Source organism: Monodon monoceros, unplaced genomic scaffold, assembly GCF_005190385.1.
Source record: "Monodon monoceros isolate NGI ecotype Baffin Bay Population unplaced genomic scaffold, NGI_Narwhal_1 Super_Scaffold_12, whole genome shotgun sequence".
Lineage (NCBI taxonomy): Eukaryota > Metazoa > Chordata > Mammalia > Artiodactyla > Monodontidae > Monodon > Monodon monoceros.
This window is the reverse complement of record NW_021703768.1, coordinates 126,956,537-127,018,579: the sequence shown is the minus strand read 5'-3', so window position 1 is coordinate 127,018,579 and position 62,043 is coordinate 126,956,537. Positions and strand designations below refer to the sequence as shown.

General features: G+C 37.5%; 1 protein-coding gene and 1 pseudogene across 1 annotated transcript; both read left to right on the top strand.

Moving 5' to 3' along the window:
- The first annotated feature begins 9,101 nt into the window (after positions 1–9,101).
- On the top strand, positions 9,102–10,290 carry LOC114892153 (annotated as a pseudogene).
- On the top strand, positions 9,410–32,360 carry LOC114892152 (zinc finger protein 300). Its single transcript, XM_029216830.1, has 7 exons — positions 9,410–10,333; positions 22,338–22,736; positions 23,365–23,491; positions 24,175–24,218; positions 29,202–29,328; positions 29,571–29,697; positions 30,812–32,360. Exons 2-7 carry the CDS (start codon positions 22,716–22,718, stop codon positions 32,358–32,360), a joined length of 1,995 nt encoding a protein of 664 aa, XP_029072663.1. The 5' UTR covers positions 9,410–10,333; positions 22,338–22,715.
- Positions 32,361–62,043: the final 29,683 nt, after the last annotated feature.

The window sequence follows — 62,043 nt, the reverse complement described above, 5'->3', positions numbered from 1 at the left end:
ATTTTATATATGTGGGGTCATTGAGTATTTATATTTCTGTATCTGACTTTACTTACCATAATGCCCTCAGGGTCCATCCATGTTGTCACAAATGGCAGGATTTCCTTTTTTTCCCCAGTTTTATTGAGATATAACTGACATATAACAAACATTGTATAAGTTTAAGGTATACAGCATAATGATATGCATATATTGTGAAATGATTGCCACTGTAAATTTAGCTAACATCCATCACTTCATATAGCTACAGGTTTTTTTCCTGTGCTAAGAACTTTCAAGATTTACTCTGTTAGCAACTTGCAAACATATGATGCAGTATTGTTAACTTTAGCCACCGTGCTGTACAGGAATTCCTTCATTTTTTATAGCTGAATTTTATATATGTATATATATCTATATATATAGTCATATGTAGTTTTTTAAAATAAATTTATTTACTTATTTATTTTTGGCTGCATTGGGTCTTGGTGGCTGTGCACGGGCTTTCTCTAGTTGCGGTGAGCAGGGGCTACTCTTTGTTGTGGTGCAGGGGCTTCCTTGTTGCAGTGGCTTTTCTTGTTGCGGTGGCTTCTCTTGTGGAGCACAGGCTCTAGGCACACGGGCTCAGTACTCGTGGCTTGTGGGCTCTAGAGTGCAGGCTCAATAGTTGTGGCGCATGGGCTTAGTTGCTCCGCGGCATGTGGGATCTTCCTGGACCAGGGCTTGAACCCGTGTCCCCTGCATTGGCAGGCAGATTCACCACTGTGCCACCAGGGAAGTCCTGTCATGTAGTTATAAAAATGACTATTGTGATTAATGCTGCAGTGAACATGGGGGTGTAGGTATCTCTTCAAGTAGTGATTTCACTTCCTTTTGATATATATGCCCACAAGCAGGACTTTTTTAGAAACCTCCATATGTTTTCCATAATAGCTGTGCTGATTTACATTCATACCAGTAGTGTATAGGGTTCCCCTTTCTCTGCATCGTTGCCAACATGTTATCTGTCTTTTTGATAATAGCCATTCTAACAGGTATGAGGTTAGAATGGTTTTGATTTGCTCTTTTCTGATGATTAGTGATGTTGAGCACCTTTTCGTATACCTGTTGACCATTTGGATGTCTTCTTTGGAAAAATGCCTATTCAATTTCTCTGCCCATTTTATAATCAGATTGTTTCTTTGCTATTGAGTTGTATGAGTTCCTTATATATTTTGGATATTAACCTCTTACCAGATCAATGATTTGCAAGTATTTCCCCCCCTTCCATAGGTTGTCTTTTCATTTTGTTATTTCCTTTTCAGAAGCCTTTTAATTTATTTATTTATTTAGATTTATAATTATTTTTATTTAAAAAATTTTTATACATCTTTATTGGAGTATAACTGCTTCACAATGCTGTGTTAGTTTCTGTTGTACAACAAAGTGAATCAACCACATGCATACGTATATGCCCATATCCCCTCCCTCTTGAGCCTCCCTCCCACCCTCCCTATGCTACCCCTCTAGGTCATCACAGAGCACCGAACTGATCCCTGTGCTATGCTGCTGCTTCCCACTAGCTATCTATTTTACATTTGGTAGTGTATATATGTCAGTGCTACTCTCACTTAACCCCAGATTCCCCTCCCCTGCCACCCATGTCCTCAAGTCCATTCTCTATGTCTGCGTCTTTATTCCTGCCCTGCCATTAGGTTCATTAGTACCATTTTTATTTTAGATTCCATATATATGCATTAGCATACGGTATTAGTTTTTCTCTTTCTGACTTACTTCACTCTGTATGACATATACAATGGAATATTACTCAGCCATAAAAAGAAACGAAATTGAGTTACTTGTAGTCAGAAGCTTTTTAGTTTGATGTAGTTCCACTTGTTTATTTTGTTTTTATTTCCTCTGGTTTGGGTGTCATATCCAAAAAAATCATTGCCAAGACCAATGTCAAGGAGCTTTTCCCCTGTTTTCTTCTAGGAGTTATATGGTTTCAGGTAAATTTAGTCTTTAATCCATTTTGAGATAACTTTTGTGAGTAGTGTAAGGTAGGGGTCCAGTTTCATTCTTTTGAATGTGGATACCCAGTTTTCCCAGCACCATTTAATGAAGAGATTATCCCTTCTCCATTGTGTGTTCTTGATGAAGATTAGCTGACTGTATGTGTATGGGTTTATGTCTGGGCTCTCTATTCTGTTCTGCTAGTTTATGTGTCTGTTTTTATGGCAGTACCATTCTGTTGATTACTATAGATTTGTAATATAATTTGACATCAGGAGATATGTTGCCTCCAGCTTTGTTCTTCTTTTTCAGTATTGCTTTGGCTATTCAGTGTCTTTGTGGTTCCTGATGAATTCTAGGATTGTTTTTTCTATGTCTGTGAAAAATGCCAATGGAATTTTAATAGTGGGTGCATTGAAACTACAGATTGTTTTGCTACTATAGACATTTTAACAATATTAAATCTTCCAAGCTATGAACACAGATTATCTTTTCATTTATTTGTGTCCTCTTCAGTTTTTTAAATTGGTATCGTATAGTTTTCAGTTTACGGTTTGAGTTTATACCTAAGTATTTTATTGTTTTTGATGCTGTTGTAAATGGGATTTCTTTTTTTGGCCATGCTGTGTGGTTTTCAGGATCTTAGTTCCCTGACCAGGGATCGAACCCAGGCCCTCAGCAGTGAAAGCACTAAGTTTTAACCACTGGACTGCCAGGGAATTCCCTGGGATTGTTTTCTTACTTTCTCTTTCCAATAGTTCATTGTTTGTATATAGATGAATAACTGATTTTTGCATATTGATTTTGTATCCTTCAGCTTTTCTGAATTTGTTTATTATTTTAACAAGTTTTTTGGTAAAGTCTCTAGTTTTCTGTACAAGCATACTTTGCTTTATCATGCTTCACTTTATTATGTTTTGCAGATGTTGTGTTTTTTACAAACCAAAGGTTTGTGGCAAGCCTGTGTTGAGCAAATCTATTGGTGCCATTTTTCAACAGTATTTGCTCACTTTTTGTCTCTGTGTCACATTTTGGTAATTCTTGCAGAATTAGAAGTGGAGCCTGAAGATGTGACTGAGGTGCTACAATCTCATGATAAAACTGTAATGGATGAGGAGTTGCTTCTTATGAATGAGCAAAAAAAGTGGTTTCTTGAGATGGAATCTACTTCTGGTGAAGATGTTGTGAAGATTGTTGAAATGACAACAAAGGATTTAGAATATTACTTAAACTTAGTTGATAAAGCAGCGGCAGGGTTTGAGAGGATTAACTGCAATTTTGAAAGAAGTTCTGTGGGTAAAATGCTATCAAACACTGCATGCTACAGAGAAATCATACGTGAAGGAAGAGTCAATTAATGTGGCAAACTTCACTGTTGTCTTATTTTAAGAAATTGCCACAGTCACCCCGACCTCCAGTAGCCGCCACTGATCAGTCAGCAGCCATCAACATTGAGGCAAGACTCTCCATCAACAAAAAGTAAGACTTGCTGAAAGCTCAGATAGTGCTTAGCATTATTTAGCAATAAGTTATTTTTAAATTAAAGTATTACATGCTTTTAGATATAATGCTATTACATACTTAATAGACTACAGTATATATATATATTTTACATCTTTATTGGAGTATAATTGCTTTACAATGGTGTGCTAGTTTCTGCTTTATAATAAAGTGAATCAGTTATACATATACGTATGTTCCCATATCTCTTCCCTCTTGCGTTTCGCTCCCTTCTGCCCTCCCTATCCCACCCCTCTAGGTGGTCACAAAGCACCGAGCTGATCTCCCTGTGCTATGCGGCTGCTTCCCACTAGCTATCTGTTTTACGTTTGGTGGTGTATATATGTCCATGCCACTCTCTCGCTTTGTCACAGCTTACCCTTCCCCCTCCCCATATCCTCAAGTCCATTCTCTAGTAGGTCTGTGTCTTTATTCCTGTCTTACCCCTAGGTTCTTCATGACATTTTTTTTCTTAAATTCCATATATATGTGTTAGCATATGGTATTTCTCTTTCTCTTTCTGACTTATTTCACTCTGTATGACAGACTCTCGGTCCATCCACCATTGAGCTAAATTACAAATAGCTCAATTTCGTTTCTTTTTATGGCTGAGTAATATTCCATTGTATATATGTGCCACATCTTCTTTATCCATTCATCCAATGATGGACACTTAGGTTGTTTCCATCTCCTGGCTATTGTAAATAGAGCTGCAATTAACATTTTGGTACATGACTCTATTTTGAGCATAGCTTTTATATGTACTAGGAAACCAAAACATTTGTGTGACTCACTTTATTGCACTCTTCACTTTATTGCAGTGGCCTGGAACTTTACCCTCAATATCTCTGAGGTATGCCTGTATATAAGGTCATGTCATCTGCAAACAGAGACACTTTTACTTTTTACTTTTCAATTTGGATGGCTGTTTTCTTTTTTTTTTGACTAATTGCTCTGGCTAGTACTTCTAGTACTATGTTCAATAGAAGTGTCAAGGGTGGGCACATATTTGTGAGCTTTGCAGTTTTGCTTCTGTTATTGATTTCTTGTTTCATACCACTGTGGTCAGAAAAGACACTTGATATGGTTTCACTCTTCATAAATATGCTGTGACTTGTTTTGTGATCTATCTTATGATTTATCCTGGAGGATGTCCTGTGTGCCATTGGGAAGAATGTGTATTCCTTTGCTGTTGAATGAAATGTTGTGTATGTGTCCATTTGATTTAAAATGTAGTTCAAGTTCCTTTGTTGATTTTCTGTCTGGATGATCTATCCATTGTTGAAAGTGGGGTATTGAAGTCCTCTACTATTACTGTAGTTTTATTTCTCTCTTCAGACCTGTTAGTATTTGCCTAATATTTAGGTAGTCCGATGTTGGGTGTATATATATTTATAATATTGTATTATCTTGATTAATTGACTCTTTTATCATTATATAATGAACTTTTTTTCTCTGTTTCAGTTTTTAACTTATAGTATATTTTGTCTAATATAAGTATAGCTATGCTTGATCTCTTTTGGTTTCCATTTGCTTGGAATATCTTTTCCCATTCTGTAACTTTGAACCTATACATGTTCCTAAAGCTGAAGTGAGTCTCTTGTAGGCAGCATATTACTGGGTCTTGTTTTGTTGTTGTTTTTTTAATCTATTCAGCCACTGTATGCCTTTTGACTGGATAATTTAATCAATTTAAAGTAATTGTTGATCAGCAAAGATTTATTGATGCCATCTTATTGTTTCCTGACTGTCTTGTATTTCTTTTTTTCCTCTCTTGCTGTCTTCCTTTGTTAATTGATGATTTTCCTTAGAGGTGTTCTTTGATTCCCCTCTCTTTATCTTTTGTGTATCTGCTATAGGTTTTTGCTGTGATTATCATGAGGCTCACATAAAATATCTTATTCTATTGTAAGCTGATGATAACCTGGTTGCATACAAAACTACCCTTTACTCCCCCTCATTTTATGTTTTTAATGTAACAATTTATGTCTTTTTATTTGTATATCCATTAACAAATTATTTTGGCTACAGTTATTTTTAATACTTTTTTCTTTTTTAACCTTTCTACTGGAGTTAAGTGGTTAATACACCATTGTATGATAGTATTAGAATATTCCGAATTTGACTATGTACTTACCTTTACAATTGTGTTTTATATTTTCATGTTACTAGCTAGTATCCTTTCATTTCAGCTTAAAGAATTCCTTTTGGCATTTCTTGTAAAGCTGGTATAGTGGTGATGAACCTCCTCAGTTTTTGCTGTCTGGGAAAGTATCTCCCCTTCATTTCTGAAAGGCAGCTTTGACAGGTGGCTCTTGTTTAGGACCTTGATCCAGTTTGAGGTAATTTTATATATGGTGTTAGATAAGGGTACAAATTCATCCTTTTGCATGTGGCTATCCAGTTTTCCCAACGCTATTTATTGAAAAAGACTGTTCTTTCCCCTTTTAATGGTCTTGACATCTTTGTTGAGATCATTTGACCATATATGCAAGGGTTTGTTTCTGTCCTCTCTGTTCTATTACGTTGGTTTATATGTCTTTTCTTATGCCAATACCACACTCTTTTGATTACAGTAGCTTTGTAATAAGTTTTGAAATCAGGATGTGTTAGACTTACAACATTGTTTTTCTTTTGAAGATTGTTTTGGCTATACAGGGTTTCCTGAGGTTACATATAAATTTTAGGATGGATTTTTCTATTTTGGCAAAAAGCATTATTGGAGTTTTGATGGAAATTACATTGAATCTGTAGACCACTTTGGATATTTACATCTTAACAGTATTAAATCTTCCAGTCTATGAATATGAGATTTCTTTCCGTTTGTGTGTTTCTCTAATTTCTTTCAGCAATGTTTTGTAGTTTTCCATGTACAAGTCTTTTGTCTCCTTGATTAACTTTAGTCCTGTGTATTTTATTCTTTTTCTTGCTACTATAAATGAAATTGTTTTCTTAATTTTATTCCTGTTTTCATATGTAAATGTTGTGCAGTCACTCAAACTGTTCAATTACCTGTGTATTTTATGCCCTCATAAGATCATGGAAATTCTCTATATTCAGATGTTCTATTCATATAGTTCAAATCAAAATAAAATTCCCATAACTATCCTTGTACCTTTAAATATCTAGAATCCTGAGCTTGGTGGTAAGAACATAACCTCACGTCTTCATAAAACCCATCGAGAGAGAAGACTTACAATCCTTCTGGGAAAACACTCTTTCCCAACCCCAGAATAATCTCAGATAGGCAGTAGAACACAGTGACCTTCTAAAATGAGGGGGGACAAATTCACATTTTGTGTAATATACACTACAATCAGTAATGCAATTAGTGACCATAAGCTTTCCAATGTACAATTTATTCAAAAGTCTGAAATGTTCAGTGGATAAGGAGACAGTTACATGCTAGAAAGATGTAATATTTTTTGCATGGTTTAATTAAAATATAAAGCTATTTGTCCAAATAAAAGCCATATTCATTATGTACTTGGTTTTTTTTTTTTAAAGGTCACTGGTACATGTATAGTCTGGACATGCTGGTAGTATCAAAGTCAGTGCCTCTTCCCATGGCAATAACAATGCATTTAACATTAACTCATGGGTTAAATCTGGAAATGACTTCATAGCATTACTTTGGCTAGCACAACAATTTTAGACAACACTCAGATAAATATAGGTATTTGAAATGTGAAGCATTTATCTATGCAACTTAAATTGTGGTTGAAAACTATCAAATGAAAACTGAAAATAAAAGCACTTTACAGTAGAAAAGTTTTGTAAAGATAGGGTACTTTTTAAAGTCTTTATATCACATTGTTAGCAAATTTTGTTTTTAACACTATTATGGAATAGCCTACTTGTGTTAACAGATTTTTGAAATAAGAAAATAGTCAAGTGTGCCATGGGGTTTTCTAAATATCAAGCAACACACACTTATATATACAGTATCACTCAGTACCTGCAAAATGAATGTGAAGATTACAGAGTCTAATCTCTTATTCTACAATAATAAACAACAGAAACAACATCCTACCAGTGAAGGCAGAAAGTAGGACTTAGAAGAATCTAATCTCAATTGACTTTAAAGCATTCATATAAGAAATAAATGCATATTGCACAAACAATGAGAAAAAAATGCTCCTCCAAGCAACTCAGTTCCAGCTGGGACAACACAGCATTAGCCTGCATCTAACAACAATCTCAGAAGAGCACATGTTCTTTTCTGTAAATGATAAAGGTATGAAAACATAGAAATGTCTGCCACATGAAGAGTTATAAAGAAAAAATACAAACCCAAACTTAGATGTAAAGCAAAAAAACCTAAATATTGAAAAACTGAAAACTGGCAGATCAAAAAATACTGAATAACTGTCTTCTGTGAGAGCCGAAAGTTTTTGTTGACACAAAAGTATTTACGTACAACTAAGGCTTGCTGGTTAAATATCTGAGGCATATCTGGCCTTGAACACTTTCTTTATATGCTGGAGTTGTACACAAGTTTTCTCAGTTATTTAAAATAACTAAATGAAAAACCCCACTTCTCAGCAGCTGCATTAACATGAAACAATGATCTCGATACAAGGAAAAAAAAAGAAAAACAAAATGAAACAGAAATCCTAGATAAGTAGGCAATTGGCAGCATATCCAAAAATGATAGCCTCCAAGGATCCTTCCCAGTTTCCAGTGACTTTCAGTTATGGTCCATGGGATTACAAATATGTACAATTCCATTACTTGCTGCTTTTTATTTAATTTGGAAAGTTTGCTTATGACTCTGCTCAAGTCCCCATTTTCATCCTTTAGCCTCTGGTTGTCTGCTTTTAGATCTGTTAACATTTTGAGCTCTTCTTTCACTTGAGATATTCTTTTTAGAGCTCTCTGTCCCCTTTTTTCCCAACTTCCAATAGTGACCTATCTGCAAATCTTTCTTGTCTCTGGTGGCCTTTTCTAATTGCAGTTTAAGATCTGTCAGTTTCCTATATGTATCATGTAGCTATGCTTTCAGCTTTTCATTTTCAGTTCGAATTTGTTCATAAAGCTTTTTAAAGTCAGGTAAGTCATCCTTTTCTAGCCTGCTACTGTAAGTCTTTCTTTTTTTAAAGTAACTGTATGATCCAGAGCAACCCAGCAAGGAATTAATACCAATCACTAGATGACATAGAACTTGTTTCACATCTAGAAATGGAATCCACCTAAGTTTCTTTCTTATTGGATCTCCCATCTGTATCTGATTGTTGTTCTTTTTCATTTTCATCTCTATCTTGTGTCCAAAATGAAACTCCTGTAGATCTTCTTTTCTCTCTTGGTCACTGTTGCTCTCTGATTGATTTAGGGTGTGCTTGTTTTCTCCTTTTTCTTCTCTCTTTTCTCCCTCTTTTTCATTTTCTTTTGTTAATCTTCTGGAATACGCAGAAGTTATACCTACAAGATTGTTTGGCCTGTTTAGATGACTTGAATCGTAGAGTGAACTGTTCATGGTAGAAAGTGAACAGGATGCCCTCGCCCCCCACCCCGAGGTCCGTGGCGCAGGGTGACTCTGGTCGCTGGGCCTGCTTGCTCTGCAGGCCACGTGCTGTGCTTCCACCTCCCGCTCCTTCGCAGCTGCCCCAGCTCAGGACCAGGGCCACATGGTGAGTGAGGCGGGGTCTGGGGAAGGCAGCGCTGCCCAGGGACCCTGGGTCATCCTAGTTGTGGGAGGGGGTGCTCAGGAAGCAGGGGCCTGCGGGTCCCCAGGTGCGGTGGGGGAGGTGGGTACAGCACGGACACTAGCTGGTGGGTCAGGCAAGGAGGCCACCATCTTCAGGGTGGAGGTCGTGCAGCAAGGTGGGGCCCTGGAGGAGGGAGAGGTGGCGGGGATCCGGGAGGAGTTAGGGCTGCTGGTGGAGGACATCTTGCAAGTGGTGGAGGTGGTGGTGGAGGAGGAGCAGGAGGAGATGCAGGCGGAGGAGCGGGAGGAGAAGCCCCAGGAGCAGGGGCAGGAAGAGCCAGAACTGGGACCCACGACTGCCCGGCCCCTGCTGGAGGCACTGGGGCCCTGCAGTTAGAGCTGAGCACTCTGAATGCCCAAGCCAGCAGGGCAAGTGCAATATCAGTCAGAGGCTGCATCCTCAGTTGGATCGCAGAAGGGCCATCATCCAGGGCATTCCTGGCTTATGGGCCAGAGCCATTATGAACCACTCCCAGATATCGGCCATGATCAGTGACCAAGATGAAGACACGCTCAGCTGCATGATCAATTTGGAGGTGCAGGAACTGGGCCATCCCAGGCACCACTGCAGGTTGATGTTTTTCTTTCAGAACAACACCTGCTGCTGGAATGACATGATCATTAAGGAGTATCACCTTAGCATTGCTGGATATAGGGCGTCTCATTCCACTCCCGTCCAGTGGTTCTGGGATTATGAATGAGGAGCCCCCAACTGCAGGCAGGACACCACCAGCCTTAACTTCCTCAACTGGTTGTCTGACCACAACTGCCCAGGGTCTAACAGGATTGCTGAGATCATCGGCGAGGAACTGTGGCCCAATCCCCTGCACTACTACCCCAGGGAGGAAGGCCCCATCAGGACAGACCCGGAGATGAAGGTGCCGGGGGAGCCTCAGAGTTTGGCCAAATAGCACAAGAGGCAGGAGGCGTCTACAGATGCGGGAGACGCATGGATGTATCTACCTACGCGGTTCTGGTGCCCAGGGGAGAAACGAGGAAAAGATGGCCAGTGAAGGTTCCAGAGAGCTGGGCCCCACATGTGGGGAATGATGCCCAGAGAGACATAAACAAGCTAACAAGTTACAAAAAAAAAAAAAAAAAGAAAGAAAGTGAAGAGGATGGAGTGGTTGAACTTGAAGTCAGTTCTTGTCTGTAAGGCTGATAAATTTTTTTTCTTTTCTATTATGTTTTATTACAGGATATTGAATATAGTTCCCTGTGCAATACAGTAGAACCTTGTTGTTTATCCATTCTATATATAGTAGTTTGCATCTGCTAATCCCAAACTCTCACTCCATCCCTCCCCACCCCTTCACCCCCGCTTGGCAACCACAAGTCTGTTCTCTATGTCTGTAAGTCTGTTTCATAGATAAGTTCATTTGTGTCATATTTTAGATTCCACAAATAAGTGATGTCATATGGCATCTGTCTTTCTCTTTCTGACTTACTTTACATAGTATGATAATCTCTAGTTGCATCCATGTTGCTGCAAATGGCATTATTTCGTTCTTTTTTTATGGCTGAGTAGTATTCCATTGTGTATATATATATATATATATATATATATATATATATATATATATACCACATCTTCTTTATCCATTCATCTGTCAGTGGACATTTAGGTTGCCTGTCTTGGCTATTGTAAATAATGCTGCTATGAACATAGGGGTGCATGTATCTTTTCGAATTATAGTTTTGTCTAGGTATATGCCCAGGAATGGGATTGCTGGATCATATGACAACTCTATTTTTAGTTTTTTGAGGAACCTCCATGCTGTTTTCCATAGTGGCTGCACCAGTTTACATCAGCAATGGTGTAAGAGGGTTCCCTTTTCTCCACACCCTCTCCAGCATTTATTACTTGTAGACTTTTTAATCACGGCCATTCTGATTGGTGTGAGGTGGTACCTCATTGTAATTTTGATTTGCATTTCTCTAATAATTAGAATGTTGAGCATCTTTTCATGTGTCTGTTGGCCATCTGTATGTCTTCTTTGGAGAAACGTCTATTTAGCTCTTCTGCCCATTTTTTGACTGGGTTGTTTTTTTGTTATTGAGTTGTGTGAGCTGTTTATATATTTTGGAATTAAGTCCTTGTCAGTCACATCATTTGCAAGTATTTTCTCCCCATCTGTAGGTTGTCTTTTTCCATTTTGTTTATGGTTTCCTTTGCTGTGCAAAAGCTTATAAGTTTGATTAGGTTGCATTTGTTTATTCTTTTATTTCTATTGCCTTGGGAGACAAGGCTGATAAATCTTATCATATGTTCTGAAGTACTTTTGTTCATATTTATCTTCTCTAGATGTTTCTGCTTCTTTCCTTCTTCCTTCTCTATCCTGCTTTCCTTTTCCCCCTTTTTCTTTTTCTTGTTCTCTGATTTGGGTACAATGACTTCTTCATATTGTTTTTTCAGCTTCCTAAAGATCAGTCTATGCTGTGTTGATCTTCTAGACTGTCTTGCTTGTCTAGATCTTGCTTTTCTTTGCGTTTCAGACTCTTCATCTCTAATGGGGTAAAATATGACCTTCATGTCTCCTTGACCTCTACTGTGGAGGAAAGTGCCCCCAACAGTTGTAGTCAGGGTTATGTATTGCGAGGTTTTTGATTACTTATTCAATCTCCTTACTGGTTTTAAATCTATTGATTTTCTATTTCTTCATGATTTAGTACTGTTAAGTTTTGAGTTTCTAGGAATTTGTTTCATCTAGATTATTCAATTTGTTGGTGTACAGTTGTTCATAGTACTCTCTTACAATCTTTTTTAGCTCTGTAAAATCAGTTGTAATGTCCCCTCTTTCATTTCTGATTTTAGTTATTTGAATCTCTTCTCTTTTTTCTTAGTCAGTCTAGTTAAAGGTTTGCCAATTTTGTTGATCTTTTTGAAGAACCAACTCTTGGTTTCATTAATTTTCTCTGTTGGTTTTTATTGTCTATTTTGTTTATCTCTGCTCTAATCTTTATTATTCTCTTTCTTCTGGTAGAGCTAGGGAGCGTACACTCTTAATTATCATTATACAGTGTTCTATCACTGTAGAATTACACTGTATTATGAGTCTGAGTTCTTAGATGACTGGTTAGATCAGAATTCTCTAAGAGTAGCAGACCTCCATGTGTGATACAACAACACTCCCCTAAGCATTCCTAATTTTCCTTGTTTTATTTCACTTTTTAAATGGTACTTTTGTCATATTGTAATTTATCTTGTTTATTGTTTATTGTCTATCCATTTTGGTAGCATTTAAGTATGAATGGAACAGGAATATTTAGCTGTATTAAAATGATATAGCTGAAGCTATAAAAGAGTGCGTGACACATAGTAGATGTTCACTGAATATTTGCTGAACAACTAAATGATAGAGTGAATGAACAGTTTTACTCATTTAATAACCTGAGTGGAATTACCCCCCAATTTTTTTTTTTTTGCGGTACACGGGCCTCTCACTGTTGTGGCCTCTCCCGTTGTGGAGCACAGGCTCCGGACACGCAGGCTCAGCGGCCATGGCTCACAGGCCCAGCCGCTCCGTGGCATGTGGGATCTTCCCGGACCGGGGCACGAACCTGTGTCCCCTGCATTGGCAGTCGGACTCTCAACTACTGTGCCACCAGGGAAGCCCTACCCAAAATTTTATACATCAGAAAGCTTTTAAGGTGTGGGTAAGTTGGGAGTAAGAAAGATGAGGAGAGAAGGGAAGACCAGAAGAAAAAGGTATTTTCATTTTGGGGAGATAATCTAAATATTTCTTATTTGCTATGGTAATTGGTGAGAGTAGTGATAAATCTGTATACTAGTAAGAGGAGCATTCTCAAAAGCCCTAAAGTGAAAGTGAGTTGAAGAAGAACAAGAATATCTGAAGTGGAATGAATGAGGGGAAGTGGTTTATAATGATGTCAAAAAAATTGAGGAAGATAATTAAGGGCATTTTAAGGCATGCTGTAGGATTTTTTAAAAGCAGGTTTATTGAGATTTAATGGACAAAAAATCGCACATATTTGATAACATTGGTTTATGTATACACCAGTGAAACTGTCACCACAGTCAAGGGAATGAAAATGTCCATCATCCCCCAAAGTTTCTTCTTATCGCTTGGAAATTAATTCCTCTTCCCCAACTCGCTCTCTGCCTCATCCCCAGGCAACGACTGACCTGTTTTCTGCCACTATGTATTCATTTGCATTTTCTAGAATTTGATATAAGTAGAATCATAACGTATGCACTCTTGTTTTTACTGATTTCTTTCACTCAGCATACTTATTTTGAACTTAATCCGATTTTCTATTTGTACCAAGAGTTCATTCCTTTCTGTTGCTGATTAGTGTTCTATCGTATGGATGCCTATGATGGACATTAGAGTTAATTTTAGTTTTTGGCTTTTACAAATAAAGCTGCTATGAACATTCTTGTACAGATGTTTGCATGCACATGTATTGGATGTTGTATGTTGTATTGGGCACATGCCTAATACTTAATTCTCTTGGATAAACATTAGGAGTGGCATGGCTGGATCATATAGTCAGTGAATACTTAACCTGAGGAACTGCCTGTTTTCCAAAGGGATTGCACCATTTTACATTCCCACTAGCTGTGTGTAAAAGTTCATTTCTCTACATCCTTGCCAGTATTTGGTAATATTAGTTTTTAAAATTATAGTCATTTTAGTAGGTGATTAATGGCATCTCATTATGATACCATAGCATTTCCCTGATGACTAATGATGTTGGGCATCTTTTCCTATTCTTATTTGCCATCAGTATATCTTTAGTGAAGTGTCTGTTTAAATCTTTTGGTCAGTTTTAAATAATTTCGTTGTTAGAGGTCTTCATATATTCTGGCTGATGGTTCTTTATTAGATATATGACTTGGAAACAATTTCTCCTAGTCTGTGGCTTCTCTTTTTATTCTCTTAAATTGTGTCTTTTGAATACCAGAGGTCCAATTTATCATTTATTATTTTATGATTTGTGCTTTTGGTATCAACTAAGAAATCTTTGCCTCATCCTAGGTCACAAAGGATTTCTCCTACATTTTATTCTAGGAGTTTTAGATTTTATATTTAGGGCTATGAGCCATTTTGAGTTAATTTTTTTGTATGTAGTATGAAGAATGGATTAAGGTTTCAATTTAAATTATGGATATCCAATTATTCCAGCACTATTTGTTGAAAAGGTGATTCTTTCCCGCACAGAATTGCCTTTGTTATTGTATCAGTTGGATCTATTTCTGAACTATCTATTCTGTTTCATTTATACATTTTTCTATCTTTACACCAATACCACACTCTTGATTATTGCAGTGTGTGCAGTGTGTGTATAATAAGCCTTGAGATCAGGTAGTGTTAAGCCTCAAAGTTAATTTTTTTTTTTTTTTTGCTAAGTTGTTTTGGCGATTCTTGGTCCTTTTCCTTTCCGTGTGAATATAAAACTGTCCTCATACAGTGACAGTTTTATTTCTTTCCTTGTCAGTTTCTCCTCTAAAGCTTGCTGCTGTTTTGAATAGATTGCACTGAACTTATAAGTCAATTTGCAGAATTAAACATTATAAAAATAATGAGCTGACACATGAATGTGATGTAGCTCCTTTAAGTGTTTCATTTCAGTGTACAGGTGTTTCACATCTTTTGTCAGATTTGCCCCCAAACCTTTCATACTTAAAAATTCTACTGTAGATGTTTTAAATTTTAATTTCTGGTTATTTATTGATTGTATATGGAAGTACAACTAATTATTGTATATTGATCTGGTATACTTCAACCTTCCTGAGCTTACTAATTAGTTCTAGTACCATTTTTTGGTAGAATACATTGGGTTTTCTGCATAGAAGATCATGTTATCTACAAGTGAATGTGGTTTTACCCTTTCCTTTCCCAACCAGACGGTTTTAATTTCTTTTTTGCCTTATTGCACTGACTAGAAAGTCCAGTACAATGTTTAATAGAAGTTGTGGGAGTAATTCCTTCCACTTTTTTCTTCATTGTCAAGATTGTTTTAGCTATTCTAGGGCCTGTTTCTTTCCATGTAAGTTTTTTTATCAAAACAAGCAACTTTTTTTTTTTTTATGCGGTATGCGGGCCTCTCACTGTTGTAGCCTCTCCCGTTGCGGAGCACAGGCTCCAGATGCGCAGGCTCAGCGGCCATGGCTCACGGGCCTAGCCGCTCTGTGGCATGTGGGATCCTCCCGGACCGGGGCATGAACCCGTGTCCCCTGCATCGACAGGCGGACTCTCAACCACTGCGCCACCAGGGAAGCCCAACAAGCAACTTTTTATTGAAGTATAGTTGATATACAGTGTTGTGTTGGTTTCAGTTGTATAGCAAGATGATCCATTTATATATATATATATATATATATATATATATATGTATTCTTTTTCAGATTCTTTTCCATTATAGGGTATTACAAGACATTGAATCTAGTTCCCTGTGCCATACAATAGGTCTTTGCTGTTTATCTGTTTTATATATAGTAGTGTCTATCTGTTAATCCTATACTCCTAATATATTCCTCCCTACCTTTCCCCTTCATGACCATAAGTTTGTCTTCTATGTCTGTGAGTCTATTTCTGTTTTGTAAATAAGTTCATTTGTATCTTTTTTTAGACTCCACATATAAGTCATATCTTATGATATTTGTGTTTCTCTTTCTGACTTACTTCACTTAGTATGATAATCTCTAGATCCATCCTTGTTGCTGCAAATGGCATTATTTCATTCTTCTTTATGGCTGAGTAATATTCCATTGTATATATGTGCCACATCTTCTTTATCCATTCATCTGTTGATGGACAGTTAGGTTGTTTCCATGTGTTGGCTACTGTAAATAGTGCTGCTATGAACATTGGGGTGCATGTATCTTTTCAAATTAGAGTTTTCATCTTTTCTGGATATATGCCCAGGAGTGGGATTGCTGGATCATATGGGAACTCTATTTTTAGTTTTTTTAAGGAACACCATATAAATTTTAAAATAATTTTGTCTAAGTCTACAAATATCAAAACAAAACTTGCTGTCATTTTTAAGAGAAATTGCTTTAAGCCTATAGATCAATTTGGGCATCATTAACATCTTTATTGTTTATAGTCTTCATATCAGGGACCATGGTATATCTCTATTTATTTGATTTCTTTTAATGACATTTTGTGATTTTCTTCCTAAAATCCTACATGTTTTGATAAGTGTAAGCCTAAGTGTTTCAATTTCTTTGGAGTGATTAAAAATGGTACTGTTTTTATTTGTGTTTGCATGTTTTTATTAGTATAGAGAAATGTGATTGATTTTTGTGTTGATCTTGTATCCTCTTACTTTGCTGAACTCACTTACTTTTAGGCATAATATTGGTAAATTCCTTTGGATTTCCTACATAGACAATCATTTATATCATTTGCATATATGGACAGTTTTATTTCTTTCTAATCTGTATGCTTCTAATTTTTCTTTCTTGTGTTATTTTGGTGGGTAGAATTTCCAGTATTATGTTGAAGGAGAATGGTGAGAGCAAACATCATTGTCTTGTTCCTGATCTAAGAGGGGAATCATTCAATCTTTCATCATTAAGTATTATATTTTCTGTGGGTTGTATTTTTTTGATTTTTGTTTGTTTGGTATATGCTCTTCATTAAGTTAGGGAAATTCCTCTCCGTTACTATTTTGCTGAGAATTTTTTTTTTTATCATTCATGAGTATTGGATTTTTGTCAAATGCCTGTTCTGTGTCAATTGGTATAATCATTTACTTTTTGTTTGTATCTTGTTGGTTAATTTTCTATTTTGAGCCAGCTTTGAATACTTGGAATACATTTCACTTAGTCATAGTGTATAATTTTTTTTTATAGATTGTTGAATTTTGTTAATATTTTTTGAGGATTTTTATGTCTACGTTCATGGGAGATATTGATCTGTAGTTTTCTTTCACTGTACAGTCTTTTCTTTCACTGTACAGTCTTGGTATGGTTTTGGTAATAATTTCCTGATAAAATGATTTGGGGAGTATTCCCTCCTCTTCTATTTTCTGGAAGAGATTGTGTAAAATCAGTGTTAATTCTTTAAATTTTGGTAGAATTCTCCAGTGAAACCATTTTTCCTTTTTTGTGAGGTCTTTAAAAATCAACTTTTTACATAGTTACAGGATCATGCAGATGATCTATTTCATCTTAGTTGAGTTTTGGTGTTTGAAGAAATGGTCCATTTCTTCTACCTTGCAAAATTTATGAGGCTGAAGTTGTTCATAATATTCTCACATTATCCTTTTAATGACTGCAAGATCTATAGTGACTTGTTAATATCTATCTCTACAATTTCCAACATCTTTTTCAATTCTGGTCTGTTTTTTCTTCTTTGACTGATTTTTCTCTTCATTATGAGTATCATTTTCCAGTTTCTATACATGCCTGATAATTCTTGATTTAGTGGTAGACATTGTGAATTTTACCTTGTTGGGTGATAGATACTTCTGTGTTCCAATACATATTTTTGAAGCTTTTTTCTGTAGTTCAGTTAGGTTACTTGGAAACAATTGTTAGGTGGCACCAGAGCAAGATTTAAATACAGAGCTAATAATTTCCCACTATTGAGGCAAGACCCTTCTGTGTATTCTTGCCAGGGAATTGTAAAGTTTTCCAGTCTGGCTGGTGGGGACAGGCATTAATCTTGACTTTTTGTGAGCTTCAGTTACTGTTTCCTCCTTCCTTTCTGGTGTCTGTTTTCCCAGACTCTGATTTTCCTTACATTTATGCACTGACCAGTACGCTCCTAAATACTAGAAGTGGACCCTCTGCAAGTCTCTGGAGTTCTCTTTCTGTGCAGCTTTCTCCTCTTTGGCTTCTGCTCTGTGAATATAGCTGCCTTGGTCTTTCTGTACTATTAGTTCTTTCTCCTCCACTCTGGAAGTCTGTTGGCCCCTGCCTGGACTCTCTTGTCCTGTGTCATACCTAGAAGTGTTCTCAAGGCAGTAAACTGGGCAATCAGAGGGGTCACCTCAATTTGTTTCCCATCTCTCAAGGGTCACTGTCCTTCACAGCCTGATGTCTAATACCTTTAAAGCCATTGCTTCATACACTTCTCTGGTTTTTCCATTGGTTCAGGTGAAAGTTCCCATCCGTTCCCTATTACTTCACTTTGATCAGAAACAGAAGTTTGGAATTGGTTTATAAAATTTAATTTTGTTTTATAATTATGTAAAATTTTTTGTGGTTACAAAGTCAAATCAACAGAACATGGTATATTCAAAGAAAATTAGGTATGATTTCTGTCCCTTCTATCTTATTTCCTTCCTCCCTGGGGTAGGAAGTGTCTAAGGTAGCCAGTTATTCCCACCTCCTGATATTCATGGCCTTTTGTAATACCCTCTGCCTAAGTAAGCAGCTTCTAACCAATGGCATATGGCAACATAGAGGGGATGTCATTTATATATTGATAATAAGATTATAAAAGTTTGTGACTTCCATCTTGCTTACAGACTCTTCTCTTGACTCCATAGATAAGCAAGTTGTAAGTTGGATGGCAAAGTACTGTGGGTGGCTTCCTCTCAACAACCAGCAAGGACATGAATGCCCTTAGTCCAACAATCCTTGAGGCATTAAATTGTGCCAACAATCGTGTAGTTGAGCTTGGAAATGAATCTCTCCCCATTTGAGTCTTCAGATGAAAGAGACCCCAGCCTGGGCCAATACCTTGATTATAGATTTGTAGAAGACCCCGAAGCAGAGGACTCAGATAATCCATGTCCAGATTCCTGGCCAACATAAACTGTGAAACAATAGATGTGTGTTGTTTTAAGCCACTAAGTTTTGGGGTAGGTTGCTACAATTCAATAGATAACTAATAATACCTTTTGTAGATTATATTTTATTTGATGGCTTATTCTTCCATCATTTGCTTTTTATTTTTAAGGTAAACATACAGTTGATTTTCATTATTCACAGATTCTGTATCTGCAAATTCACCTACTTGCTAAAATGTATTTATAATCTCAAAATCGATACTCACAGTGCTTTTTCAGTCATTGGCAGACATGCACAGAGTAGCAAAAAATTTGAGTTACCACATGCACACATTCCCAGCTGAGTTTAAACAAGGGGATGCTCTGCCTTCCTGTTTCAGCTCTCATACAGAGAAGAACAGATGATGGGGATGGTAGGGGCAGTTCAGTGTAGTGCAAGAAACTCCAGCTCTGGAGTCAGTTGGATAGGGTTTGAATCTAACTCTGGCCTTTGTTACTGGACCTCAGGCAAATTACTTAACTGTTCTGAACCTTGGGGGTTTTTTTGGTAAAATAAAGAAAATAGAATCCACCAACATAAGTTGTTTTTAAGGTTATAATCTTAATTATACAAAGTTGTAATTTAAGATTATAATCTATTTTATGTTGATTTATTCCCCTTTGGAGAAATGGTTCAGTATTCACTAATTCTGTGTTTGCAGCAACTTAACTGAACATAGCTACCATGAATAAGTAGAATTAACTGTATACATATTCACATTTTTAGAAAATAAATGGTAATAACAAACTATTTTCATTTTTTTCTACTTTTTTTCCCCTCATATAACATTATATCCTGAAGTTACCTCCATATTAGTACGTAGAGACACTTCTCTCTGTCTCTCTCTTACAGCTGAATAGTACTGTTTTGTGTGTATACTGTAATTTATACAGCTAGACCTGTTAGTAGATGTTCGGGTTGACTGATGTCTTTTGGTATTAAAAATAGTAGCGCAATGAGTAACTTTTTTTTTTTTGCCAATGTGTATTTGGGATATATTCCTGGAATGGAGTTTCTGAGTTAAAAGGCAAAAGCTTACATGTAGTGTTGTGGTTTTAGACGCTTTGATAATCCTCCCCTTAAGAGGTAGAGCTCAATTCCCATTCATTTGATTGTGGGCACCCTTAGTGATTCACTTTCAGGAAATAGAATACAAAAGAAGTAATGAGATGTCATTTTTAATTTAGGTTATAAGAAGACTATGGCTTCTATCTTGTGTGTGCTCTCTCACTATCTTTCCCTTGACTCACTGGTGTGGGTAGAAGCCTGCTTCCATACTAAGAGGGAGGCTTGAGAGGGAAGACCCCTACCATGTCATGAGGATAATAGAGTAGCCGAAGGAAATTCCCCCATGGTGAATAACTGAGCTTGGAAATTGAAATTCTGAGGCTTGTCATCAGCTACTTGATCGAGTTTAGAAACATATCCTCCTCCAGTTCAGCCTTGAAATAATTGCAGCCCTGGCTGACAGCTTGACTGCAACCTCATGACAGACTAGACCTGAACCACCCAGCTAAGCTATTCCCACATTCTCCAATCACAGAAACTATGAAACAGTTAACTACAACAATGTATATAGTTTCAGACTGTTAAATTTCAGGTAATTTGTTACACAGCAATAGATAATGAATACATATAGTTTTGTTAACTATTGCTAAATCTTCTGTATAGGGGCTATACCATTTTTCTGTCCCATGAGTAACATATGAGAATTCCAGGTTCCCATGACTCTACTAACACTGTGTATTTCCAAACTAAGAATACTTTTTTTTTTAACAAGGTAATAGATGAGAAATAGTAAATTACTGTGGCTTTAATTTTTATTTCTTTTATTATAGGAGAGGACTCCTCTCTACCTTCTTTTTAAATTAAATATTAAAATAAGGACAGCTTCCCATCATGCTTAGGATAAAGAGCTAACATTTTCACAATTTCTACATGGCTCTGCACAATCTGATCCCTTCCCATATCAACTTCCACTGGTATCACTGCTTTAGGATTCTGAATTAATCATTACTATACCCTTAGTGCATAACACAGTGAGTGACTACTGTGTCTTACGCACAAGACGTTCAATAAAGATTGATGTAACTGTGGAAGTTTAAATTGGAGTGCTGTTGGTTGCCCATTTCTGACCCTCTTCTTTGTCTTGACGAAATTTTAGGCCTTTTTCCTCCCCTCATACTCCTAAATTTTGGCTTGCCCCCAAGTTTAAACATACATTAAAGGGTAAGGATATGCTCAACATCCTCCCTCAGCAGCTTACTCTCAGAATCCGAAGACCCTAGAAACATTTCCTGTTAAAGTACCCTGGTTTTGCCACTTGCACACCTCCATCTCTTGAAAGTTCCTGCTAACCCTTCTTACACCTCCCTACTAAAGAAAAGCCTTTTTCTGTTTGATTTTGTGAGGTGCTTGCAGCTTTCTGAGATTGGTGCATTCTCCCTATTGCAATAATCTTTCTGAATAAAATCTCTTCATATCTAAATCCAGACATGTTTTTATTTGACATGGGAAACAAAACTGCTAATGTAAAATTGCTGCTCATTTAATTACACACAAGCCAGAAATCATGGCTGTTGTGAAATCTATGATTCAAAATTGTATCTGTTTATGTACAGGAAACATCAGTTTGTTAGTATGCCTTTTTTTTTTAAGTAAAAAAGCTTGATGTAAAGGTTATGATAAGTGTTTCGTTCGTTCTTTTTTTTTTAATCAAGTGATTTTTTTCCCCTGAAGTCTAACCTCCTCACTCTCTTCCTCTCTTTTCTTTCCTTCTGTTGTTTTAGTCTCCTCCTTCTCGGTCTCAGTCTCCCGTGTTGTGTCCGGTTTCCCACTTCTGTTCCTGTGCTTCCATTTTTCACGCTTAAGTTTCCCATCTCTCTGTCTCCACAAGCTTCTCCTTCCCCCATTATTCTTGTTTTCTCCTAGTCTCTGATTCTCATCTCCTCTTCCCTCTCACTTTATTTTCTTCAGTCGGCCTCTGCAACTTGTTACTGCAGTAGTAGTAGTTTCCCCTAGAGGATTCCATATAATCGTTTTTAGCGTAAAGTTCATTATTTCTGTGTGTCCTCTTTCTCTGCTCCTCAGTGAACTCTTCCATCACTCTGGCCCCTTTTTCCCACAGTGGAATCTCCATTCACCCCTCTCAGAAAGTAGAATCTCCCGGTAGAGGGCTGTGCCATTTACAAACACTTTTAGGTAAAGTCTCCAATGAGAATATTTTACTGTTCCAAATTCTTCCTCTTCCACCAAATGAAGCTTTCTAATAGAGGACATTCACTCAAACTTCTTACCCAGTCCTCCTATAAAATCTCTCTGCAAAATTTTGCATGTTGCTGGTTTGTATAATTCTCCTTTATGTCATCTGTTCCCCCTCCCCTCGCTGCCGCGGTGGTACAGCCCAGCCTCCGAATAAACCGAATTCCTCTGCTTGTACGGAACCGGCCGGCCTCTCAAGATGGCGGTTCCCACTGAGACACAGCGCATGGGAGCGGCCATATTGCCTCCTGAACAAAGCCGCCCAGGGTGCGGAGTGGGCAAAGCTGCCCGGTACCGAACAGCGCAGGCCCGGGAGCCCAGTGCTTTGCTCACCCAGACAGGAAGCGGGAGAGTTCGCCGCTATGGATGTGACAGCTGTCCTGGGTTAAGCCGTGACGGGCGTTTCTAGATCTGATAACGGAACTGCAGGTCAGAAGGCGGACATGTGTGGTGAGGAGTGAGTCTTTTGGATTGGTAATGGGACGGTAGGGGTCCGTGAGTGTCAGTGATTGGAGACTGATGAAGTCACTGGTGGGGAAGGTATGTAGGATTAGGGTTGGGCTTATTTGGGAGTCAGGGATGGGGTGAGCTGTGAGGTTAGTAATTGGATAACGGTGTGTCAGTGACGGGGTTGTCTGTGGGATCAGAAATGGTGTGTAGGGGGACTGACTGGTGATGACTGGGTCAGGGATTTAGGGGACTCTGAGGAATCAGTGATTGGTGAGGGAGGCTGTGGACTAAATGATGAGGGCATCCATGTGGCAGTCAGTGATGTGGTGGGCATGGGGCAGATCTGTGGGGTATGTGATTGCTAGGTCCGAGGATTCAGAGATTTGGAGGGAGCAGTAACGGGATCAGGGAATCTTGATGATCAGCCCTACTGTTTTTTACATACATTAAAATTTCCACAGGTCATACGCAACTTTAAAGGTCAAATCTCTTCTCAACCATTATGCCCTTAGTCTGGTGCCCCGCATAAAAATGATCATTTTGAAACAAGACCAAACAAATCAAAAAAGATAGGATTATTATGAAAAGTGTGATTTTCGTCCTACCTCTTTCTAAGTTTATTGAAATCATTTTATATTTTATTCAAGAAACATTTATTGAACACCTCTTGGGTGCCCAGAGATAAGTATGACTATTTCTCCTGGTTGTTTCCTTCCAGATCTATTTTGACAAAGCCTGGAATACCCCATATAAAACAGTCTGTCTATCATGGGAGCACCCACTTCCTCTGAACCAGTTAAGTCTTACCTACCTGACTCCTTCTGGGACTGAGAAGGATTTCCCAGGTATGTACCTTCTTACGTTAGGGTATATTCCGTTGTATCAGTGGTTCCAACATACCACCATTTTTCTATGTAGACAACCATACTGTTGAAATCAGCAATAAAAATTTAAATGGAAAACATCTTAAAATTAACATTTTGGTCCATGAATATTGATTGGCAGGAAAGTCTGCTGAGTTGAAGGAAAATATGAGAGCTCTTGGGAGATTATTAGAATTCAGCTGCTGATTCGTTTCTGGGGAATAAGGGAATACATTCCTCAGTTTTTCATTTGCTCATTACCCATTCTTATTGCCGGGGAGCTTCATCTTTGTGTGTGTGTGTGTGTGTGTGTGTGTGTGTGTGTGTGTGTATTGCCTTATGAAAACATTAGAGTGGAATTGCTGGTTCATAGTGGAGAAAATAAATTGTTAATAAATCAACAGGAAACATATGTTCACATCTATACAATTAAATTAAAAAACCTTTTCCAAGTTCTGTATGATCATAGTATGTAGTCACAAGAGGACTTCCTTCACATGATACGTGCTGATCTTTGTATAAAGACCGAACAGTCTTCTCCCACAGGTTGGCCTAACATCTACCTGACTTCTGTGGTAGTTGCTTCTAGACTGGTGAATGTGGAACCTGCAGTCTGCGTCTGATCTGTGAAAACATCCTTCTGATCACCAATTTTGCCTTTTCAGGCATCTACCTTTTTAGAAGAGAACAGAAAATGATGAAGTCCCAGGTGAGTTTCTTTAATTTTTAATTTCTTATTTTGGTTCTTCATACAATCAAATGGAAAAATGAAGATAGCTAAAATTAGGATCAGGGAAAGACAGCCAAAATAAAGACCCAGACCTAGAAAGAGTTGCTAGGTAATATGTAGACAGATACATTTCCCATGGGAAGAAATTATTTCTTGCCATATAAGACTAAGATTTCAGTTTTGGGTCTTTCTCTAGGTGGTGGAGTGTGCAGTGTTCTCACCAACACTCCTGTGGTAAATGCAATTATAAATTTCTTGTAGCTGTATCACAGAATGATTTCTTTTAGAGGGAAGTTATCATAATGTCATAGCCAAAGTCCTTAACTTTATCCTTTAGAGCTGGAGTCATCAAACTATTGCCTAAATTCAGTTCTCCAACTGTTTTTGTAAATAAAGTTTTATTGGCAACACAGCCATGCCATTTGTTTACATATTGTCTATGGCTTTTTTTGTAGTACAATGGCACCATACGGCCTGCAATGCTGAAAATATATACTTTACTGAAAAAGTTTGTTGACCTCTTCTTTAGAGGACCAGATTGATTATAGAGGCTTCCTATTGGCCAGCTTTCTCTACCGATAAAGTCTAGATAATATAAGATGGATACATTTTGAATGGTCTTCCAAAATACATATATCTTTCAAAAAGTAGTTCTTGAAATATAATTGTCTGGCAGAGCTTTGGAGAGCAAGGGTCACTGAAGCTCTGTACCCTTTACTATGGTTTCAGATTTTGTAGGATTACTGTCTAACTTGGGGCTAGTTCCTTCTCTGTGTTTCTGTTTTTAACAGTCTGTTATTTTTTCTCCCTGCCAATATTCACTATATATACGGTATAAAAATCTTTAACTATATAAAAAGATAAAAATTTAAACACTGAGGTACCTTTTAACTTAAACTCCCCTCCTCCTGAGATTATCAGTATTAACCATTTGTTTCTAACCTTGTGATGGAGCATACATGTGTAATAGTACCAGTGCCAGGGGTGTCTCTTACTTTCTTGTTCCTTTTTTGGGGAAAAATAATGTTATAGTAAACATTCTGTTTTGCAACTTGATTTTTAACTTTACTGTCCAGTATAAAAATTTTTGTATGCATTTTGAATATCTTCCTATGCTGGTATATAGAATTCTCCTTTATTATTTTAGCAGATCCATAATATACCCTGTGGACTGGAATTGTTTCTTCATCTGTAAAATGGAGATTGTAATCCTCATAGGGTTGTTGTGGAAATTGAGTAAAAACCACACTTAGAACAGTAACTGGGGATGGTTTGTTTTATATTTAAGTATTAGCTTTTATTATTATATCATTATTATTGTCAAATCTTGGAATCAGCTTTTGCATTAGGAGTTCTTATGTATATTTTACAGTGGAGCTTAACAAATGAGTTCTATTGTGAAAAGACAGGTTTTTTTCCTTTTTGGGTCTCAGTAGCTTTGGAGCTGTGCTGTCCAATATCTCATGTGGTTATTGAGCACTTGAAATTGGCTAGTCTGAATTGAAGTGTGCTTTGAGTGTAAAGTACATAGTGGGCTTTGAAGATATAATTGCAGAAATTCATTAATAATTTTTAAAGATTGATTACATGTTGAAATGATATTTTGAATATACTGGGATAAATATGTATTATTGAAAATAATTTTTTGAATGTTGCTACTAGAAAATTTAAAATTACTTATCTGGTTGGCTTTATATTTCTGTTAGAGCTGCTTTAAAGATGAAAATGGATTTTTTAATTGGCCCAATAAATCCAACTATCATGGCTAATTAACTTGCTTATTAGCTCAGGAAGAAAGATTTATATTTTTTCCATACAGTCCAGAAGTGAAGTCATCATTTTCATACATATCTATCTTTCTTTTCTCCCTCTTAACACCTACTCCCCTTCCATTTCCTCCATCTCTTCCATTCTTCCAGTCACTCAAGCAGTAAAAATTGCTTGTAGCTGATTGGAAAGTACAATTTTCCACTGATTATGCACTATTTTACTCAAAATTAACAAAATTTATACATATTTAGTATATTAAAGCATTCTAGTATCATTGATAAAGCAAAGTTAGAATGTCAGCATTACGTTTATTAATTTCCTTATCAGAATGGTTTCCCTCTACCTTCTACATTTATCTTCCACATGTTACTGTTCTTTAGATCACAAGAATATTATTGACAGTGCACAAAACTGTTCTTAACTAAGCATGAAATTTATTTTATTCTCTATAATTTTCATTCATTCTTTTTTAGCAAACATTTCTTGAGTAGTCAATATATGTCACAGGTGCTGGCTGGCTGTGAAATATCTCAAGAGTTACACATGGTTTTTCTTGGGAAGAATGCAGAGAAAAATGGGGTGAACAGATGTGGAAACTAACATTAACACATAAAAGCTCTATAATAGACATGGGAGCAAGGGACTTTTATAGTCGATAAGGGGGAGCAGCCAGCTTTATAAATAAGTCAAGGATAAGAGTCTTAAAAGATTATTAAACTCTGGATCATGAAGGAAGTAGGATGAGGATAGGAAACAGCATTTGAAAAAGTAGAAAAGGCTGAGAATTTGAGGAAAACTAAAGCAGAGGGTGTCTCATGGCAAGTTTGTCTGAAGGTGGCATTAAGGTAATAAAATATAAAAGGTCTTGTTTACAGTATCAAGGAAGGCATTGTGGAATAAGTACAGTGGTCAAGAACCCAGCTACTGAGTCAGGACACCAGCTTTTAAATCTGACAGTTAATCAGTCATATATTCAGTGTAACCTCTGGCAAGAAGTGACTTAACCACTGTAATCCTCAATTCTCTCATATGTAAAGTGGGAAAACTAAAGGGGTTGTTATGGGAACAAACTGAATGCTTGGCAGCTTGATGGTGTGAATATGAGACTTGATGTGGGGTGAGAGAAACCTTAACATTGAGATGATTGAGATGAGACTAATTATATATGCAAGGATGGACCCAAAGGAGTCTTTTAAGCAGGGGAATGTTGATATTTAATTTTTTTTTCATTCTGAAAGCAATATTTGATAATAATGGAATAATTAGGGGAAAACCCTCAAAGTAGTTTAAAATAATACAAATCACTCAGATTCCACTATTAGGTGACAACTATTATGAACATACATAATGGTGGCATAATTAAAATAGTCAGTTTACCCTCCAGAAACACCTCTGGCTCTGCAGTTACCCAAGTCCTTTATTTCAGTGTCATGTCAATAATTTGTTATAGTTTTCTCGTGAATGTTTCCTGCATATTTCTTAAGTGTGTTTTTCAATATTGCTGTTATAATTGATGTATTTCATTATATTCCTAACTATTGCATATATATAGGAGAACTGTTAGATTTAGAAGAAGCTAAGATTTCTTTCCTATGAAATGAGGGGATTGGATTAGAATCTTCAAGAACTCTGACATTCTCTGATTCTCTAAATGCGGCTTTTCTCTTTTTTATATGTTATACTTTAAAAATCCTTCTCTATAATTATTAATAAAGGGCTTCCCTCGTGGCGCAGTGGTTAAGAACATGCCTGCCAATGCAGGGGACATGGGTTCGAGCCCTGGTCCAGGAAGATCCCACATGCCGCGGAGCACCTAAGCCCGTGCGTCACAACTACTGAGCCTGCGCCCTAGAGCCTGCGAGCCACAACTGCTGAGCCCACGTGCCACAACTGCTGAAGTCTGTGACCCCTAGAGCCCATGCTCCACAACAAGAGAAGCCACCGCGATGAGAAGCCCGTGCACCGTGAGGAAGAATAGCCCCTGCTCCCAGTAACTAGAGAAAGCCTGCGTGCAGCAACAAAGACCCAATGCAGCCAAAAATAAATACATTAATTTAAAAAAATTATTAATAAAAATCTTCCCAGCCAGGTTTTGTTTTGTTGTTATATAATTTTGGGTATTTTTAGAGTTTAAATTTTTACTCCATCCAAAATATATATTTTTCTCTTTTCCAAGACATAAGATATCATTGTATTAGTTATAATTGATGTATTTTATTATGGCAGCTAGGGCTGCCCTAACAGAATACCACACACTGTGTGGGTTAAACAACAGAAATTTTTTGTGTCACAGTTCTGGAGACTAGAAGTCAAAACTTAAGGTATCAGCAAGGCTGGTTCCTTCTGAGGGCTGTGAGAGAAGTATCTGTTCCAAGTCTCTCTCTTTGGCTTGTAGATAACTATCTTCTCCTCATGTCTCTTCATACTGTCTTCTCTCTGTGTGTGTGTCTCTCTCTGTTCAGATTTCTCCTTTTGATGTGGACCTCAGTCATATTGGGTTAGGGTCCACCCTAATAACCTCATATAACTAGTTACATCTGCAGTAACCCTATTTCCAAATAAGGTCACATTCTGAGGTACTAGGGGTTAGGACTTCAACTTACGAATTTTCAGGGTATGCAATTCAGTCTCTAACATATGGCTTCAACATTATTCTTTTCCTGTTAACTGTCCAGTTGTTTCAGTACTATTCATTGAATAATACATCTTCCTCTCAGCTGTATGTTTTTTTTTTTATATTAAACTCAAATCTTTATGTAATGCTATTTCTTTTCTAATTTATTAGTGCACAGAGATACACTTTCGTAGTTATATTCAGTGTGTACGTATTAACTTATGCTGTTTTTTTTCATTTATTCTTTCATGTAAGTATTTCCACATGTTGAAAGAGCTGTATATTATTCCATCAAATTTAAGTAATTGTTTCCTTATTATTACATACTTGAATTGTTTTCCAAAATTCCTCTCAGCTGCTTTAATGCTGCCCTTAAATTACCATTTGTATTAGGTAGGCATTTTATGATTTACCTCTTCTGTTTTCCTGTACTGTCTGGGTCTTCTTGCCAAAGGCAGGATTTTACATTGGTTCTCCCAAATACTCTGATACAAAACTAGATGTAGGTATAGTTTTGCATACTATATTAGAGATGATAAGAATGATCACTTTAGATTAACAGGAATATACTGTTACAGGGGTTAGTATCATTCAAGGATGTGGCTGTGGATTTCACCCAGGAGGAGTGGCAGCAACTGGACCCTGCTCAGAAGACCCTGTACAGGGATGTGATGCTGGAGAACTACAGCCACCTGGTCTCAATGGGTAAGGATGACTTCCCTGTATAACTCAGACTTGTCCAATCAAGTGCCTTTCCTTATCAGTCTCTGTGGTTAGGTGGTTCCTGACATATATAATGACTTTTATGATCTTCGTACCTTCCCCAGTGGAGGTCATTACTTTGCTGAGGGCCAAATGTACTACTTCATTGTAGACCTCCTTAAACTGCACCTTCTCTTTTGCCTTCTGTGCAGTCTATCCCAGTTCCTCTGATTTCCATTTAATAGGGCATCCAGTTTCCAAACCAGATGTCATCTCCAAGTTGGAACAAGGAGAAGATCCATGGATCATAAAGAGAGACATACCAAATTGGATCTATCCATATGAAGATCAGGCAGATGGGCGACAAGGGAAGTGAAATATCAGGTTTTTTTTTAATTGATTGATGCCTGAGGCTTATGTTTCTCTCCTTAGTGAATTCTCTTATTCTTTGTTCCTATGCTGAGAATTTAGTAGGCATTCAACAAATAATTAATCAATTAAATAACTGTGAACCTTTATAGGGGATTGCTATTTCTTATTGATTGTATGTGTATATATTATGTATTAAATATTTGTTTAATATATTTAATATATAATGCATTTTATGAAAAGGCTTAATAGGCAATAGAAGGCAAATTCCTTCTAAGAACACAGGTTGCATTACAGAATTAAATGTCAAATACTGCTACTGTTTTTAAAAGTTCAGAGAAAATTAGAGTCTAAAGAAACGAAACAGAATTTGAAAAAGCATTTTTCAGAGCATGCAGCTGTAGCTCCTTTGAAAGATATATTGAGTATTGATGATGCTGAGAGAGGGAGGTGAAGACAAACTGTTGATGGGGGGTGGGCATGAAGAGTATATGAACAAAACCTTGAAGTTAGGGAAATATGGCTTTTCTGGGAGAACTTTGCTAGTTTTATTTGATAATGTAGAGAAAGAATTTATGGGGAACTGTGGAATTCAAGCTTGGATTCTTGGTGTGAATCTGATACTGAATCCACAGCAGGATTTTGGGTTTTTCTATTGTTTGTATTAGTCGTTATTTAAGAAAGTAGACTGAGGAGAGTTAAAGTATTTTGAATACAGAAGAGACCTTGTTTCTTTGGCTAGTGGTGGCAGGATAATACTAGTCAAGTATATATAGCAAATTATAAAATAAACGCATTTGAAAGGTGAAAAGCATTTCCCTTCAGACAGCAGGAGAAATGGGAAGACTCTAGAAGAGTAATCCAAGATTAGAGTGATAATAACTCAGATAGTTTTCTTTCTCCTTTAGGTATAGTTTTTCCATAAATATTTTGCTTTAACATCCTTGTCTAACCATTTCCCTCATCATACTATTTGCTGTCTGTCTTATGAAATGGCCTGTCTCATCCCAGTTTTGAGTTCATCACCTTCATTGGATCAGTCATTTTTTATACTCCTCTGCATTCTGTTAATTATTCTTTATGACTGTTTTATTTTATCTTTCTTTCCTTTAGACAGGAAAAGTAACCTTGACAACATCCAATCATGTATTTTGGGGTCTGTTTCCTTCCATAATAAGATACTGAAAGGAGTCACAAAGGATGGTTCATTTTACTCCATATTAAAAGTCTGTCAAGGTGATGGCCACCTACAGAGATGTCAGAAAAACAGACTTTTCAGGCAAGTAACAGTCATCAACAACAAAACAATGACTGTGGAGTCAGACCACAAATATAATGCATTGGGCAAAATATTTCAAGAATGCATAGGGTCAGATACTTCAAGACAAAGACCCCATAACTGTGATGCATTTAAAAATGACTTGAAATCTAGTATTGACCTACCTAGTTGTAATAAGAGCAATTCAGGAAAAAACCCTGATGAGAGTTTTGGATGTGGAAAATCATCCATCCATGGTGTGTCCAATCCTGATCTTGAGAAAATTCACAATCGAGTAATTCCCTGTGATGATAATGAGTGTGGAAACATTTTCAGCAAGAAACGATCCCTTATTCAGTATCAGAATGTTGAAACTAAGGAGAAAACCTGTGTATGTATTACATGTGGAAAAGCCTTTGCTAAGAAGTCACAGCTCATTGTACATCAACGAATTCATACTGGGAAGAAACCATACAATTGTGGTGCATGTGGGAAAGCTTTCAGTGAGAAGTTTCACCTTATTGTACATCAAAGAATTCATACTGGGGAGAAACCTTATGAATGTTCTGAATGTGGAAAAGCCTTCTCTCAAAAATCTTCCCTCATTATACATCAAAGAGTTCATACTGGGGAAAAACCATATGAATGTAGTGACTGTGGGAAAGCCTTCTCCCAGAAATCACCCCTCATTATACATCAGAGAATTCACACTGGAGAGAAACCTTATGAATGTAGAGAGTGTGGTAAGGCCTTCTCCCAGAAGTCACAGCTGATTATACATCATAGAGCTCATACTGGAGAGAAGCCCTATGAGTGTACTGAATGTGGGAAAGCCTTCTGTGAGAAGTCCCACCTCATCATACATAAAAGGATTCACACTGGAGAGAAACCCTACAAATGTGCTCAATGTGAGGAAGCCTTCAGCAGGAAGACAGAACTCATTACACACCAGTTAACTCATACTGGGGAGAAACCTTACGAATGTACTGCGTGTGGGAAGACCTTCTCCCGGAAGTCACAGCTCATTATACATCAGAGAACGCATACTGGAGAAAAGCCCTATAAATGCAGTGAATGTGGAAAAGCCTTCTGTCAGAAATCACATCTCATTGGACATCAGAGGATTCACACAGGAGAAAAACCTTACGTTTGTACTGAATGTGGGAAAGCCTTCTCTCAAAAGTCGCACCTCCCAGGGCATCAGCGGATTCATACAGGAGAGAAACCTTATATATGTGCTGAATGTGGAAAGGCATTTTCTCAGAAGTCAGACCTTGTTTTACATCAGAGAATTCATACAGGGGAAAGACCTTATCAGTGTGCTGTATGTGGGAAAGCCTTCATCCAGAAATCACAACTCACTGTGCATCAGAGAATTCACAGCAGTGGTAAAATCATAATAAACTAAAAACACAGACAAGCTTTCAGTATTAGTTCAAGCCTTAATAAACAACAGAAACGTGATTAATTTGATAAATTTGTGGACAACATCTTTATAGAGAAAATTTTACAAGAGAATTCGTGTTCGTAGTGTGGTGATACCTAACTCAGCAAAGATGATGGGAAATAATTACATAAATGAAGGACATTTCACCATGGCATGTAAAGCTTTTAAAGTCATGAACTGAATGGTCAGTAGAACAAATTATGTATATAGAATATTGTCAAATTACATATTCCTTATTATACCATAACAATAAACACATTGTGAAATTGCTAATATTAGCTTGCCATTATTTTGGCCATGTACAGTAATTCCCTATAAAGGACATGAAGAAAACTTGAGTTAAAAAAATCAATTCCTAGAAACTGTATTAATAAGGAGGGGCTTGGGAGTTCCCTGGTGGTAGGACTTGGTGCTTTCACTGCTGTGGCCCAGGTTCAATCCCTGGTCAGGGAACTAAGATCCTGCAAGCTGTGCAGAGCAGCCAAAAAAAAAAAAGGGGGGGGGTTGCTTAACATGATCCCTAAATATACATGTAAAATTCTTATACAAAGATGGAAAGATAGGTTGATCAGATTCAGTAAAGGTGATAATTATACATTTTCCCATCTCAAGCATATAAGTTGATCTGTATCTCTGGAAGGACCCTGGACCTTGAAATTGATGCTTCTTGACCAAATCTCCTCTTTACTCTCCCTTACTGGGAATTTGGTATAGTGGAAAGACTTTGGTACTGAACCAGATGGTTTGGGTTTTAATCCTGGCTCAACTACTCAAAAGATTGTGTGACTTCAGGCAAGCCTACTTTACCCATCTGAATATTTTTTCTTATTCGTAAATAAATGTACAGTGTAGAGCACACTTTCAGTTAATATTAGTTCTTTTCATCTTTCTATTGTCCTATAACAGGATGCTAAGAGTAATATGATACATCTGAACTTGCTTTGCAGTCCGGATACTCTGCTTATGTACCCCATTCCTATGACTGATTGATTTAACTGTCTTTGACCATGGTAGTCTTGATTCCTGGTATGTTAAAGTGAGATTTTATTATACTTTTATTATTTTTTACATACATTTATATAAGCCGTTGTGTTTGCACATAAAGACCCTGTCTAATGTCACTTTAGTTCCTTTATGACCCCTGTCCTGCAGCTGCAACTGTTCTCCCCGGAACTGAGGACACTTAACAAAGGAAAACTCTTGGGGTAAGAATTCATGCCTGCCATAGATTTGAGAACTTAATACCTCTAAAATTTCTCCTGCCCTCCTTCCTGTGGTGCCACATATTCCTGCATGAGCGACTTAAAATGAAGACTCCTGCTGGAGCTGCTCTGCAGGAGAGCATACCTGGCAAGGATGAGGGTGTCTATATGGTAAAACATGGTTTACCCATGTTCACGTTGTTCTTCCCTTAGTTCCTACTTGATTCCTTCACATTTCATGCCCACCTTATCCCCTTCCTGCATGGCTGAACTATCTATTATGAAACTGGGTGAGAATCTCTGCAGGGGAGAGGGCATACCTGATGGAGAGGGATGTGGGAACCTGTGTGGGCAAATTTCTGGTCTCATTATTAACACTGAGTTGATAGCACTGTCATCAGATATAACTGGCCATTCAGATCTGGGATAGAAGGCCTAAGAGTACACCTCATGGGTTGAGCTACTCTGAGGGTTCCTCATAGAAGATGTCCTAACAGGCTCTTATGGAGACATGAGAAGGCCAAGGGATCATATTGGGAATATAGAGAAATTTAGTGAAGAGGGGGTTTTATATAGTGACAGGTATGGACCTTATATAGGTTTAACAAAGATTCACAGTTCCCACCTCATAGACTTCCCATTTGATCCTTCCACTGTTACAGCTCCTACGCAGCCTCATTGATCTGATAATGGGTTTCTATAAAAATCTCATTTCAGATTTAACACCTCCTGGTTTAACATTTCACCAGCTTTTTTTTTTCCAGCTTTTTACTAGAGGAGCTAGCCAGTGCAATGAGGCAAGAAAAAGAAGCACTAGGCATATTCAGATTCTAAAGATACTTAAAAGTTATTGAAAAGATTTGAATACAACTAAATTAAAAAGAAAAAAGCCAATTCTACAATATCTATTCCAGAAAAGAGAAGAGGAAGGATCCCTGACATATTTTATGAGTCTACCATTATCCTGATGCTAAAGCCAGACAGACATTACAAGAAAAAAAAAATTAGTGACCAGTATTTCTCCTGAACATAGCCACAACCATCCTTAACAGACTATTTGCAAATCAAGTCTAGAAATATTTTGGAAAAAAAAGTACATCATGGCTAAGTAGAGTTTAATTCAAGAATGCAAGTTTGGTCCAATGTACAAAAAAATTTTGGTATAATTCAACATACCAATAGCCTAAAAAGAATAACTATATGGTCATTTCTATAGATGGGGGAAAATTATTTGACAAAAATTCCACATCAATTTAGAATAAAAACTCAGCAACTAGGAATAAAGGGCAGCTTCCTCAAATTGTTGAAGGACATCTATAGAACATCTAAAGTTAGCATATTTAATGGTGAAAGACTAAATGTGTGCCCCAAGATTGGGAAATGTTAAAGATGTCTGTTCTGCTCTTCCTAGTGAATATTGTACTGGTGATCTTAGCCAGTGCAGTAGGGAAAACAAAATAAGGTGGGGGGTGGGGTGGAGTGGGGGGGGTGGAGCATACAGTCAGGAAAGGAAAATAAAATTGTCTTTATTTGCAGGTAACATGGTCTTCTACACAGAAGATTTCAAAGACTACAAAAAAATCTACTAGACCCCATAAATGGGTTTCACAAAATATCTAAAAAAATGAGGAGATATACTGTATTTACAGATAGAAAGATTCAATATTGGCTGTTAAGATATCAGTTTTCCTCAAATTGATCTATATATTTATTGCAATCACCCACAAAAAATCTCAGCAGACATTTGTGTAGAATTCGACAATCTGATTCAAAAATGTACATGGAAATGCAAAAGACCTAGAATAAACAAGACATCTTTGGAAAGAAAGAAGACTCATATTACGTGATTTCAAGGCTTATTATAAAGCTAGAGTAATCAAGTATATAGTATTGGCATAAGAATAGACAGGTCAATGAAACAATATAGTCTAGAAGTCAAACCACACGTATGAATAACAGACTTTTAGCAAAGTTCTCAAGGTAACTCAATGGACAGAAGGTAGTCTTCAACAAACAATGCTGGAACATTTGGAAATCCATATGCAAAAACAAAGCAATACAAAAAACTCTTGATTCCTAGCTCATACTCATACTATATCTAAAAATCAACGTGAAAAAGGTCATGCGCATAAATGTAAACGTGGAAACTATAAAGTTCTAGAAGAAAACAGAAAGTAATTGTGACTTTCATTATGCGAAGATTTTTCAAAGACAAAAGCCCCACAAAACATGACATTAAAAGCTGAGAGTTCATTATAATAACATCTATTTTTCTAAATACAGTGTTAAGAAAATGCCTAGTTATACTACCCCAGTCATTAAGTTTAGACCACCTTCAGTGGACTTGGAAAGGGATCAGAACATACTGTTTTAAATTGTGAGTCTGTACTGTTCCATTCATACTTTTCATAAAATCCTTAATATTTTACTAGTATTTCATCTTACACTGAAAATAATGTTCCCCAACCATGTTAGCAGAATTACTAAATTATTTTGCTTATAGTATGCTTAAACAAACTTCAAATTTTCAACACTAATATTACTAAAACAGTAAAAACAATAGATGAACAAAGTCTGTTCTTATGTTGATTCCTTAGCCTTAATATTTTTCCATTTCAATGGCTATAAAAATTCAACCAAATTAAAAATAGTTACATTAATAAGCTAAAAATGCCAACAGGATAAGTATTCAAGGAGATATAGTCGGAAGATCTGTGAAAGCTCAACTTCCCCTTCTTTTATATATTTATTTATTTATTGGAGTATAATTGCTTTACAGTGTTGTGTTAGTTTCTGCTGTACAACAAAGTGAATCAGCTATATGTATACATATATCCCTATATCCCCTCCCCCTTGAGCTTCCCTCCCACCCTCCCTATCCCACCCCTCTAGGTGGTCACAAAGCAACAAGTTGATCTCCCTGTACTATGCAGCAGCTTCCCACTAGTCATCCATTTTACATTTGGTAGTGTATATATGTCAATGCTACTCTCTCGCTTCGTCCCAGCTTCCCCTTCCTCCCCTGTGTCCTCAAGTCCATTCTCTACGTCTGCATCTTTATTCCTGCCCTGCCACTAGGTTCATCGGTACCGGTTTTGTTTTGTTTTTCTTAGATTCCATATATGTGTGTTAGCATACGGTATTTGTTTTTCTCTTTCTGACTTACTTCACTCTGTATGACAGACTCTAGGTCCATCCACCTCATTACAAGTAACTCAGTTTCATTCCGTTTTATGGCTGAGTAATATTCCATTGTATATATGTATCACATCTTCTTCATCCATTCATTTGTTGATGTACATTTAGGTTGCTTCCATGTCCTGGCTATTGTGAATAGTGCTGCAGTGAACATTGTGGTACATGTCTCTTTTTGAATTATGGTTTTCTCTGGGTATATGCCCAGTAGTGGGATCATATGGTAGTTCTATTTTTAGTTTTTTAAGGAACCTCCATACTGTTCTCCATAGTGGCTGTATCAATTTACATTCCCACCAACAGTGCAGGAGGGTTCCCTTGTCTCCACACCCTCTCCAACATTTATTATTTCTAGATTTCTTGATGATGGCCATTCTGACCAGTGTGAGGTGATACCTCATTATGGTTTTGATGTTCATTTCTCTAATGATTAGTGATGTTGAGCATCTTTTCATGTGTTTGTTGGTAATCTGTATATCTACTTTGGAGAAGTGTCTATTTAGGTCTTCCACCCATTTTTGGATTGGATTGTTTGTTTTTTTGATATTGAGCTGCATGACCTGCTTGTATATTTTGGAGATTAATCCTTTGTCAGTTGCTTCATTTGCAAATATTTTCTCGCATTCTGAGGGTTGTCTTTTTGTCTTGTTTATGGTTTCCTTTGCTGTGCAACAGCTTAAGATCCCACATGCCTTATGGCCAAAAAACATAAAACAGAAGCAATATTGTAACGAATTCAATAAAAGACTTTAAAATTGGCCATTAAAAAAAACTTTAAAAAAATGATCAATGTAAGAAAATATGTCAAGGGTTCATCTGCAAAGGTGACTTAGAAAGAGAATTTTGTGGGTAGAAAAAAGAGGAAGTTAAGGATTCTACATTTTAATGGCTTGTGCTCTAACTGGACTACAGAGATTTTGATACATTTCTGCGCTAGAGAAATACTGTATTTCTGACTTGGTGAGGAGACTGAAAATTTACAAAATTCTCTAGGAAATCATTGTTACTGTCCAGGAGCTAGTTTTGCAAATCTGGAGCTGTGGGGGATCTCAGGTAATCCTTGAGATGGTTATCTGAGGTCATTTCCAGTCTCCTAATGGACTGCACTTCTTTCTCACCACGAGGAGCTTCATCATCTTGTTGGTAATAGGCAGCACACCCATCATGGCCTATCTCTTTACCAATGCATGCTATTGTCATCACACCCTCCTCTCAGAATCTTTTCACCAGACCGAATAAGAGAGCATCTTTATAGAAAGGCTGATATCAATATTTTAAAACCAGAAGGCTGCTTTGAAAGTCAGCACACACTTTCCATCGTCAAAAGAAAACAAACAAACAAACAAAAATTGTCTTTAATTCTTTTCCTTTATACCTAAAAGAAAATCAAGATACCAAAAATAAAGCAAAACAGAAACAAAGAGTAACTTAGTTTCCATTCATCAGAAATCATAATTCAAACCCAAATATTCTGATGCCAGAATCTACACTCTTGACCACTGTGTTATGCTGCCCCTCTTGCCTCACTCTCCATTGTAGACTATGTTTCGAACTAGTTCATGATTCGTGATGCCTGCGCAAAGGTGCTCCTTCTGTTTATTTATTTATTTATTTTTAAGTGGTTCTTGTTTACGTGTTTAATCTTTTTTTTTGCAATAAACCATACTCACTTATTATTAAAATTCTTTAAAGGATTTAGAATCTCTGGTTTTGAAAACTTCTACAGCATTGCAAAGCAAATCTCCACAAACTTAGATACAGGAATTAAAGATTGTTAGTCAACAAAAAAGAACATTATTCTCACATGAAGCTTCGGATAACTAGCCATTAACAAGGCAGACAATTTTAAAATCATTTTTCCCTTGTAACTGAATATTTTATAATATATAAACAAATGTTTGAATTGTATATAAATTTTGAAGCCAGTTTTTGTTTTTTTATATGACCTCTGCAAGTTACAGGAAATGTTTGAGAAAACAATAAAATGCCATTGTGTATATTTACTTTGAAAATTAAATTCAGACTTACATGATGTGTATAAAAAGTTAAATCTTTTCTAAAAAATTGTTCTATAAGAATCATCAGCTCTAGATGATTTATTCCAATGTTGTCAGTCCATAAAATACTATTAATAGCTCCAGTAACAGTTGCATCAACAGCAAAATTCTTCTTAAAATGCTCCTTCTATTTAGCCAAGATTTATTATTTAAAAAAAACTCCTTTAAAAATCACTATTTTAATTGATTTAAAGATTTAATCTTAATTCTTAAGTTTTGGTGTTCAGAGCGGACCTCTCCTAGGTCCTGGAAATGAGATAGCTTGTTGACAAACGTGGAAATCAAGTAGGATTTTTAAAAGAGCTCAGAGAATTGGTATCTGAAGAACATTGGGGAAGCCATTGATACTACACATTCAGTGAATTCCCTAAGCCCTGGCCCTCTAAGATTGAAGCATCTAGAAATATAGTCCCTTAGGAGGTGTGTACTGATTGATGATACTCTCTCTTTGTTGCAGGTGGTACCAACAGACACTGGCTCCAGATTTTGTTGAGATGATCAAGAGGAAATCTAATCTAACGCCTCATATTGCTTTGGGATTCCTTATCTAAGGAGATCCTTGGACAGCTCCCAGGTATAGCTGTCTGAAGAATGTCACATCATCCACAATTATACCTGCCAGAGGTAGGTCAAGCCAATCTTTGGAGGAGCCACATGGTCATATAATGGCAAAACATGACCATGAACATATTGTAAGGCTCTTATACTATATATGAAGTTGTATATTACTTGTAGGTAGATTGGGGTAAGCTAAAGGTATATAGTACAAATGCTAAATAAACCACTAAAACAACAACACAGTTATAGCTAATAATCCAAAACAGGTTAAAAAGGAGTCAAAACAAACATTCAGTTGATCCAACAGAAGGCAGAAAAAAGAGAAAGAACAGATAGGACAAATAGAAAATAAAATGGAGATGATAGACTTAATCTAACAATGTAAATTATCACATTACATATAAGTCCAAACACACCAATTAAAGGAAGAGGTTGTCGTATTGGCTAAAACAGCACAGCCCAACTATGTACTGCCTACAAAAAGCATGCTTTAAATATAAAGACCCAAATAGGCTGTTTTTTTCTTGTACAAATGTTTGTTTTAAAATTTTTATTTTATATTGGACTATAGTTGATTTACAATGTTGTGTTAATTTCAGGTGTACAGCAAAGTGATTCTTTTATACATATACATATATCTATCCTTTTTCAAATTCTTTTCCCCTTTAGGTTATTACAGAATATTGAGCAGAGTTCCCTGTGCTATACAGTAGGTTCTTGTTGGTTATCTATTTTAAATATAGTTGTGTATATATGTTAATCCCAAACTCCCAATTTATTCCTCCCCACCATCTCTCCCCTTTGGTAACCATAGGTTTCTTTTCTAAGCCTGTGAGTTTCTTTTTGTTTTGTAAATAAGTTCATTTGTATCTTTTTTTAGATTCCACATATAAGTGATATCATATGTTATTTGCCTTTCTCTGTCTGACATACTTCACCTAGTATGATAATCTCCAGGTCCATCCATGTTGCAGAAAATGGCATTATTTCATTCTTTTTAATGACTGAGTAATATTCCATTGTATATATGTACCACATCTTCTTTATCCGTTCATCTATCGATGGACATTAGGTTACTTCCATGTCTTGGCTATTGTAAACAGTGCTGCAATGAACATTGGGGTGCACGTATACTTTTGAACCATGGTTTTCTCCAGATATATGCCCAGGAGTGGGATTGCTGGATCATATGGTAGCTCTATTTTTAGTTTTTTAAGGAAGCTCCATACTGTTCTCCAGAGTGACTGTATCAATTTACATTCCCACCAACAGTGCAAGAGGGTTCCCTTTTCTCCATACCTTCTCCAGCATTTATTATTTGTAGACTTTTTGATGATGGCCATTCTGAATGGTGTGAGGTGATATCTCATTGTAGTTTTGAATTGCATTTCTCTAATAATTAGCAACATTGAGCGTTGTTTCATGTGCTTCTTGGCCATCTGTATTTCTTCTTTGCAGAAATGTGTATTTAGGTCTTCTGCCCATTTTTTGATTGGGTTGTTTGTTTTTTTTGATATTGAGCCGAATGAGCACTTTGTAAATTTTGGAGATTAATCCCTTGTTGGTCCCATCATTTGCAAGTATTTTCTCCCATTATGTGGGTTGTCTCTTTGTTTTGTTTATGGTTTCCTTTGCTGTCCAAAAGCTTTTGAGTTTAATTAGGTCCCATTTGTTTATTTTTGTTTTTATTCCAATTACTCTAGGAGATGGATTGAAAAAGATACTCCTCTGATTTGTGTCAGAGAGTGTTCTGCCTATGTTTTCCTCTAAGAGTTTTATAGTATCCCGTCTTAAATTTAGGTCTTTAATCCATTTTGAGTCCATTTCTGTGTACAGTGTTAGAGAATGTTCTAATTTCATTCTTTTACAAGTAGTTGTCCAGTTTTCCCAGCACCATTTATTGAAGAGACTGTCATTTCTCCATTGTCTAGTCTGCCTCCTTTGTCATAGATTAATTGGCAGTAGGTGCGTGGGCTTATTTTGGGGGTTTCTATCCTGTTCCATTGGTCTATATTTCTATTTTTGTGCCAGTACCATACTATTTTAATAACTATAGCTTTGTAGTAGAGTCTGAAGTCAGGGAGCCTGATTCCTCCAGCTCCATTTTTCTTTCTCAAGATTGCTTTGGCTATTTGGGGTCTTTTGTGTCTCCATACAAATTAAAAATTTTTTTGTTCTACTGTGAAAAATGCCATTGGTAATTTGATAGGGATTGCATTGAATCTGTAGACTGCCTTGGGTAGTATAGTCATTTTAACAATATTGATTCTTCCAATTCAAGAACATGGTATATCTTTCCATTTGTTTGTGTCATCTTCAATTTATTTCATCAGTGTCTTATAGTTTTTGGAGTACAGGTCTTCTGCCTCCTTTGGTATGTCTTTTATCCCTAGGTATTTTCTGTGCTGGGTCTGCATTGCTGCAGTTGGGCTTTCTCTAGTTGCAGGGAGCGGGGGCTACTCTTCATTGCGGTGTGGGGGGCTTCTCATTGTGGTGGCTTCTTTTGTTGTGGAGTGCGGGCTTCAGTAGTTGTGGCACGTGGGCTCAGTAGCTGTGGCTTGTGGACTCTAGAGCGCAGGCTCAGTAGTTGTGGCGCACAGGCTTAGTTGCTCTGCAGCATGTGGGATCTTCCTGGACCAGGGCTCAAACCTGTGTCCCCTGCATTGGCAGGCGGATTCTTAACCACTGCACCACCACGGAACCCACTGTTACCTTTTTGTTTCACTATTTTGAAGTGGGCATTATGCACAACTATTACCAGTCTTATTTATGTGCCTATTGATGTGGCAATACGTAGTCTTTGTGCATGCTGCTAGACACTACTTTTCCAAGTGAAACTCTGTTGTGTAATTTTTACATTTATAATTTTAATGTGATGATCACATTAAGGATTATATTAAGATGTAAATTTAGAACCTAATAAAATGAAGCATTTAGAAATTTGATGTTCTACACTTAACCTAGAGAGAGAAGAATGCTTATTCCCTTGTGAAAAATCTAAATTCCATCCTAACCTTCTGTGGTACATTAACTCCATGCTCTGAGGCACACTCTGTGGTGTCTAAGACACTCATAAACAGGTCAGGGTGTGTGTGGTGTGTGTCTGTGTCTGTGTGTGTGTCTGTATGCACACGCATGTGTTGTTTGGTGGGGTAGGGTGTGTCATGATTAGTGACAATGAAAACGTTCCAATTCTTTCCCACTAGCTGGGTTATTTTTCCTCCCTTACCACTCATTCCCCAGCCTTTCCTCACTCTTGTCCTTATTCTTCTGTAGATGCTGTATGACTGCCCCATGAATCTTCCCATCACTGAAGGCTGTATGATCCCTTTGCCCTGCAATGACATCATCAAGTCAAGCATTGTAGAATGGGGCTTCCTTCCATAAGATATCTACTCAGCAGGGAGAATTCATAGAGTTTAAAGGTTTTTTTGAGACCAATGAATCCCATAGACTCAGGCAATCCTTAATTTGTTCCTTGGTCTTGCCATACCTGTCTGATGATCCATCTTAGCATAACTCTCAAACAACTGATACCTTCAAGCTCATCCAGTTCTGTGTATACTAGATGGGCCTAGTTTCTCTAGCATTCAAAAAACACTGTTTTCTGGAAAACAGTGTCATTTCCAAACACTTTCAGAGTGGGGCTATCTTCTGCAGGATGGGTGATCGTGATTCAGGACATGCATCAATTTTTATGTCTCTCAGTTTGAATTCAGCTCACTTCCACTGGCTGGAGAGTGAGCTGAGTGCTACCTGGAGATGTGAGGAGATTTCTTTCCCAAGCCTGATAAAACTGTGTTCTCCTTCAATCATCAGGTTTGATAAGACCTGAACCCTCCTCTACTTTCCTCCTGTCTCCCACTTACTATAAAACAGCCAGGCATTCTGTGTTTCCTGCTGCTCCAGAGCCTTTTGCATGGAGAGAGGAAAGGAGAGTTAGTGGTCCATTGTACATTTTAAGGAAGATATGAGAAGTGGAGAGCAATTCTTATTCTCCCAGCCTACATCAGGAATGTAAGGGGGTCTGGAGGGCAGGTGGAAGCTATTCTACACCAAAATATTCGGGGTCACGGAGAATTCTTCCTTACCTTTCTAAACTTAGGACTCTCAAACTCCAGTTCCATTTTGGGGACATGAGAAGTTTGTTGCTTACTATTCCTGGAGGTTCAGTGGAAAATTCTGGCCCTTTGATGCCTGTGTAACCCCAGCCATTCCAACCATGGCAGTATACAGTTCAAAATAATGATGGAACAGGGGGAGGGCTAAGTCCAGCTCCTGGGCATGGTATTTATGGGTTTTATCATTTTTCAAAGCTTCTGAATATATTTTTTTGGTTTTATAAGGGTGTATTATAATAAGTATTAAGCAGGATATCTTCAGAGAGATAAATGGAGCAACTTGAGATGGCAGTAGGTGCCATGCCACCATCACTGGCCCTTCCTAACCCTCATCAGCTTTAAGAAGTCAAAGCCAGCTCTCAATAAGAGATAAAACTGGCCTCTTTTTTTCTCCAAGCTCTAGATCTTCGGATACTCTAAACTTCTCACAAGTGCAGCGAGACAAAGGACATTATTCTCCTTTTAGAAGAAACAAATATATTTGAGATCATGAGAAACTGAGCACATCCTCTTCAGTAATGAGAAAGCCAGTTAATTTTCTCTAATTGTATGGAAACATTTGAGAGAAGTCTTGCTGGCAACAGGGAGGGAATAGAGGAGGAGTTTACGATTGACCAGAAGAAACACCCACCCCCAGAGACAGATCCTGGGGCAGGTATGAGGATGGTCTGTTAGACCTGGCATCCTTGGTCCAGGCTCCCTGATCAGCTTCAAACACAGTAGCTCATTCTGGAAGCTCACAGTTTTCATGAGTTTTATTATTCTGACTGTGACCTGCCTATTGTTTAGAGCATTTAGCAACTTAAGAGTCTACTTGTAGGTATCAAGATGTGTTCCTCAGCCCTTTCATTTCCACAGGGATGTAGGGATCTTTGTAATCACAGGAAAATATATCTTTGAACTCAGCCTGGGCCTTGAGTTCCTCAGGCAGACTTCCTTTCCTTGATTAATTCTGTACATAATCCCATTTTTTCTTTAGGATCTAGCCAGTGACTGACTTGTTCTTCTGAGTTTCAATATCCCCTTTACCCATAGAGGCAGTTCTGACTTCTAGTGGATCTGAGCTCTGCAAAGAAGTTGACAGTGTCTTGGTTTTGTGCCATGAATCTATGTTCTATCCAGTGGATGAAACCACTGGAGCACATACTTATTCCTGTTTTCCAAGTACTGTTTGGTGGATCCTATGATAGGTAGTAGGATGACTTGTTCCCAGGAGTCTCTGCAATAGGCTGTCCTGAGCAGACTCTCCTCCTTGCGGTCTCCAGTCTGCATTCCCTTTTTGCTCTTCTCCAGCTAAGGGTTTCCTAGGATACTTAGGACCTTTTCTCTATTAAGTTGGTGATAGATTCTTGTCCTGTTTGCTCCCCTCCCCAGCCTGAGCCTATGAGCAAAATTTTAGGGGGATGACCTCATGGCCATCTGGCCCTCTTCACCCACAGGTAAGCATGCAGAAAACTGATTTTTTCTTCTCCTTGATCTGCTTGAATGTTTCCTCCAAGGGGCTTTGCAGCTTCAGCTATTTAGTCAGCCTTTTAAATATAGATGACTGAAGAGGGAAAGGTATCTTCAGAAGTGTGGGGTCAGGTAAGGAGATATGGTACAGAGGCAAAGGGGCCTAGTTGTGAAATAGGGTCCAGGATCTGAGTGTTCTCTAGGGGTACAAAGGAAAAGGGAAGAGATGGTGTGAAAGAAAGTCCATGGTTATTGTTGCATTCAGCGTTTAATGGAGCTCTGATGGAAGTAGGCCACCCAGTGTTGATGGTGAAAACAAGGAAACTGAGAAGGTGGTTCAGTCCAGTGGGAAGTTGGAGGCCAGAGTGTGTGACGACTTAGTGAATCCCAAAGGTGGTAGAGTCAAAACATCATTTCCCCCAGCTTCTCCCATAACAGAATATTTGCTTCTGTGGTTGCTCTGTTACACTCCTCAGAGCAGGATCTTGCTCTGACTGCTCTAGAAAGCCGCATCAAAAGAGAGCTTGTGCAGGCGCCTGTAAGAGACCAGAGGTAAAAATAGCATCCAGGAGCAGAATGGGGACAAGCTGGCCTAGGAGGCCTGGCAAAGGTCACGTGTCTCCACATTCCTGTTCTCTCATTCCTATATCACTTAACCCAAGGCTTCCTTTCACTTTCCATTCTCTATGTGTCCCCTTTTTGTGCCATCCCCAGACTGCTATGGGGCCCTGGAATTGCAAGAAGCAAGCCAGGAAGAGGGATATGTGGAAAAATAAGAGATTAATCATTTCCAAAGAGAAAACTGGTGCCTTTAAGGGAAGCTCTCAAGTTAGGAAAATAGCCTATTGGTTGAAAGGAGCAAGGGATCTTATAGGAGGCTTTGTAGAATGTTCAACTGAGAAAAGACTATTTCAAAATTTACCCTAAGAGCCCCAGGAATTAAGACTTAAGGTCAAAAGGTCAGTGAGAAAATCATAAGGCTGATATAGGTCCAATGCTGTCATTTACAAAGTGCTTCCATGCACATTGTTCCCAACTGATTATCACAACATTGCTGTGCTCTTGGCAAGCCAGATGCTCTCTCAAAGGATGAGTCTGAATATTAGGGAAGATAACAACTTGTACAAAGTCAGGCCCCAAAATATTGCCTCCAAAACAACCTATATTGCTTCTACTATCTCACATCACCACCCCACCCCATGGACATGACCCACTGCCCAGCTCCACCAGTTTAAATTCTTGTGGAGGAGAGAGAAGGGATTAGAAGTGCCCCCAATTCTGATTTACTTCCAATGAGCTCTCCTCAGAGGGCTATGTTTTTTGAGGATTGGCTTTAGGAAGTGACGTCCCAACAGTTGTGGACCTGAGACCATTTGCTCCACAATGAAAGGAGCAATAAGGGTATCAATGGGAGAGGCCTGGGTTGAACAGCAAAACCTTAGCTCTTAAAGTTCCCACTTTCTCTTCCTGCCACTGAGTTGATGCTGAAAGATAAGACAAGAAAAAAAATGAGAAGTGGGACTCATTTCTTATACTCCTTATTCTAAGCAAGCAGCAGACATTCATTAATGAGTAAAGTGACACTCTATATTGATAAAGTTGAGTCCTGTATTGTTTCCATGTTATTTATTTGTAAAGTAGATATGTTTTCTACTGATTCTCCTTTGTCAAAGAAGAATGACAAAGAATTGTTTGAGAAGAATCTTTCTCAAAGAATGGGCTTACTGCCTTTGGTCCTCAATTGGTATTTCAGATAGTAGTCCTCTACTGTAAAGGGGCACAGAAACTCACATTTTCTGGAACATGTTTGCTCCATTCTATAGGATTCTACTCCATGAGTAGAATCTGTATCAGAGGCTTTCAGAGGCTCAACATTGCTCTCTGGGTCAGCCCAAACACAAGAGAGAGGCTTGGCCAGGTAACACTACAATGGGAAGGCAGCTGCTGAACAAGCATTGAAGGCCTCTTCTCTTCAGGTGCCCTGAACTCTCTTTATGAACCAATCCATGACCCATGAATCACAGTGTTTGGATTTTAACCTGGAAGTCTTTTTTTTTTTTTTTTGCGGTACGTGGGCCTCTCACTGTTGTGGCCTCTCCCGTTGCAGAGCACAGGCTCCGGACGCGCAGGCTCAGCGGCCATGGCTCATGGGCCCAGCTGCTCCCCCGCATGTGGGATCTTCCCGGACCGGGGCACGAACCCGCGTCCCCTGCATCGGCAGGCGGACTCTCAACCACTGCGCCACCAGGGAAGCCCCTAACCTGGAACTCTTTACCACATCTAGGTAGAGGGTCTGTGAACTTTGGATAGAAACCCTAGTCTCCACTATACCCCTTGTCCACCCAACCAGTTTTCCTAGTCAAATGATGTGCTAATCTCTCCTGAGAATTCCCATTCCTGTTATCTCTCCATTCCAATAGTTGATTTAGAATAGTGGCAGTAGGAAAAGGAAAAATAAGTCAAGTCAGTCTCTTTTGTGGGCTGAGTCTAGAGTTCCCTTACCTGATTAATGTCTCTGTTTTTTTCAAACATTGGTAATTATGCACACCACTGGGTGCAGTAACAAGACAAAAAGGTGACCCCAACTTTGTACAAAAGTAAAAGATGGAACCAAGGTCCCAGGACTCACTAAAATGCAGAAACAACCAGCCAAAGTTCTCCATCATCTAAAATGCACTACTACCTCAGGAAACTGAGCACAGAGACTACCCACTCCAGTCTGGAGTTCCAGACCTGCATCACAGAGCTATGGAACAGTCACAAAGGGTTCTGGAATGTGGAGGAGGGGAAATGAGGAAGATGAACCCAATCCCCATCCCCTACTATCTAACCTAGCAGATCCCATCATGGCCCCTATATCTCTCCTGGTTTTTCCATTTTCTACCAACAACTTTTCAGCATATTTTATATATATATGAACTGATTACTTTTGTTAGGTACACTTTTATGCCTTTCATGTGTATTTACTCATTTAATCCTCATTATAATCCTATTGTTTAAATACTATTACTGTCCCCATGTTAACTATAAGGAAACTAGGGAACATAGAATTTGTTATTTGCTAAGGTTACACTGATAGCAAATAGCAGGGCCAGCATCCAAGCTGGGAACTCCAGCTCCAGTCACATTCTTTACCACCAAACTGTGTTGTGTAAAATATCATGGCAGTCTGGATCAACAGTCCAAATCAATGCAGTCAGACTTACCTCCATTTAGCACTTTGCACAGGATTTCAAACATACTCTTAATTGATATCCTTTCACCTGTGGCTCAGAACACTGTTCGAAGGTGTGAGACTCTGAGAGGAGGGACTTGCCTAGGGTCACAAATGTTAAAGAGCAGAGACAGATTTGAGCCCATGGCAGATTAGGGTACATTATTTTCTTCTGCATTTCTCAGAAGACAGGAGGAAACTTAGGCCAGCAGAGGTTAAATGAGTAACACTGTCCTGTCTCTAGCTGGTCCAGCTTGGCACTCTACATGTGATTGTTGCTAAACTTGTAAAAAGTCCTAGTTAGTCCTTGTCACTGTATTGAATATTTAGGTGAAACTTGACTCTTCAGACTCCTTGGGGGAGTCTGGGTTCTTGACAGCACTCATGCAGGTGATAGGAGGTTTTCTTACAGTCCAGGCAGATGCTATAGGAGGATAAGAGAATTAGGGAGATGAGTGAGGCAGAGGGTGAGCAGGACAGAGGCTCTCTGGGAATTAGGGGATCTGGTAGGAGTGACTAGTGGACACGTTACCTGTCCTTACAGCTCGCAGTAACTTTTGGGGAAGAGTGAACAGCATCCACTTAGTGCTATAGGCTTAAGGGTTTCCATCAGCACAACTGGGTTCAAATCCTAGCTCTGCAAGTCACTGAATGTGCACCCTGAATAGATCATTGCATCTCTCAGGGTCCTGCTTTCTTTGTTTGTAAAATAGTGTTGATAGTATGACTGCTCACCAAAATGACAGTTTCATTAAGTAAGGTCGTCTATTATTTACTTTACAGGTTGCATAAAAGTTGCCGTCAATACATTTTATTTCTCTTCCCTACATCCTGTCTTTGTTGAACTCGTCCCTTGATACTGATCTAGGGTAAGTATCAGTGAGATATTACTTCTTTGCAAAAGAGAAATGAAATGAAAAATAGTGGGTTTTTTCCTAAGACCACTGCATGACTGAAGAAAAGCTGTACATACGTAATATATACAACTGGATGAGTTTGGAGATAATAGTGATGCTTTCTTTGAATGTCTTCTTAGCGTTGGGTGGTTTTATTAATCTTGCATGACTGGCAACAAGGCCTAACTTAGATATATTCAACAGAGAGAAAAGAACATTGGATATACAGGCAAAATGACTGTGAAGGAGAATAAAGATGTATTATGTACTGATGAGCAAGGATAAGAATGACAGGCAATTCATCAGTGGAAGTAATGCAAGTCAGAAGACAGCGGAGTAACTTCTTTACAGTACTGAAAAAAAAGAAAAAAGAATAACTGGCCATCTAGAATTCTTGGTGCATCAGAAATACATTTTAAAAACAAAGGTGAAATGAAGATGTCTTCAGACCTACAAAAGCTGAAAGAAAATTTATCACCAACAGACATGCACTACAAGAGAGCTTAAAGAAAGCCCTGCAGTCGCAAGGAAAATAGAGATGCAATCTGGATCTATAGGAGAAAAGAAAAGCATATAGATAAATATAAGACTTTTCCCCTTTATTTAAAAATCTCTTCAGAAGATAATTGACCTTTTAAGGCAAAAATAATAACAATGTAGTGAGGGTTTTCTAGCATATGTGTAAGTAATATGTATAACTTAATGTGTCTGCATAAGAGTGATACAAAGGCAAGGAGAAGATAAACGGAAGTATATTCTTGTGTGCTTCTTAAAGTGTACCTAAAGTGGTACAATAGTTCCTGAATATAGTTTAAAATAAGTTAAAGATGTATGCTATAAATGTCTGGTTAAGAATACAAGAGCAAAACAGAATCATAAAAGAAGTACTTGATTATTCCAAAAAAGACTGAATAAGAGAAAAAAAATAGATTGACCAAAAAGAATGAATAGTAAGTTGATAGATTTAAACACAAACATATCATTAATAGTATTAAATATAAATGATCCAAATGACCCAATTAAAAGCCAGAGATTTTCAAATTGGATAAAAAAACAATGCCCAACTATATGTTGTCTATAAGAAATTCATAAAGACCAGATTGACTAAAAATAACAGAATGAAAAAATATACCATGTGAACACTAATCCAAAGAAGGAGTAACTATACCAGGCAAATCAGATTTCAGAGCATAGAATATAACCAAGGATAAAAAGGGTCATTTCATAATGATAAACGGGCCAATTTATTAAGGAAATGAAATAATACTAAATTTTTATGCACCAAATAACAGACCTTCCAAATGCATGATGCAAAACTGATAGACCTGCAAGGAGAAATAGACAAATCCACAATTAAAAATATTTTAATAGCAATCTCTCAGTAATTGGTAGAACACGTAAAAAGAAGTTCTTTGAGAATATTGTAGAACTAAAAACACTCAACTATTTTGACCTAGTTGACAGTTATAGGACACTCCACCAAACATTTTTCTTACGTGTGCATGGAACATTTACAAAGACAAATCACATTGTAAGCCATAACATTGAGAGACATAACCTTAGTTTATACTCTGATTAGCATGAACCTACTGAAAAAAGTCAAGAGGCAAAGAAAGAAATCTAAATAGGTACTAAAATGATTATATTAAGTAATGATTGTTAACTTTCTGGATAGTGGTATTGTGGTTGAATTTTTTAAAACCCCTCTATATTTTTTAGAGATATATAGTGAAATATTTATGGTTGGAAAGGTACTGTATCTTCATTTGCTAGTATTTTGCCCTGACAAGAACCGTAACTATAGGGTTGAATAGAAGTGGTGAGAGCAGACATCCATATCTTGTTCCAGATCTTAGGGGAAAAACTTTCATTCTTTCACCATTAAGCATTGTGCTTGCTGTCGTGTATTCCTAGAAGACCTTTAGCAGGTTGAGGAAGATCTCTTCTATTTCTAGTGTGTTGAGCATTTTTATCATGAAAAGGAGATGAATTTTTAAAATGCTTTTTCTACATCAATTGATATGATCATTTGATTCTTACCATTTATTCTATAAATATCATGTATTACATTGATTTTCATATGTTGAGATAACCTTGCATTCCTGGGTTAAATCCCACTTCATCATAGTGTATAAACCTATTTTATATGTTGCAGGATTCAGTTTGTTACTATTTTCTTGAGGTTTTTGCAATATTCATAAGATATATTGATATATTTCCTTTCATTGTGGTGTCTTTATCTGGTTTTGGTATCAGGGTACTACTGGCCTTATATTTACAGTGGATTAGGAAATGTTCCCTCCTATTTTACTTTTAGAAGAATTTGAGGATTGGTGTTCATGCTTTCAACATTTGGTAGAATTCACCAGTGAAGCGTCTGGGCCTAGACTATTCTATGTGGATTTTTAAGAATTAGTAATTCAATCTTTTACTTGTTATAATTCTATTCAAATTTTCTATTTATTCTTCAGTCAGTTTCCATAGTTTGAGTGTTTCTGAGAATTTTTTCTGTTTCATCTAGGTTATCTAATTTGTTGGCATAGGTTATTCATAGTATTCTCTTAAAGCCATTTTTATTTCTGTTCAGTCAGTGGTAATAGTCCCACCTTCATTCCTAATTTTAGTAATTTGAGTCCTTTTTTTAATCAGCCTAATTAAAAGTTTCTCAGTTTTATTGATCTTTTTAAGAATGAACTTTTGGTTTCATTGACTTTGTTTAATGTTTTTCTGTTCTCTATTTCTTCTGAATTCTTTATTATATCCTATGATTTTCTTGTTTTGCATTTAATCTGTTCTTTTTCCTCTGCTTTTTAAGGTAGAAGGTTACATTATTGATTTAACATCTATCTTTTTTTAAATATTTAAAAAAAATTTTTATACAGCAGGTTCTTATTAGTCATCCATTTCATACACATCAGTGTACACGTCAATCCTAATCTCCCAATTCATCACACCACCACCACCACCACCCCCGCCGCTTTCCCCCCGTGGTGTCCATATGTTTGTTCTCTACTTCTTTGTCTCAGTTTCTGCCCTGCAAACCAGTTCATCTATACCATTTTTCTAGGTTCCACATATATGCGTTAGTATACGATATTTGTTTTTCTCTTTTTTTTTTTTTTTTTTTTGCGGTACGCGGGCCTCTCACTGTTGTGGCCTCTCCCGTTGCGGAGCACAAGCTCCAGACGCGCAGGCTCGGTGGCCATGGCTCCTGGGCCTAGCCGCTCCGCAGCATGTGGGATCTTCCCGGACCGGGGAACGAACCCGTGTCCCCTACATCGGCAGGCAGACTCTCAACCACTGTGCCACCAGGGAAGCCCTCTTTTTTTTTTTTAACATCTTTATTGGAGTATAATTGCTTTACAATGGTGTGTTAGTTTCTGCTTTATAACAAAGTTAATCAGTTATACATATGTCCCCATATCTCTTCCCTCTTGTGTGTCCCTCCCTCCCACCCTCCCTATCCCACCCCTCGAGGTGGTCACAAAGCACCAAGCTGATCTCCCTGTGCTATGCGGCTGCTTCCCACTAGCTATCTATGTTACCTTTGGTAGTGTATATATGTCCATGCCACTCTTTCACTTTGTCACAGCTTACCCTTCCCCCTCCCCATATCCTCAAGTCCATTCTCTAGTAGGTCTATGTCTTTATTCCCGTCTTGCCCCTAGGTTCTTCATGACCGTTTTTTTTTTCTTTTTTCTTAGATTCCATATATATGTGTTAGCATACGGTATTTGTTTTTCTCTTTCTGACTTACTTCACTCTGTCGATCCACCTCACTACAAATAACTCAATTTCGTTTCTCCTTATGGCTGAGTATTATTCCATTGTATATATGTGCCACATCTTCTTTATCCATTCATCTGTTGATGGACACTTAGGTTGCTTCCATGTCCTGGCTATTGTAAATAGAGCTGCAATGAACATTGTGGTACATGACTCTTTTTGAATTATGGTTTTCTCAGGGTATATGCGCAGTAGTGGGATTGCTGCATCATATGGTAGTTCTACTTTTATTCTTTTAAGGAACCTCCATACTGTTCTCCGTAGTGGCTGTATCAATTTATATTCCTGCTTGTAAATTTTGGAGATTAATCCTCTGTCAGTTGCTTCATTTGCAAATATTTTCTCCCATTCTGAGGGTTGTCTTTTGGTCTTGTTTATGGTTTCTTTTGCTCTGCAAAAGCTTTTAAGTTTCATTAGGTCCCATTTGTTTATTTTTGTTTTTATTTCCATTTCTCTAGGAGGTGGGTCAAAAAGGATCTTGCTGTGATTTATGTCCTAGAGTGTTCTGCCCATGTTTTCCTCTAAGAGTTTGATAGTGTCTGCCCTTACATTTAGGTCTTTAATCCATTTTGAGTTTATTTTTGTGTATTGTGTTAGGGAGTGTTTTAATTTCATACTTTTACATGTAGCTGTCCAGTTATCCCATCACCACTTATTGAAGAGGCTGTCTTTTCTCCACTGTATATTCTTGCCTCCTTTATCAAAGATAAGGTGACCATATGTGCGTGGGTTTATCTCTGGGCTTTCTATCCTGTTCCATTGATCTATATTTCTGTTTTTGTGCAAGTACCATACTGTCTTGATTACTGTAGCTTTGTAGTATAGTCTGAACTCAGGAAGCCTGATTCCTCCAGCTCCGTTTTTCATTCTCAAGATTGCTTTGGCTATTCGGGGTCTTTTGTGTTTCCATACAAATTGTGAAATTTTTTGTTCTAGTTCTGTGAAAAATGCCAGTGATAGCTTGATAGGGATTGCATTAAATCTGTAGATTGCTTTGGGTAGTAGAGTCATTTTCACAATGTTGATTCTTCCAATCCAAGAACGTGGTATATCTCTCCATTTGTTTGTATCATCTTTAATTTCTTTCATCAGTGTCTTATAATTTTCTGCATACAGGTCTTTTGTCACCTTAGGTAGGTTTATTCCTAGATATTTTATTCTTTTTGTTGCAATGGTAAATAAGAGTGTTTTCTTAATTTCACTTTCAGATTTTTCATCATTAGTGTATAGGAATGCCAGAGATTTCTGTGCATTAATTTTGTATCCTGCTACTTTACCAAATTCATTGATTAGCTCTAGTAGTTTTCTGATAGCATCTTTAGGATTCTCTATGTATAGTATCATGTCATCTGCAAACAGTGACAGCTTTACTTCTTTTCCAATTTGGATTCCTTTTATTTCTTTTTCTTCTCTGATTGCTGTGGCTAAAACTTCCAAAACTATGTTGAATAATAGTGGTGAGAGTGGGCAACCTTGTCTTGTTCCTGATCTTGGTGGAAATGGTTTCAGTTTTTCACCATTGAGGACGATGTTGGCTGTGGGTTTGTCATATATGGCCTTTATTATGTTGAGGAAAGTTCCCTCTTTGCCTACTTTCTGCAGGGTTTTTAATCATAAATGGGTGTTGACTTTTATCAAAAGCTTTGTCTGCATCGATTGAGATGATCTTATGGTTTTTCTCCTTCAGTTTGTTAATATGGTGTATCACATTGATTGATTTGCATATATGAAGAATCCTTGGATTCCTGGGTTAAGCCCCACTTGATCCTGGTGTATGATCCTTTTAATGTGCTGTTGGATTCTGTTTGCTAGTATTTTGTTGAGGATTTTTGCATCTATGTTCATCAGTGATATTGGCCTCTAGTTTTCTTTCTTTGTGACATCATTGTCTGGTTTTGGTATCAGGGTGATGGTGACCTCGTAGAATGAGTTTGGGAGTGTTCCTCCCTCTGCTATATTTTGGAAGAGTTTGAGAAGCATAGGTGTTAGCTCTTCTCTAAATGTTTGATAGAATTTGCCTGTGAAGCCATCTGGTCCTGGGCTTTTGTTTGTTGGAAGATTTTTAATCACAGTTTCAATTTCAGTGCTTGTGATTGGTCTGTTCATATTCTCTATTTCTTCCTGGTTCAGTCTTGGCAGGTTGTGCATTTCTATCAATTTGTCCATTTCTTCCAGGTTGTCCATTTTATTGGCATCGAGTTGCTTGTAGTAGTTTCTTAGGATGCTTTGTATTTCTGCGGTGTCTGTTGTAACTTCTCCTTTTTCATTTCAAATTTTATTGATTTGAGTCCTCTCCCTCTTTTTCTTGATGAGTCTGGCTAAGGATTTATCAATTTTGTTTGTCTTCTCAAAGAACCAGGTTTTAGTTTTATTGACCTTTGCTATTGTTTTCTTTGGTTCTATTTCATTATTTCTGCTCTGGTCTTTATGATATCGTTCCTTCTGCTAACTTTGGGTTTTGTTGGTTCTTCTTTCTCTAGTTCATTTAGGTGTAAGGTTGAGATTTTTCTTGTTTCTTGAGGTAGGCTTATATAGCTATAAACTTCCCTCTTAGAACTGCTTTTACTGCATCCCATAGATTTTGGATCTCGTGTGTTCATTGTCATTTGTCTCTAGGATTTTTTGATTTCCTCTTTGATTTCTTCCGTGATCTCTTGGTTATTTAGTAACATATTGTTTAGCCTCCATGTATTTGTGTTTTTTATCTTTTTCCCTGTAATTCATTTCTAATCTCATAGTGTTGTGGTCAGAAGAGATGCTTGATATGATTTCAGTTTTCTTAAATTTACTGAGGCTTGATTTGTGACCCAAGATGTGATCTGTCCTAGAGAATGTTCCATGCGCACTTGAGAAGAAAGTGTAATCTGCTGTTTTTGGATGGAATGTCCTATAAATATCAATTAAATCTATCTGGTCTATGTGTCATTTAAAGCTTCTGTTTCCTTATTTATTTTCATTTTGGGTGAACTGTCCGTTGGTGTAAGTGAGGTGTTAAAGTCCCCCACTATTATTGTGTTACTGTCAATTTCCTCTTTTATAGCTGTTAGCAGTTGCCTTATGTATTGATGTGCTCCTACGTTGGGTGCATATATATTTATAATTGTTATATCTTCTTCTTGGATTGATCCCTTGATCATTATGTAGTGTCCTTCCTTGTCTCTTGTAGCATTCTTTATTTTAAAGCCTATTTTATCTGATATGAGTATTGCTACGCCAGCTTTCTTTTGTTTTCCATTTGCATGGAATATCTTTTTCCGTCCCCTCACTTTCAGTCTGTATGTGTCCCTAGGTCTGAAGTGGGTCTCTTGTAGATGACATATATATGGGTCTTGTTTTTGTATCCATTCAGCAAGCCTGCATCTTTTGGTTGGAGCATTTAATCCATTCACATTTAAGGTAATTATCGATATGTATGTTCCTATAACCATTTTCTAATTGTTTTGGGTTTGTTTTTGTAGGTCCTTTTCTTCTCTTGTGTTTCCCACTTAGAGAAGTTCCTTTAGCCTTTGTTGTAGAGCTGGTTTGGTGGTGCTGAATTCTCTTAGCTTTTGCTTGTCTGTAAAGCTTTTGATTTCTCCATCGAATCTGAATGAGATCCTTGCTGGGTAGAGCAATCTTGGTTGTAGGTTCTTCCCTGTCATCACTTTAAGTATATCATGCCACTCCCTTCTGGCTTGTAGAGTTTCTGCTGAGAAATCAGCTGTTAACCTTATGGGAGTTCCCTTGTATGTTATTTCTCATTTATCCCTTGCTGCTTTCAATAATTTTTCTTTGTCTTTAATTTTTGCCAATTTTCTTATTATGTGTCTCGGCGTGTTTCTCCTTGGGTTTATCCTGTATGGGATTCTCTGCACTTCGTGGACTTGGGTGGCTATTTCATTTCCCATGTTAGGGAAGTTTTCGACTATAATCTCTTCAAATATTTTCTCAGGTCCTTTCTCTCTCTCTTCTCCTTCTGGGACCCCTGTAATGCGAATGTTATTGTGTTTAATGTTGTCCCAGAGGTCTCTTAGACTGTCTTCATTTGTTTTCATTCTTTTTTCTTTATTCTGTTCCGCAGCAGTGAATTCCACCCTTCTGTCTTCCTGGTCACTTATGTGTTCTGCCTCAGTTATTCTGCTATTGATTCCTTCTAGTGCAGTTTTCGTTTCAATTATTGTATTGTTCATCTCTGTTTGTTTGTTCTTTAATTCTTCTAGGTCTTTGTTAAACTTTTCTTGCATCTTCTCGATCTTTGCCTCCATTCTTTTTCCAAGGTCCTGGATCATCTTCACTGTCATTATTCTGAATTCTTTTTCTGGAAGGTTGCCTATCACCACTTCATTTAGTTGTTTTTCTGGGGTTTTATCTTGTTCCTTCATCTGGTACATAGCCCTCTGCCTTTTCATCTTGTCTGTCTTTCTGTGAATGTGGTTTTTGTTCCACAGGCTGCAGGATTGTAGTTCTTCTTGCTTCTGCTTTCTGCCTTCTGAGAAGTGGTGCTTTGTTCTTCTCATACCAGGAGGCACGTGATGTTGATTTGTCCCATTATTGTTGATGTAAACTTTTAATCACTTGGTTAAGATGGTGTCTTCCAGATTTGTCCACTGCTGGTCTTGTGGTGTGTCCTGCAGAGGCAGAGGATGGCTGTTGCTCTCTCTGGGGTCATAAAAGCTGGTGGCAGAAATATCAGAGAGTGTTCATCTACTTGAACTCTTGTTGGAGGCAGACATCTTGCTTGGGTCATTAGCCTATCTTTTTCTTTATGTAGGTTTTTATAGCTATAAATTTCCATCTAAGCACTGCTTTACCTGAACTCAAGTTTTGGTGTATTGTGTTTTTGATTTCATTCATCTAAAATTTGTTCAGAAAGTCAACACCACTAATCACGAGGGAAATGCAAATCAAAACCACAATGAGATATCACCTCATACCTGTCAGAATGGCTGTAATGAAAAAGTCTACAAATAACTAATGTTGGAGAGGATGTAGAGAAAAGGGAGCCCTTGTACACTGTTGGTGGGAATGTAAATTGGTACAGCCACTATGGAAAACAGAATGGAGATTCCTCAAAAAACTAAAATTAGAACTACCAAATGATCCAGCAGTTCTATTCCTGGGCATATATCTGGAAAGAACAAAATACTAATTTGAAGATGCATGCACTCCAGTATTGTCTTTTCATTTTGTTGATAGTTTCCCTTTGCTGTGCAAAGGCTTTTAAGTTTAATTAGGTCCCGTTTGTTTATTTTTAATTTTGTTTTCCTTGCCTGAGGAGATAAATCCAAACAAATATTGCTAAGACTTATGTCAACACGTGTACTGCACCCTCAGTGTTCATAGCAGCACTATTTACAACAGCCAAGACATGGAAGCAACCTAAGTATTCATCAACAGATGAATGGATAAATAAGATGTGGTGCACGTGTGCAAATGTGCACACACACACACACAGACACACACACATACAATGGAGTGTTATTCACCCATAAAAAGGAACAAAATTATGCCATTTGCAGCAATGTGGATGGACCTAAAGAATATTGTGCCTAGTGAAATAAGTCAGAGAAGGACTTATTGTTCACTTATTATGTGGAATCTAAAAATTATACAAATGAATGTATATGCAAACAGAAATAGACTTGCAGATAAAGGAAACAAACTTGTGGTTACAAAAGGGGAGAGGGAATGGGGGAAGGACAAAGTAGGGGTTTGGGATTAATAGATACAAACTACTATGTGTAAAATAGATAAGCAACAAGGATATATTCCATAGCAAAGGGAGTTACAGCCATTATTTTGTAATAACTTATGATGGAGTACAATCTGTGAAAATAATGAATCACTATGCTGTACACTCAAAAATAATATAATATTGTAAATCAAGTATACTTCAATTTTTTAAGTCAGTATACTAACAACAACAACAACAATGGCAGCAGCAACAACAACAAACCCTGGGGAGAGGGTGGAATCTGATTTCCAGAATTGCCACATAATATTATATTTTAAATATAAATTTTCTACAAAATTTTGAGAATTCCTTTGGAGTGTGGCACTGGTAATTTTATTTTTAAAAGGTGATTATTAAGTGAGGCCAGTGTTAAGGACCATTGTACTATACCATATTGTCCCAAAGGCCCTATCATTCCTTTGTTTTAATTTTTAGATTCCACATATAAGTGAAAACATAACAATATTTGTCTTTCTCTGACTTATTTTACTAAGCATAATACCCTCCACATCCATCCATGTTGTTGGAAATGGCATAATTTCATTCTTTTTTATGGCTGAGTAATATTCCATTGTATTATATATACCACATCTTCTTTAACCATTCATCTTTTGATGGACAGCTAGGTTGCTTCCATATCTTGACTACTGTGAATAATGATACTAGGAACATTGGACTGCAGTACACTCTTTGACATAAGTCTTAGCAATATTTTTTTTGGATTTATCTCCTCAGGCAAGGAAAACAAAAGTAAAAATAAACAAATGGGACCTAATTAAACTTAAAAGCCTTTGCAGAGATAAGGAAACCATCAACATAGCAAAAATACAACCTACTGAATGGGAGAAGATATCTGCAAATGATATGTCTGGTAAGGGGTTAACATACAAAATAATTCAGATCATCTCATCCATATGTAATGATATTCTTCATTAATGACATCCTCATTCAAGATAAAGTCACTGCAGTGGTGGTACAGAAGTCAAGCAGGAGGTGAACCTCCAAATCTTCTCCATAAACTTCCCAAGGGCTGTTTTCATTCAGTTTTAAATTAGAGTATGGCAGTGCCCACATTAAACAATCTGGCGGTTTAATGTGTTGGTTCTTCTTTCTGTTATTCCTAAATTTGGTCACTCCCACACCTTTTAGGTGTACTTTTTGCTACTTTTAAGTCACCTTCTTTGCTTTCCCATGTCCCACACCAGTGTAACCAAGATACCTGCCTCAGGAATTCTCAGTAAGAATAGTGAAAATGGCCCTGTTTTCTCCAAATGAACTGCTTTGGATTGGAATCAGAGGTTCACAAAACCATGGAAACTCAGAATTACAGAACCATGGAATTCTGGAACTGAAGGCACAAGGGAGCTCAAGACAGTATAATTTCTTATCTTGAAGTTAAAAGGACTTTTTTTTTTTTGTCTGATGATAGAGAATATTTTACCTTATATATACCCTTATTTTAGAAATGTGTACATTTCACCATTTCACATAACAATAAACGTGCCTATATTTCTTCGTTGCTTATATTTACTGAATGTTATATTGTAGTGAGTTTTCCCTTTTTATTGCCTGGTGATCTCTCTCCCTTTTAATGAACTCTATTTTGTCCATTGTAAGAAGAGCTATATAACAGCTTTCTTTTGATTAGTATATGAATGATATATATTTTTTCTTTCCATTACTTTCAGTATTTCTGTATCTTCTATTTAAAATGTATATCTTTGAAGCAGACCCCTTAACTTAGCCCCTCAGGGTGTGCCCTGTTGAAGGAAGAGAAGAACTTCAGGTGAGTAGACTAAAGTGGGAAAAGATTTGAAAGTGTTGACTAGCAATGGGGAAGAGATACAGAAGTTAGGATGAGTCTGTATTTGTGAAAGAGACGAGAAATAAGAAATACAGCACTTCGGGAAGAAGTGGTACAAGAGCTGCAGAGAAGGAAATCCACATGAAAGGGAATCTTGGGAAGCAAATGGTTCTCTTTTTTACAACAGGAGAAATTAACATTAATGGGGCAGGTGAATAGAGGGAAATACAATAACTAAGTGAATAATGAAAGATATATCAACAAAAGTAAAAGATGGCAAGATAAGGTTTTGGAGGAAGGTGAAGTGTCTGGCTGGCCAGAGCAGAAGACGGATGGTTGGCAGGGCTAGAGTGATCTAAGTCTAAATCCCCCAGTGAAAGAATCTGTACTGTAGCCCTGTGTGTTTCCTTAGGACCCCAGACAGATTCCCAACCCTGTGCCCAAGATCTACGGCTGGAAGAGAAATGTACAGTAGCATTTATGTAGGAGGTGGATCCAAAGGCTAAGAAAAACTAGGTCCTGGCTGTTACATGTGGGCTCAAGATGAAGGTGAAGAGGCAGCCAGAGTGAGCTGTGCAACCTGAGCACCACAAGGCCTGTCATAGGCTGCTTGGTACTAACACCTCCAAATCTGTCCCTTAAATCATATTTCCCCAAAAATGAAGAAACTTTCAAAACTAGCCTTCTCAAAGCAGTGCTTCGTTATCCTTTCCTTGTCAAGAATGTTTAGAAAATGTTAGACGATTAGACTAAGAGGGAATAGCATTTGCACTTGGGAACAGAAAACATGGGTTCATGGTAGCCTCTGCAGTTATGAGCTTTCTGGGCCTTATTTCTTGCACTATACAATGGGGACCATAATGCCAACTCCATACTCTGTTGTAAATATCAAATAAGAAAATGAATATGAATGTCCAAAGTGGCACATTTATATACTATGAGCAGTTATAATTGTTCATTTAAAATTCTGGATAATACAGATTTTTAAAAATTTATAACCTTGTATATTCAACCTCTCAGGAGCCTCAGAATTGGGATATACTATCCCTTGAATGAGAAATATTCTTGTTTGTCCTCTTTCACTAACTAACTCTTAGGCCCAATGTTGGAACTTCTAGAAAGGTATTGCTGAAGAGCCTTCAGCCTTCTCTTTATTCTGGATTATTCTGGTTTCCCTTTCTCAACCTAATATCCGCTCTTTTTACAGAAGATCCTGTTATTCAAATATTTTTTGGACTAGGACAAGCAATTGAGGTTTTCTGACAAGGTAATGTTCTTCTCCTACAAATACTTTTGCCCAAACCCGTATTCTGAGAAGGTACAATGAGATGATACTTCTAAAAACATACCTTTTCACACACTCTTTTTACCTCCCCTTGGTGCCTTACTGCATGTCTCTGGAAGGCCCAGTTGGTTTGCTCCTGTGATATGGGCTGAATTGTGTTGAATCCTTCAACAGCTCTGTAACTCTCTCCTCCATGTAAAATTACAAGTAGGAGGATAGCCAAAGAAGGTCTCATGTGATAATATTTTTACCAGAAGTTTTACATTGCTTATTGTAAACAAATCTGGAATGTATTGATTATGGAGCACCGCTTAGAGAACAGAAATTAGTCTTGTAGATCCCCTCTCTGCATGACTGATGG

What these genes read in the sequence shown, in the direction of transcription:
- LOC114892152 (XM_029216830.1), top strand. Translation starts at nt 22,716, where the DNA reads ATGAAGTCACTGGTGGGGAAG. An exon ending in TGAAGTCACTGGTGGGGAAG is followed by an intron (nt 22,737 to 23,364) that starts GTATGTAGGATT and finishes GTTTCCTTCCAG; the next exon opens with ATCTATTTTGACAAAGCCTG. An exon ending in GCAGATGGGCGACAAGGGAA is followed by an intron (nt 29,698 to 30,811) that starts GTGAAATATCAG and finishes TCCTTTAGACAG; the next exon opens with GAAAAGTAACCTTGACAACA.